The sequence below is a fragment of the Phaseolus vulgaris genome, chromosome 9, assembly GCF_051622355.1.
Source record: "Phaseolus vulgaris cultivar YP4 chromosome 9, ASM5162235v1, whole genome shotgun sequence".
Lineage (NCBI taxonomy): Eukaryota > Viridiplantae > Streptophyta > Magnoliopsida > Fabales > Fabaceae > Phaseolus > Phaseolus vulgaris.
The window spans coordinates 9,512,044-9,584,132 of record NC_143506.1 but is presented as its reverse complement, the minus strand read 5'-3'; the positions used below and the strand labels follow the sequence as shown (position 1 = coordinate 9,584,132).

General features: G+C 33.9%; 4 protein-coding genes and 1 pseudogene across 6 annotated transcripts; 3 read left to right on the top strand and 2 right to left on the bottom strand.

Moving 5' to 3' along the window:
* Positions 1-5,418: 5,418 nt before the first annotated feature.
* On the top strand, positions 5,419-7,631 carry LOC137822775 (uncharacterized; annotated as a pseudogene). The gene is made up of 6 exons (XR_016515262.1): positions 5,419-5,812; positions 5,906-6,172; positions 6,453-6,604; positions 6,833-6,938; positions 7,040-7,162; positions 7,251-7,631. The product of XR_016515262.1 is annotated as an uncharacterized LOC137822775 (transcript).
* Positions 7,632-11,753: 4,122 nt separating this feature from the next.
* On the top strand, positions 11,754-13,822 carry LOC137820326 (RNA-binding (RRM/RBD/RNP motifs) family protein). Its single transcript, XM_068624357.2, has 5 exons — positions 11,754-12,142; positions 12,231-12,329; positions 12,434-12,721; positions 13,171-13,414; positions 13,502-13,822. The coding sequence occupies exons 1-4, from the start codon at positions 11,813-11,815 to the stop codon at positions 13,372-13,374; spliced, it is 921 nt and encodes a 306-aa protein (XP_068480458.2). The 5' UTR covers positions 11,754-11,812; the 3' UTR covers positions 13,375-13,414; positions 13,502-13,822.
* Positions 13,823-23,543: 9,721 nt separating this feature from the next.
* Positions 23,544-24,749, top strand: LOC137821904 (blue copper protein). The gene is made up of 2 exons (XM_068626699.2): positions 23,544-24,143; positions 24,235-24,749. Exons 1-2 carry the CDS (start codon positions 23,978-23,980, stop codon positions 24,621-24,623), a joined length of 555 nt encoding a protein of 184 aa, XP_068482800.1. The 5' UTR covers positions 23,544-23,977; the 3' UTR covers positions 24,624-24,749.
* A 19,135-nt stretch (positions 24,750-43,884) lies between these two features.
* LOC137822661 (uncharacterized) lies at positions 43,885-44,748 on the bottom strand. Its single transcript, XM_068627604.2, has one exon. The coding sequence runs from the start codon at positions 44,685-44,687 to the stop codon at positions 44,061-44,063; it is 627 nt and encodes a 208-aa protein (XP_068483705.1). The 5' UTR covers positions 44,688-44,748; the 3' UTR covers positions 43,885-44,060.
* Positions 44,749-46,094: 1,346 nt separating this feature from the next.
* Positions 46,095-63,112, bottom strand: ISA3 (isoamylase 3). 2 transcript variants are annotated; one of them, XM_068623817.2, is made up of 24 exons: positions 62,624-63,112; positions 62,452-62,518; positions 62,297-62,365; positions 61,513-61,670; positions 60,419-60,512; positions 58,431-58,667; positions 58,083-58,187; positions 57,376-57,480; positions 56,930-57,064; positions 56,696-56,782; positions 56,136-56,187; positions 53,928-53,991; positions 53,396-53,495; positions 52,228-52,328; positions 51,580-51,631; positions 51,396-51,458; positions 49,913-50,002; positions 49,764-49,836; positions 49,542-49,621; positions 49,231-49,335; positions 49,062-49,160; positions 48,872-48,933; positions 48,603-48,711; positions 46,095-46,470 (listed from the first exon to the last, which is right to left on the bottom strand). In XM_068623817.2, exons 1-24 carry the CDS (start codon positions 62,752-62,754, stop codon positions 46,357-46,359), a joined length of 2,352 nt encoding a protein of 783 aa, XP_068479918.2. In that variant the 5' UTR covers positions 62,755-63,112; the 3' UTR covers positions 46,095-46,356. The 2 variants fall into 2 exon arrangements, with proteins under 2 accessions (XP_068479918.2, XP_068479919.2); XM_068623818.2 differs by having other exon boundaries at positions 62,297-62,370; positions 62,624-63,079.
* Between the last annotated feature and the right edge of the window lie 8,977 nt (positions 63,113-72,089).

The following is a 72,089-nucleotide window of genomic DNA, read 5'->3' as shown; positions in this document are numbered from 1 at the left end:
ACGAGTACTCGGTGCACTCGCCTTCCCGCAGTGATGAGAGAAATGACCACAGGGTCGTTGTCGTGTGGGACAACGTCCCGTAGATCAGCTTTCCTGAAGATAATGTCCACTTCAGGGTAATGACTCCCATTCACTGCATCTACCGCCATCACCGATCGAGCGTATCTCCTTCTTTGTGAAGCTGTGCATCCCCCACCAGAGAAGCCTCCCGCGATCGTCTGCACTTCTCCATGCACAGGGACTTCATGCTGCTGTTCTCCAGTCTGGGATCCTGACGCGCGATCACCCTGCGGCTCACGCAGGTAATCTGCTAGAAAACCAGACTTCACCAACTCTGCCAGTTGGTGTCCCAGCGCCAAACAGGAATGAAGTGTATGGCCAAAGGCCTGATGAAACTCACACCATTCATTCTTCTTCCTTCCAAGTACCTTATCTGTCTTCTCTGGTACTCGTAGTCTTGCTGCTACGGCAGGAAGGGCGATGAGATCCGCCAATCCCACCATGAAGTTGTATCTCGGGGGTGCATTATTCTCCCTTGCACGCCCCCTGCTCTGGTCTTTGCCTGGTGCATAGGGACGAGGTTTTTCCCGCACCTTCTTCCCCTCCTTGGCCTCATGCACTCTTGCTTGTTGTGGCTTTCCTTGCCCTCCACGCGGTCTTGGTGGTGCAACACTTCCTCTCTTCTCAGAAACCTCTGTTTCTGCCACTATGTGCGCCACCGCACGTCGTCGGATCTCTGCAAAGGTGCTGGGATGACTCCTGATGAGAGACTCGCTGAAGGGGCCAGGCAGCACTCCCTTCTTGAACGCGTGCACCAGCATATCTTCATCTTTGCTGGGTAATCTAACTACTTGTGCCCCAAAGCGGTTGAGGTAGTCCTTCAGCGACTCCCCCTGGTATTGGCGCACGTCGAACAGATCGTAGGACACCACTGCAGGTGCCTTGTTGACGATGTATTGCTCAGTGAAGAACTTCGAGAACTGGGAGAAAGACGTGATGTGTCCTTCTGGTAGGCTTACGAACCACTCCATGGCGATTCCGCTGAGCGTACTCATAAACATTTTGCAGTAGACAGCGTCTGAACCCCCAGACAACATCATCTGGGTGTGGAACGCCGTCAGATGCGCCTCCGGGTCTTCTACCCCCTTGAACGATGCCTTCACCCCCACCAGGTTGGGAGGCACCATGGTTCCCATGATCTCAGGGGAGAATGGCATGGGGAACACTCTTGGAGGTGAGGGCATCCTTGACACCCTTTCGTCAACCACGTGTTCCCTCTGCGCTTGCAGCGTCCTTCTCAACTCCTCATTGACGCGATTCAGCTCGTCGTTCCTGCTTTGCGACGCAGCTAACTCCGTCTGCATCCTCTCTTGTTCAACCTTTGACGCTGCGGCGTTATCCTGCAGCGTGCGCACCATTTCCAGGACCTGCGCCATTGTCACAGCTCCTTCATCAGCGGATGGCGCAGGTGATGGTTGTCTGTTTCTAGGCATCTTTCTCTATCAATCGAAACTGATAAGACTCTGGTAAATCTTTAAAACTGTAGTATGTATGGGACAACGATTCACTCGAGCGCCACGGTGGGCGCCAAATGATCCTGCCGGCAACTCGAACGTGGAGGAATCGCTTCGTAGCACTCTCCGCCCTGTCAACGCGACTGCGTCTTCTGCAGAATCACCCTCAAAACCTTCTCTTGGTGCTCCAAACGCGGCCTGCAAAACACACAGACGGCGCCTCTAGCGGCCGTTTGCACTCCGACGATCAAGTTAGTCCACAGAACCACCAAAGACTAGAAAACTAGTAGTGTGTGTGTAAAACTCTTGCTCTCTGTTTTTCGTATCTCCCTCACTCTCACCCTGATTCTCTCTTTTATCTCTCCTTCCCTGCTTCTGGGCATAACAAAATTCTGTTATGCTTTTCTGGCATGTGTCAGAACCCTGTTATGCTTTTCAGAGAAAGCGTACCTTCAGAATCAGCAGTGGGGAGCGTGAGAGTCTGTGCATGTCTGCGCGTCTCTGCGCTTGGCTGCGCCTGTCTGTACCTTTAGTGGTACGGAGTGCTCCTTTGTTTGGACCGCACCCCTCTCAGATGATGACACGTGGAGGCCTGCAACTCACATCTAACCACACACGTGTCACTTACTGGAAGGGCCCTAGCGCTTTCTCTTTGTGTGCCTAAGTTACGCCCTTGCGGAGTAACTTAGGATGTTTCTCTTATCTGGGCAGATCGCATACTCTTGGGAGAACGTCGGGTGTGGATGGTCTAGGCACACTCACCAAACGTTGCTCTCTGCGTATACGGCTTACCCTTCACGATGCCATGCACGTAATGGGTTGAGGGAATCACCAACCACTGACTGGTTTACTAGTTCCCTCAGGCCACTCTCGTGCATGATTCCCTGAGGTGTGCTCATGCGAGATCCATGCGTAACGCTCTCGCTGGGAACCTCATTCTCAGTTTAACTGCGTGTAACACGAGACCCCGATGACAATACCCGATGACTGATCAGTGTTTATCTGTTTCTCGCGTTCTGCCTTCAGGCGTTAGTCTGAGAACTGGTCTGTTGGTGGCCACTTGGCTACTGACCACCGATCACCATTCTGGATGATCTGTCCCCCGACCTCTCTGCCGCCTGATCTGTCGGTGGTCACTTGGTTACTGACCACTGATCACCGCTCTTGGCGATCGTCTCCCTGACCTCTCTGCCACCTGGTCCACGTGTCACCCTGCGAGTGGTCCACGTGGTTCTCTGTTGCTGACGTCATCGACTACCGATGACCGATCGGATCAACTGTCCACCCACGTATCCGAGCACCGCGTATGGCACTCTGACGGTGGTAAAAGAAATGTGTATATGTGTGTGTTGTCTCCTTCAGGCAAAAATATTCTCCAGTCACTTGTACGTAACCTTAAAGCACGGGCAAGCAACCAAAGAGTTTCTCCTGAATTTGCCAAAGGTTCCAACCCTTTTTCCGACATTCTCAGCGCTATTTCAACTGTCCCCAGCATTTAAAGCGCCTTAAAGCGCCTTTAATCTCAAACGTAACGCACTCATTAAAGCGCTTAATTACGAAACGTAGCGCATTTAAGACGTTGAAACGCTTGGGAGCCACAATAGTACCTGAATGCTCGAAAGGGAAACTGTATTGAATGTCTTTAATTACCTGGCACCTGACTAGAGGGTGTTTCTATTCCGGTATGGCTGTCGTACACGTGGAGGACCTCACGACGCCATGACCCCATCTGGGGGCGTTTCTGCCCATCTGGGGACGTTTCTACGTGTGGGTCCTCCTGCTTGGGAGTGCTACTGCGCTAGGGGTGGCTTTTTGGGTGCCAACTCATGCCCCCAAGTATCTAGCCACTTACTCTGAGAGCGTATCTGCCTTCCTCTCACACCCTGCACCCGGTTATCCTGGGCGTGACCTTCCTCTTGGGTCGTATCTGTCCCGAAGGCGTCTCTGGGGCGGCAGGGGTACTTCGCGAGTCAGGCTGCCCTTCACTGGTACTATCACTATGGCCTTGAAGCCACCTTTTCCTTCTCTTTATCACTTTCCCGAGACATCGAGACCTGAGGCTTTCCCACGACGTCGCTCCCTCCATGGTCTTTCCTACCCATGGGTATCGGGGAACCACACCGTGATTGCCTTGTTTTTACACTGTTTGATCTGGCGACGCCCTCACCTGGGCGACACCTTCACCTAGGCGACGCCTTCACCTAGGCGACGCCTTGCGTTGACTTTGACTCTTCAGCCGTTGACTTTGACCTTGACTTAGTCAACGCCCCGATACGGGACGGTACATTTCTTATATCCTTAAATCTACACTAATTGATAAAGTGATACAGTTTGTTAACTATATTTTTTTTAACACAATTAACTTTTTTTTACAAATAATTATGGAAATTAAATTCTTATTTATTTAGCATTATATATGTATATATTTGGAAGAAAATTTCAAGTAAGATAAATAAGAAATATACATACATTTTCACGTAGTTTAATAAATAATTTTTTTAATAACAAACAAGGAAAAAATATTTTTTTATTTTTCATTTTTTATATCTTCTTTATTGCATTAATAGTTATAAAAAAAATAATTGTGTTTATCACCATTAAAAATATTGACATACAAACTTTTGTACTTCCACTAATTTATATAAATAAATGATGATTTTGTATAATTAAAATTAATTTCCATTTAATAGGTCAGACTTTACTTTTAAATTGTATAGAATCAATATTAGGCGCTTAAAATCAGTTTAGATAATTTATAGATAAATATTATGTTCATTTATATTTAATTTATTAAAATAAATTTAAATATGATTCGTTAATATATTTACTGAGAGGATATTTTGACTCTATTTAACAAGTTGGTACAAAATTGTTGGTTGGTAGTGTTAAAATTTTACATAAATATATTGAAAATATTTTTTAAATTTTTTATTAAAAAATATTTATAAACTGAATTTTAAAAAATGTCATAAATCAAATATTTTCTTGCGAAATATTCTGCGTATATCTTTCACAATACAGTTTCTCACTTGTCCAGTAAAATTACCAAGTGTAACAAAAATCCATCCAATAATTATCTGTACTCAAATGCACTAGTCTGTTGTTATTTGACATCATGGGGAGAATAATATAATAACAATAATTAACATCCAAAAACATAATATTTTATTAATATATTTTTATTCAAATAAATGTTGTGTAGTGACTTCATGCATTGCATAAACCTATTTTTGCAATGGTTGTAGAATTGATGATAATTAAAGATGAAAATTAAGAAGTGATAATTTATATTTTATTCATATTAAAACTCAATTTATCTTAAATTCCATGGAATGAAACTAATAAATTATAAAACTATATCTAGTAGACAAGCACACACGTGTGATTTTTTCTTTAATGCTATATAGTTAACTATAATAAATAAATAAGATAACTACATAGAACAATACAACATTCTAAATTCATAAGGTGTTGAAAATCTATAAGTGATTGTAGAATTAATTTCTCCAAAGTAATGTAAGCATATAATTACTTATATTAATACTATTTTTTTCACTTCAATTTTTTTCATATAATTACTTATATTAATACTATTTTTTTCACTTCAATTTTTTTCATTAATACTATTTAATGTTTGACATTGAAACTATTTATTTTTTTAATTATATATGGAATATTCCTGCAAATCATAAAAATACGTTATTTTAAAAAATATATTAACAAATCACTTTAGTTGTATACAAAAATGTTTAAAAAAAAGGAATGAATACAAAAAGGAAGTGTGCGTAGGAAAACAGGGGTGCAAATAACCAGAGCAATAAAAAGAATAAAATAATAAGTTGTAGAACATGGACCACCAAAAAAGATGCATAAGGGGAACACAATTCTAACGGCTAGCCCATTCAAATTAAATGGCGGATACACAAAGAATCAATTTTGGTATGATTTTCCAACCAAAATCAGGGTTAAGCTTCACCTTGTCCCTGCTTCACACCATTTACTCATTCACCCTATAAAGGGTAAAGCGTGTTTCTTTTTCTCTAATCTTTTTCAATCCAAACACTGTACTGAATTCTTGCTTTGGTTGGGTTCGATCAATTGCGCCAATGGATCTCCCTCCAGCGGTAGACGATTGCATTAAAGCAACCATCGACGATTCCTTAGGGATTCCCATGCCGCCTCAAACCCTAGAGGCCAAGCTTCGAGCATCTCACGACTCCCAGTGGCGTCTCCGTGAATGTCTACTTTCCCTTCAACTTCAATTGAAGCGCAAAGACCACCTCATCGGCTGCTTCAAGGTTTCGCGGCTTTTCTTGATTTTCTTTTGAATCTTTCCCTTGTCATTTCTTTTGGAAATTTGATGATGGGAGCTCTGGGTTTTTTTGGAACAGTTTGAAGCGAATATGAACGCGCGAGCTCTGAAGAAATTCGTGGAGGAGAATCAGAGACTGGCGGTGGAGTGTGATAAATTGGTAGCTCAACGATGTCGGTTGGAGAATGAGTGCGCCCTGTATGATAAGGACAGGGAAGCTTTAATGGATTTTGGGAATGATGCTGATGAACGGGCACGGGAGGCGCAATCCCAAGTTCTCGATTTGCAACGGGATTTGCTCTTTATGCAGAATGAAGTGAAGAAATATAAGCATCATCATGAATTGGTTTACCATCTTTTTCCCACTCTTTTCTAACAGTCTAACTAATATGCCTTTGCCTAACATAATTTGTGGGTTGTAAATTTGATGTGGAAAATATTGGAATGTTAGTTATGGGGGTTTGAAGGGGTTTTAGTGTAATTGCAAAGGCTTCTTTTTTATTCAGTTTAACGGCTGAGAGAATAAAGAGATTGGGGATTTAATCATGAAATGGTAGGTAGATTTAGTAAGTTTTAGTTCCTGAAGTTTCCAGTGTTGATCCCAGCTATTTGCTTTTTCCATGAAGGTTCACTCTTCTGTGTGTCCGTCTGGGGAAAATAATTTACTTGGTTCTGTTTTGGCATCACTTATTACTAAAGATGATGATTCTACATATGCATTCTTGCAAGCAAACAGTGAGAATGAGTCCTGTAAGCAGTTGCTGAGGGTTTGGAAGGGGTGAGTCTGCAACTGCTCCTCATTCTCTTCTTTTGTTTACTTCATTTTCCTTTTACTCTCCATAGGTACTGTTTTCATTTGGCCAATTTTAACTGTCATATTATTCCCTATACTTAAAAGTAATGTAGTTCGTAAAACCAAAAGTCAATTTCTATTCACATTGCCTTCTTAGTTTTTGTCAATTCATTTTTTCAAGTCTAATTTATTTATTTATTTTGGATTTGGTAGCTTAAGCCCATCTTCTCTGAGTGTTTTGTCACTTGTTGCCAAAGTCAGATCACTTGAGAAGGATAAGGAGCATCTGAGAACTAACCTTGACAAAGCCGAGGAGGAGGTAAATTTGAATTGGTCCCAATTTTTTTGTACCATTTAATTTTGTTTTGGATGATTTGATTTGATTATTGATCAATGTCTAACTTTGAATTATTTGCCTAGGTCAAAGTATTGTTTGATGAAAATAATGTATTGGAAAAAGAGAACAAAAGGTTATTGAGTCTATACAAGGAAGGGAACCATCCTGATTCTGATGGGAAACATACGCACAGTCCATCAGCCAAGGTGAGTTGTTTTTATATTTAAAAGAAAAATCAAGTCCTGAAATACTTCTCTAGGTTGCCTAATAGTTATATTTATTTGGCTTTTACAGTCGAACAAGAGAAAGTGTAATAGCCCAATGAGGAAGTTTGATTTGGACGATCAAGATTTAGCAAGGCAACCTTTGTCTCCCTTACGACAGAACTCCCCAAGACTGTAGGGTGCCTAAGAAAATTAACGTGTGATAGAGTATTAGAGTTTGGTTTGTTCAAGACTGCAGAAACTGTCAAACACTCATCTCTTAAGTTCAATGATGATTTGGATTTGCGTGTTTTGGAATGTTTAATGCACAACGAGTTTAGGTCATGTATAAAGTGACAACATTGTTGCTGATTTAGCAATGGGTTGACTAATCACAGTAGTGGGGGAACAACTCTTATTTTAGTTTACATCTGATTACAATCACCATTAATGGAGGATTGGATAGTGTGCATAGAGATTGTGTTCAAATTTCATTCGCACTGTTATATTGAAAAAAATATTTAGAACATCTGAATTTGAATTGAATGTGTTTTCATTAATATGTTAATAATTGCAAAAATCCAATGAAAGTCCAGTAAAAGTCAATAATTTTCTTTAGATTTTGTTTTTGAGTGCTACAATTTTCTATTTTGTAATTAATTTTATTTATTAATCAAATAGACTAAAAATATGTAAGGTATCTCATATTTTATAATTTGTTTCATTGAATTTTTTATGTTGTTTTTAATTAAAGATTTTTTATGTTGTTTTTAATTAAAGGGCGATCAAGAAAACAGCGGTGTGAAAAATCGGACTTGTTTAAAATTGAATCAAACCATTTTGAGAAGAAAAAGAGTAAATTAAAGATGAAAATATTTGGTTTGAATTTGAAGAATAATAATCCAATATTTTAATTAATTTTGACTAAAACTAATTAAAATCCAGTATTTTAAAGGTTAACTTATAATTGTTTTAATAGAAAATAATGAAACGTGTATTTAAATTAATTGAATTAATTAGGTTACTCAATGACAATTAATTCCATAAAATAAAAAATGTTTTAACATTTTTTTTAGAAAAATGTCAATTGGTACGATTATATTTGATACCGTATTCTTAGCTTAAAATACTAATGTATTTTATTACAAAATCTCGTATAATTTATGCAATTGACAATTTTCAATTTTTTAATTCCCTTGGTAATCAAATAAAAGACATTTATTTTGAATATCATGAAAATTTAATATACGTTTTTTTCTTCTTGCAGTCCCACAAATTTTGTGTGCAAGCCCATAATTTTTAAAACAAATATTTTACTCACATTTAAAATGACTTTTGTATTACCCTTCTCGAGATTTCCAAAACATGTCTTATGGGATTTCCAAAATTTTCAAATAAAATTTATAGTACATAATTTAGAAAATAGAATGTGTGAAATGCATGAAATATATTTCATAACAAGGTTTATAGAACGTATATAATATCTTATGAAATACATTTTTCAAAATGAACATTTTAGAACAAGTTTCGTGGAACACGTAAAATGTGTTCTAGAAAAAACTTTTCAGAACAAGTTTCTTTTCGCAATGTATTCTCTCTTCTTATTCCTTCACAACATTCTTACTCTTCTTCTTCTCAAAAGTTTTACTGTTTTATTTAATTAATACAACATTTTTTATAAAGTTTTTAATTATAACATTTACAATTTATGTAACATATAAAATAAAACCCTACAAATTACAAATTTTTATTTCTACTTGTAAAAATATTCATTTTAAATACATAATTTTTTTTTAATGATAACATTAATAATTTATGTCCAATCTAAAAAAATATTAACTAAACATTATCAAATTTTATTTGAATTCTGTAAAAATATTATTTACAAATAAAAAATTATTTCTTATAAAAAATTTAATTTTTAAATACTAATATCTACAATTATTATTATAAATTCAAATTTCTTCTCTAAACTTTTTCTGCCTTTTTAAATTACTATAATATTTTTTTATAACATTTAATTCTAACACCAATAATTTATGTGAAATAAAATTAAAAAACCCTAAACATTACAAATTTTTTATTCCATTCTGTCAAAATTTTGTTTATAAATACTATTTTTTTTTAAAATACAAATTAAAAAAAATTAAGTCAAAATCATATTTCTACTCTAAACTTTTACTGCTTTTTTTTTTAATTACTACAACATTTTTATAATATTTTTAATTATAACATTAATAAATTATGTTAAATCTAAAAAATGAAAACCCTATAAAAAATCTTTTTTAAATCTTGAATTTCATTCTGTCAAAATTAAATTTTTTAAATCTTTTTTATAAACAATTCATTTTTAAATAAATAATTACTTTCTACATTTATTATTAAAATATCATATTTCTTCTCAAAAGTCTTACTTCTTTTTTAAATTAATACAAAAAAATTTATAAATTTTTTAATTATAACATTAAAAATATTAACAATTTATGTAACATATAAAAAAAACCTACAAATATTCATTTTAAAAAGATAATTTTTTTTTATAAACAATTAAATCTTATAACAAAAATTACTAAAACATTTTTTTTAATGTTTTTAATGATAACATTAATAATTTTTGTCCAATCTAAAAAAATATTAACCATACAGAATACAAATATTCATTTAAAATAAATAAATCTATTCTCTTATAAACAATTAATTGTTAAAAAAAAATTAACTATGTATATTTATTATTAAAAATATAAACAATATTTATCTAAACTTTTTGAGTTTTTTTTAATCACTACAACATTTTTTTATTTGTTTTAATTATAACATTAATAATTTATGTTTAATATAAAAAAAACCTAAACTTTACAAATTTATGTTTTCATTCTGTAAATCATTCATTTCATACAAATAAATATTTTTCTTAAATGTTAAAAAAATAATAACTATCTACAAAAATTAAAAAAATAAATTAAATAAAGGAATTACAAACAACATTAATTTACTAACTGGTTAACATAATTAACTAAACTAAACTCTAAACAAATTATATTACAAAACCATAATCATCCAAACAGAAATAAAAAAAAAAAAGTTAACATAAAAAATTAAAAAACTGAAGAACAGCAGTGAAGAACAACACAATATAAATTGGATGAAGAACACACCACGAGTGCCTGAAAACCACATAAAACAAATTAAGAAACACAGAATTTCACAAAAGTTAGAACATAATCGATTATCCCATCAGTTATATACATAGGATAATCGATTATCCACGTATAATCGATTATGTTAGTAGGCAAAAAACAACCATAATTTTTTGCACCCTTCAAATAATCGATTATGGGTTGAAATTTTTACATATAATCGGTTACTGCCTTTGTTTAATCGATTATCTACACCATAATCGATTATGTGACCAGTGCTAGTTCAGCCATAATCGATTAAGCACCATTTAAAGACATGCTCTCACCTGAGATGAACAACCTATAAGTAACTCAAGCCCCTACCACACACTATGATGGCTTACGAATCTCTCCAACCCCAATACACACTCTAATGGCTTCACTTTCTTTGATTATCTGTGAATGGAGGAACCAACTTCATGCATCGTTTTATATAGCATTTAACCAAGTTCCACACCTACCTCACCCACTGCATTCACTCAGCTTTCACACTTTCACACGGTCAAACGATTCCTGAGCCAAGTCAGAAATCTGATGCTTTCATGTGGCATGCATGCAGGGGACAGTGTTGTCCTGGATTCCAGCACAAAAGCAAGGACAACAACGTAACTTCGTAAGGTTGACGTGGCACTCGCTCTCCTCATCTTAACTTTCTCTTCATCTTCAAGGAGAACCAAAATCCACTCCCCTTTCTCTTTCCTTCCTCCCTCACCCGCAACCATACATGGAAACAAATGGGGTGGTGTTGTGACTTCTGTCGTCGACAACAGTACTACCCCTGAAAGCAAACAAGGCCTTAGTGTTTTAAAGTTAGTAGTGGAGTGAAGTTAGTAATGATGGGGGTGGAGAAATCAAAAGCAATTAACATATGATAAACTGACATGAACCCATGACAAGCCCAGTAGCCCATTATTTCAACGGTTCACCAGGTGAGGCAAGTGCCAGAAACATAACCATGCATTAGATCTTGTTTCAAAATAATCAATAACATTTTCTGCCGTTGCAGTTTAATATATGTCATTAAAATAGTAAAAAAGTTATACAAAAGTAAAAGAAAACATAAAAAAATATTCAAACGCCTGAAGTGTAAAGTACATAAAACTAAAAGAACAGAATTTAGATCTTTTAAATTTTAATTGAGTTTAACTGTTTCGAAAACGGTAAATAAAAAAAATGAACAGAGTGAAGTAATTGAGTTTAAATTTAGATTAATGGCAGGAAAACTTTTTAAAAATGATTAAATTAGTTTAAATAAGTTTGAACTTGTAATATAATGGAACATTTTTATTATTTTAATTTTGTTTTTATTTTCATTGATGCACCCGAAAAATGAGGCAAAAAGAGAAAGAAGGCAAGGATAACGGTGTCGTTTCATAGCGAAGATGGTCTTATCCATTTCCCTGACACTTGCCACAAACCTGTGTGGTGGTGATATTGAAAATGAGGAGAATAGGTTTGTGAATGACATTGTTGAGTAATGGCTCTTCTACGTGTTGTGTGCTTAACTTCTGCAAATCATTTATCCCCTCAAACCTCTTCCCATTCCATCTCTTTCTCTTCCATTTCCCAATCCATCAACTTCCCCAATCACTCTTCCTTTCGCCTTCCACGCTTATCCCTTTCCACAACCAAACAAACCCCAAATTTCACTCTCACATGCGTTTCCACTTCCGAACAACAAGCCCAGCCAGTTACAGAAGAAGAATTTTCTCGCACAAGGTTGCTCGCTCAGAACGTGCCCTGGACGAGCACCCCAGAGGATATTCGTTCTTTGTTTGAAAAACATGGAAAAGTCCTTGACGTGGAGGTTTGCCTTTTTCTTTCCTTCTCTTTTTTACCATTCTGTTTATTTAAGCTTTTTGTTTCCTGAAATTGTGTCCGTTGTCGCGGTTAAGCTTTCTATGTATAAGAAAGACAGAAACCGGGGTTTGGCCTTTGTCGAAATGGGGTCCCCAGAAGAGGCTCTCGAAGCTCTCAATAAACTCGAATCGTATGTAAGGCTTAAACACTCTACACTACTTCTGTTGTTTACACACACATTTTGGTCAGAAGTAATGTTTGATTTTTCTTTTTCTTTCTATGAATGGTGGGTGCTTAGGAGTTTGAGGGTCGTGTAATGAGAGTCAATTATGCTCGCCCGAAAAAGAAGAAAACGCCGCCTCCGGTGAAACCAAGTTCTGGGGTGACCTTTAACTTGTTTGTTGCTAACTTGTCCTATGAAGCCAAGTCCACGGATCTCAAGGAGTTTTTTGATTCCGGAACTGGTAAAGTTGTTAGAGCTGAGGTTGTATTTCATGAAAGTCCTAGAAAGCCGTCAGGTTATGGATTTGTGTCGTTCAAGTCCAAGAAAGAAGCTGAGGCTGCTCTTTCTGAGTTCCAAGGAAAGGTAACTCCGGGTTTCTTATTTGTTTGGATTTGGATTATTGATCATGGGGAATGTCAATCTCACAACTTTTATCAGCAACGTCTTGGACCTTGTTTGTTTACTTTTTTTTCTATAATTTCTTTGTCCCCTAACCTAAGCACATTTGAAAATGTTTGTCTCCCCAGTACATTTTTGTTTTCTCAAAGTTTGTTCCACGAACACTAGAAGAGAACAGGACATGATGACAAAACATCTATTAGTTATTTCTGTTTTTTTTTTTGTAACACTTGATTTGGTAACAGTTTTCAGAACTTAATACATTTTGGACCAGAAATAAATTTTTGACTAGTATGGAATTGTTTTAGAGAACAGTTTTTAAAACATTGAAGTGAGAAGGAATCAAACAAGCTTTTAGTGTTTGGGATACTGTTTTTTATCAGAGTGACACAGGGAAAATTGTTCCTCTACAGGATTTTATGGGAAGGTCAATCAGGGTGGATCGGGGTCGGCGATTTGTTCAAAAACCAGGGGATAGGAATCCAAAGTCTGTAGATACTCCTTCTGAGTTGAGTGTGAATGGGGCAGAAGCTCAACAGCCGGCAGAGGAGACTCCAAACTCTGAAGATACTCCTGAGTTGAGTGTGAATGGAACAGAAGCTGACAAGGCTGATTGATAGCAAATTTTCCCTGATGCATACTAATATTGTTGATGTTGTATGTGCTTGCTTCGTACATTCTGATGTTTGCTCATTCTTCCTGACAATCCAAAGTCTGAGTGGTTTACATTAACCTCTTTTACAGGTTTGAAGCTTTTTAAACCAGAGGCTCGAGATACAAGGAATGAATAGAAGCAAGTGCAATCATTTCTGTGATTCAAGAATGATTAGTTACTGTGAGTGAATGATAACATCTCCATGGAGTCAACAAATCCTTATTGTGTAATTTAACAATTGTTGGCGTGCTACTATATCTTAAGAAAGCAAGAAACATATGTATATTAGTGACGTTGTTTGTATCTTCACTGGTTTGGAGTTGCTTCACAGTGATGTGGATGTTATCCAACGCATTCTTTCTTTATCTTCAATATATTCAATAGCATAAGAATATTGGTTTGAAATTTAACGGAAGGACGCAAAATTAAACCATTCAAACTGGAACTGAAGCTTGACCATGAAATATGTCTGATAGAACAATACTAACCGTTTGTATCAATAACATTTGTGGCGTGTTTTGTGAATTTTTTTAGAGTAGCTCCAAGACAGTTATTTGGTTTTACTTTGATAGTATTGCTACAAGACATAAGACCTGTCTTATAATCCTTGAATGATGCTTGAAGGTTGGCTTGAATCACAGCCCAAAGTCAGATTATTGCTACTGAGTTTTCTATATATGTTATCAAGAAAAGGGGGATTGTTTACAATGCACTTAAATCCCTCTTGTAGTATTTTCTAAATACTGCAATGTCATCAGAAACCATACATGAATCACTTTACGATTTGGGTGGTTTGATTCTGACATGCAGTGATTCAAAATGCCTCCTTAATAATTTTTTACGCTGAATTGCACCTTGAATAATCTGAATTGCTAGAAATACACCTTGAATTGTCCTTGTGGTACTTTGAATTGTTTCAGTATTCGCTGTCATTTTTTGTGTACTTTTTGGGACTCTGCATTGAAATTGTGCTGTCATGCTTTGTTTTTTTTTTAATTATCAGTGCCATGACTTGAATCTTGGTCTTCTTTGAAGTTTATGCTTCACTTTGTAATGTTAGCTATATAGTAAGTTGCTTGGCTTTAAAATGCTAATGTTTGTCTTTAATGTTTCATCTTAAAGATAGATACCGTTCGAAACACAGTTTAGAAAATAAGTCTTCAATTCATGACACGAATCCTGATTTTATAATCATGGTAAGTAGTGACATACGTATTTAGGATTTTACTGGGCTAAATAGCATCATGATATTGCATCTCTTTGAATCTCTAGGAGATATCCTTTACTGATAATTTTATGTAGAGTGAAGTAACTGCATATTTTACATTTCTCATTCGTAGAGTGTTGTGTAAAAAAATTAAAACATAAAATGCTAATATTATACATACATACTTGTATATATATACACAGAGAGGGATGTATGTGTGTTATACATTTGCGCCTTGGTGTTTCATACAGAATAGCACTTATGTCCACATTGGACAATAGTTAACATGAGGCGCTTCCAGCCTGGTCAACGTGGTAGATGCTGTAAGAGACACTTAATTTCCTTCATCACTCAAATCAAATGTAAACGGAACCTTAATTCTTTTGTATCCTTATTTGATACTTTTATGGTCAAGAGGATGTCTCTCAAACAGATCATGTAGTTAAGGTTAGTTAAATTATGAGATGGTCATCGGATCGTATCCTTACAAGCTTCATGAATTGGTTCCAAGGAAATAAAGGGTTCCACCTATAGGAGATACTCCGACGTTCAAGTAAGTAAGAGCATTAAAGATATTGAGTATGTTGATTTTGGCTTAATCCCAAGTCCCACATCGGTGAGTTCATTGTTTGGGAAGGAGGTTTGAGGGTTATAAATTAAACGCTCCTCCTTCACTGCTATATATCCCAATTTGTAATATCTTCTCTCATAATAATAAAAGAGAGTTATTTTTGCTGTGCTTGGAGATTAGGCTAAACAGGCCGAACTCCGTTAACAATTTTCGGGTGTGTTTTTTCCTCTTTATCTCTTTTATTATTCCGCTTTATTTTATTCAATATTATTTGTCGGGTAGCTCTGTTAGGGTTTTGTTTTAGTGGGAAAATTACCCTTTTTTCCAACAAGTGGTATCAAGAGCCGAAGGTTCGCCTTGGGTGAAGAAGAAGCGAAGAATGTATCCAGAGTGTCGGGCTCCTCGTCATCATGGTCGAGGTTCCCGGTGTCCACTTTGAAATTGGCGGTGGAAATATTTGATGGCACTGGACATTTTGGCATGTGGCAAGGAGAGGTCTTGGACTCTCTTTTTCAGCAGGGTCTTGATATTGCTATTGAAGGAGAGAAACCAAAAGAGGTAGAGGAGAAAGACTGGAGTATCATTAACTGGTTAGCATGCGGAACTATTCGATCCTGCCTGTCCAGAGAGCAGAAGTACGCTGTAAAAAATGAGACTTCTGCACACAAACTGTGGAAGGCATTGGAGGACAAGTTTCTGAAGAAGAGTGGTCAGAACAAGCTCCTGATGAAGAAAAGGTTGTTCCGATTTGACTACCAACAAGGTACTACTATGAATGCACACATCACTATGTTTAATCAATTAGTAGCAGACTTGTTGAATTTAGATGTGAAGTTTGAGGATGAGGATTTGGCTTTGATGTTGTTATCATCTCTTCCTGATGAATTTGAACATTTGGAGACTACGCTCCTTCACGGGAAGGAGAATGTGTCGTTAGATGCTGTTTGTTCTGCTTTATATAGTCATGAATTGAGAAAGCAGGATAAGCTGAAAACCAAATCAACGACATAAGAAGAAGCATTGGTGGCAAGAGGTCGTCAACAAAGCCAAACAAAGGAGAGAAGAGGGATGTCTAAGTCTAAAGGTCGAGCCGTTGCCAAAGATGAGTGTGCTTTCTGTCATGAGAAAGGACACTGGAAGAAAGACTGTCCAAAACTGCAGAAGAAAGAGAAGGTTCCGCAAGATGAAAATGTTGCAGAATGCAAAAGTGATGTGGAATCAAATATCTCTTTAATTGTCTCGCTTTCAGCATCATCGTATCCAGATGAGTGGATATTGGATTCAGGTTGTACCTATCATATGTGTCCCATTCGGGAATGGTTCTTTGATTTTCAAGAACTCGATGGCGGGGTTGTTTACATGGGTAATGATAATCCATGTAAGACAGTCGGGATATGTTCAATCAAGCTGCGGAATCATGATGGATCCACCAGAATTTTGCGGGATGTACGGTACGTGCCAAAGTTGAAGAAGAATCTCATCTCATTGGGGGCTTTAGAATCTAAAGGCCTAGTTGTGACGATGCGAGATGGAATTCTTAAAGCAACTTCAGGAGCACTGGTGATGATGAAAGGTGTGAGGAAGAACAATCTATATTACTACCAAGGTAGTACAGTGGTGGGGACAGTAGCGACAACAACTTCTAGCACTAAGAAGGATGCTTAGGCAACGAAGCTGTGGCATATGAGGTTGGGACATGCTGGAGAGAAATCCTTGCAAATTCTTGCCAAGCAGGGACTGTTGAAAGGTACGAAGACTTGCAAACTTGAAGATTTGTGAGCATTGTGTTTTGGGAAAACAACGAAGAGTGAAGTTTGGCACTGCAATTCACAATACCAAGGGTATTTTGGATTATGTGCATTCAGATGTGTGGGGACCTGCCAAGACTCCGTCAATTGGAGGTAGGCATTATTTTGTCACTTTTGTTGATGATTTTTCCAGGAGAGTTTGAGTGTTTACCATGGAGAAGAAAGATGAGGTGCTTGGAATTTTTCTTAAGTGGAAAACTCAAGTTGAAAACCAGACAGGAAGGAAGATCAAGGTTCTCATAACAGACAATGGTGGAGAATACAAGAGTGATCCGTTCCTGAAGGTATGCCAATATTGTGGCATAGTTCGGCACTTCACTGTCAGGAAAACACCACAGCAGAATGGGGTGTCAGAGCGTATGAACAAGACACTTGTAGAGAAAGTTCGTTGTATGCTATCTAATGCTGAGTTAGGCAGAAAGTTTTGGGCTGAGGCTGTGACATACGCTCAACATCTCGTTAATCGTTTGCCATCATCTGCTATAGATGGCAAAACCCCGTTAGAGGTATGGTTTGGAAAACCTGCAACTGATTCTTTGCATGTTTTTGGTTCTATTGCATATTATCATGTGATTGAATCAAAGTTGGATCCACGGGCAAAGAAGACTCTTTTCATGGGCTTTAGTCCTGGAGTGAAGGGATACCGTTTGTGGTGTCTAGAGGCAAAGAAGACGATTATCAGCAGGGATGTTACCTTTGATGAATCTTCCATGTTAAAGAAGGTAAATCCAGAAGGAGCTGATAGTACTCTGCAACAGGTGGAGTGTGTTCGGAAGCAGGTGGAGTTTGAGCAGACAGTGGTGATCCCAACACGAGATACTACAAGTGACTCTCCTATGGCAGAAGAAGAGTCAGATGAGGAAGAGGTTCCTACCCAAGAATCTCAACAACAATCAGCGCCAATTGCAGTTAGAAGACAGAGACGGGATATTCAGAAGCCTGCTCGTTTCATGGATATGGTTGCCTATGCACTTCCAGTTGTTGATGACATTCCATCCACTTACCTAGAAGCCATTCTGAGTTCAGAGAGTGGTAATTGGGCAGGTGCGATGGAAGAGGAGATGCAGTCTTTGAAGAAGAACAAGACGTGGAAGTTGGCACAATTACCAAAAGGTAAGAAGGCAATTGGGTGCAAATGGGTATTTGCAAAGAAAGAAGGATTCCCTAATAAAGAAGATGTTCGCTACAAGGCAAGGTTGGTTGCTAAAGGCTTTGCTCAGAGGGAGGGAATTGATTATAATGAGGTATTTTCTCCAGTTGTTAAACATTCCTCCATTCGAATTTTGTTGGCCTTGGTAGCACAGTTGAATTTGGAGTTTGCTCAACTTGATGTAAAGACCGCGTTCCTACACGGTGATTTGAATGAGAAAATCTATATGACTCAACCAGAAGGATACAAGGTTGATGGTAAAGAAGATTGGGTTTGTAAACTTAGCAAATCGTTGTACGGACTGAAACAATCTCCGAGACAGTGGTACAAACGATTTGATAAGTTCATGAAGGATCAGAAGTACAAGAGAAGCAAATATGATCAATGTGTGTATTTGCGCAGACTTGAAGATGGTTCCTACATTTACTTACTCTTATATGTTGATGATATGCTGATTGCAGCAAAGAGCCAAGTTGAGATTGATAGGATAAAGGCTCAGTTGAGTAAAGAGTTCGAGATGAAGGATTTGGGGGAAGCCAAGAAGATTCTCGGCATGGAGATAAACAGGGACAGGGAGAGGGGAAAACTTTGGTTGTCACAGAAGCAGTATTTGCAGAAGGTACTACAACGTTTTGGTATACACGAAGATACAAAACCTGTGAGTACCCCACTTGCTCCTTATTTGAAATTGAGTAGCCGTTTATCTCCGACGACTGATGAAGAACGAGAATACATGACGAAAGTCCCATATGCAAATGCAGTTGGAAGCTTGATGTATGCAATGGTGTGTACGAGACCAGATATTTCACAGGCTGTGAGTGTTGTTAGCAGGTACATGCATGATCCGGGCAAGGGTCATTGGCAAGCTGTGAGATGGATTCTACGGTACCTCCAAAATACCTTAGATGTTGGATTGACATTTGAGCAAGATGAATCACTTGGTCAATGCATAGTTGGATATTGTGATTCTGATTATGCAGGTGAGTTGGATAAGCGACGGTCTACAACTGGCTATTTGTTCACTTTAGCAAAAGCGCCAGTTAGTTGGAAGTTTACCTTGCAGTCTACGGTGGCTTTGTCTACGACAGAGGCAGAGTATATGGCGATTACAGAGGCTGTGAAGGAAGCAATTTGGCTTCATGGGTTGCTTAAAGACTTGGGAGTTGGTCAAAAACAACTTGAGTTATATTCTGACAGTCAGAGTGCTATTCATTTAGCAAAGAATCAAGTCTTTCATGCACGGACGAAGCACATTGATGTTCGTTATCACTTTGTGCGTGAGATTCTCGAAGAAGAGGAGATTGTTCTCCAAAAGATTCACACTACGGAGAATCCTGCAGATATGCTCGCCAAGGTGGTTACAAGGACCAAGTTTGAACACTGTTTAGACTTGGTTAATATCTTGCACATTTGAAGTTGGCGCCCGGAGGCGCAAATTTGAAGCACTGTAAAGTTTGTTTTTGTTATGTTTTGAGAAGATTTGTTTTAGGTGGGACTTGAAATTAAGCCAAGGTGGAGATTTGTTGATTTTGGCTTAATCCCAAGTCCCACATCGGTGGGTTCATTGTTTGGGAAGGAGGTTTGAGGGTTATAAATTAAACGCTCCTCCTTCACTGTTATATATCCCAATTTGTAATATCTTCTCTCATAATAATAAAAGGGAGTTGTTTTTGTTGTGCTCGGAGATTAGGCTAAACAGGCCAAACTCCGTTAACAATTTTCGGGTGTGTTTTTTCCTCTTTATCTCTTTTATTATTCCGCTTTATTTTATTCAATATTATTTGTCGGGTAGCTCTATTAGGGTTTTGTTTTAGTGGGAAAATTACCCGTTTTTCCCAACAGAGTATAGTGTAAAATATGAGTTGAAATTAGTCTATGTGAGTTGTTGCTGGTTATTGTTTCCCTTGTCTTAGTTCTAGTCGTCTCTTGTTTGTTGTCCTTTATCAGATCATTTTTTCCCCTTATATAGGATAGTGTTCTCGCCCTTGTATTGTTTTGAGTTATATTCTCAAATTAATTTCAATCCCACGTATACCAAAACTAATTTTATTCTTATTTTTTACTACTATTATATTGTTATCCAATTATTATTAAAGCTATTAGATTTAATATTAAAGATTTGTTACAGGAAGGAGTTGAACCAAAATCCACTCAGTACAAGAGCTTGTACTAATTACACCAAAATTAGCCTCATTGGCTTACATCTAAGGCTAGTCTGAGGCTAGGGGGTTGTGAGGTCATGGGTCGGGCCTAATGATAGGGTGAAAGCGAATCTGATGTTGATTTCTGAATTTAATGGTTATGAACTTATTAGCCTCATTGGATTACGCCTGAGGGTAGGAGATTGTGAGGTTATGGACCGAGCCCGATCATGTGGTGAAATGGTTTTAGTGTCAATCTCTGGAGTTAATGAAAAAGATCCCATTTATTGGATTGGGAGGACGTTAATTATGGAGCATGTGTTGAGTCCACTTAAACTCCGAGATGGTCATCAGATTGTATCCTTACAAGCTTCATGAATTGGTTCCAAGGGAATGAGGGGTCTCCACTTGCAAAAGATATTCCGACGCTCAAGTTAGTAAGAGAATAAAATATAGTGAATATAGTGTAAAATATGAGTTAGAATTACTTCCTGTGAGTTGTTGTTCCTCTTATCTCAATTATAGTCGTCTCTTGTTTGTTGTCCTTTATCAAGTCATCTTCTTTTTCTTATATAGGGTAGTGCTCTCCCTCCTTCTCTTTGTATCCGGTCTTGTTTTGAGCTATATTTCCAAAGTAATTACAATATCGCATATACAACTAATCTCCATAATTAACATCATTCCTTTTCTATCTAATTAAGTTCTTATTTTAATAATCTTTTCTTCATAAATAATTGATTTAGTTTAAGATCGAAGTGAGATGGATGAAAATTCGATGATCATCCCTTAAGACAATATGACGAGAGGCCGAGAATTTGTATTATGTCAACATATCTCGGTTTGAAGATCCTAAGATGTCGTATAGTACAGGGACATAATTACGTTTCATTTTTCTTTTAAATCTAGCCTAGCTTGGTTACCATCAATACTATAATCTTCCTAGCAAGTGATATCTTTACCAGTTGCATGGTCAAATCCATTGTGAATATTTTATAAGAAAACACTTCAACATCTCAAATCACTGAACTAAATTCTAGAATTCAAAATACATTACATTTTCAATTGTAAAATTTGAAATATATTATAATATAATCGGTAAAATTTAAAATATATTATATTACGAAATATATAATTTCAAATATAAATCAAAGTTTGTATTCCGAATTATAAAATCTATAATATAAATTTATATTTTAAATTATATAATTTAAAAAAATTGTACTTCAAAATTCTAGAAAAATCTGAATCTAAGATATAAATATTTTAGTCAGAATACAAAAAAATTACTCGATAATTTTAATATTTTAAAAATATTGGGGTCTCGGAATAAACTAGAAAAATAAGAATTTCGCCCTAACCCGTAGAACCTTTGCACCTTTATTCTACGTAATGGCGTCGTCACCAAGAGGTCAGGTAAGGACCACCCTAACAAAGGACCCCATACGACCAGGCTTCAGACTTGCTTTTAGATTTAAAAACTAATAAGTGATAATAATTTTCAATAATTACAAAAAAAAACCCTAACAATGATGTAGTAATTTGAAGATTAAATTAAGCTGTTATGATGATTCCAGAAACTAATTTAACGTGCTATAAACTTTATTCAGTCATAGTGTTTGGTAAGCTGTTGGGATCAAGATTTCACATCTCACATTCTTTCCCAAACCCCACCAACAAATTCTTCTTTCCGTTGCCACCTTCACCCTATCTTTTAAATTTCATGTACGGTTACGTGCTAAGAAAGAAACCATCTTATATATCTTAGAATGTTTTCAAATATGCTACTATGGGACACAATCTAACTATTCCTTCTATGACTTCTTCATCAAAACTAAGGTAAATGATATGCATGATTCTGGCTTCTTCGTTTATTTCCTTTAATTTTTTCTCCAAGTTCCTTGCATCAACATACTTCTAAGTTTAATGTAGAAGAAAAGTGGGATGTCCAACTATCATGACTCAAAAATAAAATAATTTTTAAAAACAAAAGTATTGAGACATATAATTTCATTATTGCTATGTTCGTTTTTAGGTGGAGAATGATGAAGAAAATTAAAGTGCAGGAAAAGTTGGAAAAACGAAAAAATAGATGTATGAAAACATGAAAAACGAGTCAGTTTTTTCCTTTGAAACTTTATCTTCCTTTGTGAAGAGATTTGCAGGGAAAGTTGGATTTATATTAATTTTGTTTTAAAAAATTAATAAACTACATACTGATTATATATATATATGTAAATTATATTTTAATATATATATTACATTTATAATTTTTATATTAATTATTAAAATTAATTTATATATTATAATAAAATAAATAATAAATAAAAGATTAATTTTAATTATTAATACGTATTTCTTTTAATTTATTTTAATTCTAATATATATTTCTAAATTCTTTTATATTAAATTCTTTTATAATTTCTTAAAAATTTATTATTTATCAAATTTGTAAACTTATATTTTATACATTTAAAAATATTTCACAATATCACATCAATTACAAACTTCAATAAACTTTTCTGTAAATTTACTCTAATATACTCCAATCCAAACAACTTCACTTTCCTCTCAAATCATTTCAAATTCACTCCTCAAATCCCCTCCTCAAATCCCCTCCCCAATCCAAACACACTCTATAACTATAGAATATAAAAGTTGTCCAACCATTTCAATTTCAATGTAGAGATACCATTTTGAAGTTTTGTTTCTTAAATACTGTTCATTTATAATTTTTAAAAATCTGTTCATTTTAATAAATTAAAAAAAGTTAACCAATTTAGTGAAAAAGCGTTTGGTTTTCTTTAATTTTGTAAGAATTTAGATTTGAAACACGTCATCCTATTATTAATTATACTTAAATCCCGTGAAAAGTCTAAGCTTTACACTCTTGTCTAATAACATGTATTGTCTCCATTCCTTTCCTTTAAGAGTGGCTATAAGGAGCAACGCAATGATATCTTCCATACAAATGTTGATGTGTAAGACTTTATAATTATTAATGGTCCTTTTTAGCATGCCAATGTATCATTATTATTACGTGTTGGCAATTTATTGACTCATGGCATGGCTAAAAGTTTCACAGATTAAAAAAATAATTTATCAAATAAAGATTAGTTAAGACCTAATAATTTATTAACATAAAGCGTTAGTAGTTCCGTGTTGTGTAGGTTCTAAGCAAGTATTCGTTTTCTGCAATTATGCAGAGTAGTAAGGAACCTCATCAGATATATTGACAGGAGTTCCTTCAAAGCACAAACACGTAACTTCCCAACCGTGTTGGTCGGAACATGTTGCTACAAAATTGGAACTAGAAATTTCCTTAAAAAAACAGATAACAGTTTAAGAGAGTTTAAAACTGGGGAAGCAAAGGAGATACATAGATGCATGCTTTTTCTTTTTTCTTCATCACAACCGATCCTACTAAAGGTTTAGTCAAAGGGCATTATGATTGCAGCATAATAATTCCACTCAACAACTATTTGGTATCTCATAATAATGAGAGTTGGAAAGAACCCATAACACCATCTTTTGTGGCTGTTAGGTATGAAGTGCAACTAAAGTCATTTCCTCATGCAGAATCTGACAGCTGGCCCTAACTCTAACAACTCCCATCACCTTCCCTCAACAATATAAACCAAACCCATTTTCCAATTGCATCTTCAGAGCCTCCCCATTGTCTCACCAAATCATGGCATCCTCCACTGCTCTGGTTTTGGGCTCACTCATAGCAGTCACCATGGTCCTTCCAACCCTGGCAACCCTCCACACCGTGGGAGATTCTTCAGGTTGGGCAATTGGTGCTGATTATAGTTCATGGACTAGTGGCAAGACCTTCGCAGTGGGTGATACTCTCGGTAAGAACTAGCAAACAATTCACTTTTTGTTACTTAATTATATATAAAAAAAACAATATTTAACTTGATGTGAGATTCATTTGTGTGACAGTGTTCAACTATGGAGCTGGGCACACAGTGGATGAAGTTAAAGAGAGTGACTACAAATCATGCACAGCAGGGAATTCAATTAGTTCAGACAGTAGTGGTGCAAGCACAATTGCCCTCAAGACTGCAGGCACTCATTACTTCATATGCTCTGTTCCTGGACATTGTTCTGGTGGCATGAAACTTGCCGTCACTGTCAAAGCAGGAAAAGACACTACTCCTTCAACTGGGACGGCTTCACCTTCCGATGGCACAGCCACCACAGCCACACCAACAAGCACCACCACAACCACTGCTGCTAAATCAAACTCGGCTTCAACAAGTAGTGTGTCATCAATTGTTGCCATGTTGATTGTTTCATGGATCTCTTTCTGTGTCTTGCGCCTGGTGTAAGAAATTTGGTCGCTGAGCCAGGACAGAGGCAGTGCTTTCAGCGTTTCTTCCATCTTATTTTATTACTATAATTATTGTCACTCTGTTTTCTGGTTTTACTTATTCAGATTTATCTCTGAGCACTAATTCAGGTCTTTTGTAGTGTTAGTTATCTAGGAAATTTCCCATGTTGGTTTTTCATTATTATTTTTGTTATTTATTATAGGGTACTGTTTCAGTAGGATGTTTTATATATGCTGCTTTTTTAATGCATATGGGTGAAGAGAAACATCTCTTATTTTAAAAACAGAGTAAATCATCTCCCTAATTGATTCGATTAAAGATAAAAGAAAATATATTTAGGACTAGATTAGGAAAGAATGTGTCAACTTTGAAAGAGTTGTTTAAAAAAAAACGAATTTAAAATTGAAAGTAATATTCAACGAAAAAGTAAAATAGATTAAATTATTTTATTATTATGAGTTATAACTGAAACAAATTTTTGTAGTTTAAAAAAAATATACAGTTTTTACTTAGCTCTTTGAGATTCAACTGAAAATTCAAAATAGGGCGTTACTAATTATAAAAGTTATGTTAAAAACTTTTGAACTATAGAGAATTATTTAAAAATTGTTTCAATATAGAGCAAATTTAACCACAAAAACACTTAAAGTTGGAATTAAAAAAAATGTGATGTACTCCAAATTCCCACAAATTTTGATTAGCTACAGAAAGTTGGAATGGCCCAACTAAGGCAAACACTTTTCTTCACTTCAATGATTATTTATTTTTGAACTTCCTTCAACAATTATAGCTTAAGGCTTAGATAAGGTAAAATCTAAAATAAACTAAAGATGAACTTAATGGAACAAATGGATCATGATAAATTTTGCTTCATATCAATTTTCTTCACCTCAAATTTAGAATGTATTTAATAGAACAAAGTTTTAAAATATATGTTAAGGCAAAGATTGAACGTCTCAAGTTTTAATTAGTGTTTCAAAACGGTTAAAGTATAAAATATTATCATAGTTTGTTTGTAATATCACAATACTATAAAATAATATATAATGTAAGATGCAAATGTTTTGTTTGATAAATAATATAATAAAGTCTGATAAGGTGTATAAAAAAAATGGATGAAACGCGTACCAAACATAAGATGATACATATAAATTAAGCAAATCTCGTACCTAATTAGTCTTATTAATAGATTATTGGACTATAATAATAAATAAATCCATAGTTTTAATTAATATTCTTATAATTGGGTTTATTTGGGCCTTAACTATTATTATTGTTAATTTTGTGTTTTTAGAGTAAATTATCCGTAGGAAACATCTACCTTTGTGAATGGGCCAAATATGCAAAAGTCCAAATTGCTTCTTGAACCAAAACATGAAACAAATTCTGAGGAGAAGAAAGAGAAAATAAAATCTACAATATCTCAGAAACAGAATTGGAAGCAAATCTTCTGCAAAATACAAGAATTCTAGAAAGATAGAAACTTGGAAACGGTTAACAAAATATAAACTACAATATTCTCTCAAGATCCTTGGAGCAGAAAAGCCTATAAAAGGACACAAGCAACAAGGAGAAAGAGAGAGCTTCATAGGGTTTTCTTAGTTTATTTTCTTCTTAGTAATTCTTTTGTTTTGCCTCCGCATGGAAGGCTAAACCTTTTTGGTTGATTCCTTTGTAATTCCCCATTGAGTTATGAGGTTTTGTTCAATAAAAGTTTCGATTTTTAATTCTCTATAACAGTTGTTTTAATAGTCTAATCTCCTGGAAAACTGGTTGTTGTGAGAGGTTGTACTTGAACGCATGATTGAGAGTCTTCCTTATCTTAAACTTTGGTTTCTTAGTTAGTTCGCATTGTTCTAATTAATTTCTTGGGCGCATGATTCAAGAGAGAGGAGGTAAGCATTCCCATGAAGTATACGCATGGAACAAAGTGGGTATGGATTAAACCAGTAGATGCATGCTTTACTGGTGAGTTTCAGTTGAATCAGATCGGCGCATGTTCAATCTGGTTTAGCTCTGTTGGAGGATTGAGAAAAGATTAATCTTTAGAGAACCTGTGAAGAATTCAATGGTGGAAGAACTTGGGATCAACCGCTTTTTATTTGCTATTTTAATCTCTTTTATATTTTTTTGCACAACTATCTCAAACCCCCTTTTTATCTTTATTGTTATTGCTAACTTTTATTGTTATTGCTAACTTTTATTGTTTGCAGATAAATTCTAAACCCTGATTAACTGAATCACTATTGGATTCGTTGGGAGACGACTTGGGGACATTTGTCCACAATTATACTATCATCTCTCTAGTGTTAGACAATTCTACGCTAGAATCATATTAATTTGACAGCAAAACGACAGCTATCACGTACCAAACATAAGATGATACACATAAATTAAGCAAATCTCGTACCTAAAATAAATATTTATGTGCTTACTCTATGTTTGTAGAGAATTTTTCTCCGTCAAAGAGATTCATTCAAAATCATATATGAAAGATCTCTCGATACGTGAGTTAAAATTGTTTCCTTTATCAACTTCTTGACACACAGAGATTTTTAACTCTTACCCAACTATTGCCCTACATGAAATGCATGCCAATCATGAATTTATGCAAAATGTTATACTATCTAGGAAAATAAACGTTGTCAGTTGTCAATGATGTTGTGAAGAGAAAGGAATAAAGATCGATATTGTGTTATATGTAACAATCATGTTAAAGATCACCAAACACATAAAGAACATGCATAGAAGCTAAAAATGTTTAACAATTATAAGTGATTGTATGACGATTACCTTCTTCAAGAGTTTATAAAAAGGATTTCATCTAGAGATTGTACTATACCAAAATGTTGACAAGATGATAAAGCATACCTCATAGCTTCATAGAATAGAAGTTTCATCAAGCTTCATTAAACTACTAGAATTTGGATAAACTTTATGAAAAATACTTAGAGTGTTTATCCCACTACCTAGAAGGCTGAATCCAACCATTGTATACGTCGAAAAACACTACCCTTCCTAAAGAACAAGATTATCTAAACTATGAGAGAAAGTCTAAACATTGTATTCGTCGACAGACACAATTCTCCATGGTCATCAGACCTAATGATCAATAGATAATTGAATTAACAAACCTTCAGTTCTTAGTCAGGAGTGGTTGTTTGGCAAACAATACTCGGGTTCAATCAGAAATAATTTTAGTATAGAATATTCCTTGACGAGGTCAGTTAGGAGTGCTTGTAATATGAAAGAATACCCGGTTAGCCACAAGTGGTTAGGTGTAAATAATACTCAAGGTTTGTTGGGAGTGTCTTGAGTAAAAAATGCTCGGTGTCGGTCAGAAGTGACTTGAGGAAAGAATACTCAAGGGGTTAGTCAAGAATGACTATGAGCCCAAAGAATACCCAGTTAAGTCAGGAGTGACTTGTATCAAGAATACTCAAGGAGTTAGCCAAGAGTGGGCTCAAAGAATACTCACCAGGAGTGACTTGTTTCAAGAATACTCAATGAGTTAGCCAAAAGTGGTCATGAGTCTAAAGAATACTCGATGGGTAGTTCACATCATTAGTTTACGTAGTTAAACTTGACTAGTTAGTCAAGAATTTGATGTATTATGTTAGATGAACCAATATAAATTATTGTGTGTATTGTTTTCTCTCTTCCTTACCTTCTTTATATTGCATAATGTAATTATTTTGTACTAGCCTAAGAAGGAAACCTAATATGTGAATGCATGATAAAAGTGTTTTTACGAAAGTGTTTTTCAAAATCGATTATTTATCTTCTATATATTTGGTAGGTCAAATGTTAAAACTATGATCCAATAACTTGTTAAAATAAATATGAATAAATGTTATTCAAGTGATTCAGTTGAGTTGCAAATATGCATATGACACGACCACCTGAACCGTAAGAAATAAGGATAATACAATTAGTTAAATGTGTGTGTCTGGTCATATTCATTATAAAATCTCATCAAGAGGATCATCTTATGATTTATCAGATGAAACTTGCTTGAGAAGCATTTGTTAAAAGACATTTTTTTTAAGTTTTCATTTCTTTAATGAATCATCCTAGGTCAAACCAACATTTGGAGTATCCTATTAGACACAAAAATTATAGTCTAACTTTCTATTAAAATATGAGAAAATAACATAAATAAATATTTTACTTAACCGATTTATCTTATACCAGTGGTGCATGAAGCCTAAGAATGCTTGAAATCCATAAGAAAGAAAACATAAGGTTGGGAAGGAGATGAACTAAGTACATTCTCTAACAGGTTTGCTAGTAAGCTACATAGGGAAGAAAGCCATATTTCATCTCATATTGGAGGCCTAGGTTATGATAATAATATCAAGATAGGTTTTTTCACCAACTATTGAATGTTTCTGTCTGGGTTGGTGCATATGTTTGTTTCGTATAGTGGGTTTAGTGATACTAACATTACATCCATGTCAATATGGAGTCTTGTTGTCTTATGCAGGGCTTAAGAAGGCTTAGGGAAAAGCTGATATCTATGGTGAATAAAGACATTTTAACATGTTATGGAGTGCTCTTTCTTGTATTCTCGTAATTCTTTGTTATACCTTGTGTGTTATTGAGTAGATTAAATACGGGTATCTAATTTTGAGACATATTGACAGGAATTTTGTATATTCTATGTAACGTGTGAGAGGTTTGTGGTTGACAAAGATTATTCATGGCATTAAATTGTTGGAAAGTGCCTTTCTTTACATTTTGATGAAAGCTTTTGGGTCTAATTATTTTACACATCAAGTCCTCGTCTTACTCCATTAATCAAGCAACTTTCACAAAAAATATTTAAAATTTATTAAAATCACAATTCAACCACAATTTAGTGTGATTTTATTTATTTATTTTTACAATATAAAATATCTATTTTATTTTTATAAATTAAATTTGACTTAACCATCATGTTAATGGTAAGATAACTATCACATTAATAAAAACTTTTTCCTTTTAACTATCTTTTTGTTATGTATAAATCCTTACTATTTTACCTTTTAAATAACTATTATTTCAAATTCAATTAGTTACCCAATAATAAAAAAAAATCACCTATTTAATAAAATAACTACTTAGAATAAAATTATAAAAATTATTTATTTTTTATGAAATGCAATAATATTTTTTAATTTAATAATTATTATAATAATATTTTTATTATCATAAAAAATGGACACATTTATAAATAGGTATGTTTCCACTAGTTATTAATAAAAAAATGTAAAATTTGAAAAGTTATAACGCTTTTATTTTATCGATTTTTTTTTCAAAATTTATGTTTTCTTTTATCATAAGATATCCCAACAATATTTTTATTGTATTATATTTAAGAAAACCCCTTTCATTATATTTTGATTATTTCTTTCTTTATGAGATTGGTCAAAATCTTTATGCACTTAAAATGGAGAAAAAGAAGAGATGTCGGGGAAAATCATTCTTCTTTTAGAAAGTGTTCTAGCTAGGCAAAAAGGAGACCTAAATTCAGAACATTCAAGATGATTACAAAAACCTGTCTTTCTCTTGGAGTCTCCCCTCCCTATATGGAGTCGAGCATAACCCCATTTTCCACCATTCTGATTCTCCCTTAATTGAACCATTAATGTTGATTGACCAAGATCCATTTTTCTTCAGCGTCGGTTTTCCTAATTTGCACTACATGGCTCGGTCCTCTAGGTTACTTGACCAACATCGGCCAAGGCCCACAACCTTACATAAAGTCTTAAATGTTGTATACCATTTCGTAGTTACACTAATTTCAACCATCAATGTTGTATTATACTGTTGTTCTTCCTTTTCAAATTATCTATCATTTTGAAATATTGATTTCAACTTTTACTTTAAAAAAATCAAGAAAATTTGTTTTTTTAATACCTCGTTTTTAAGTATTTTACTTAAAATAATAATTAATTTACAATTACACGATTTACATTCTCTAATGTGTTAGTTGTTGGTACAAAATAATGCGAGGTAATTTATATTTAGTATTGTTGCTACTTCTGAACTTTAAGCCCATCACCATCTGTATGAATTTTAAGTCCAATTTGGTCTTTCTTCATGTTCACTGTGTAGGAACTAATTGAAGGAAATAAAAGAAGACAAAAGATTGTAGCAACTGATTGAACGTAATTGCACAAAATTGCAAAATTGATCTTATTCATTTTGATTCACTCAATCATATATAAACTAGGAATACTAACATGCCTGTAAATTGACCATTAATGCAATATAACGGTAAAATAGTTTAAGGGTAATAAAATCTGAATTAATAATAATAAAATTTGAATTAATAACCAACATCCTCCCTTAATTCTGATTTGGAACAATCTTCACAGTTTGAGTCATGATATTGTTTTTCTCAATCGCCATCAATTCTTCATTCATAGCCTTTTGCCATTTGGGGTGTTGAATGGCATCGACAAGTCTCATAGGTTCTGATTCTGCAAGAAAAGCAAAGTGAACCAAATCTCCATTGTCATCAACTTCATCATCAAGATTTACTTCGCAATCTTGAAGATGTATAGGTTGTCGCTGTTGCCTTCTTGGTCGCTCCATCATAGTTGCAATTGGAGTTGCAACTTCAGGTTGAATTACAACTTCAGGTTGAACTGCAGGTGCTTCAATAGTGACTCTATCTTCCACATCATCGTTCAAAACATAAATATATCATTTTTTCGAATCTATTTCAGCTGCTGCATTCCATTGCCATTCCTCATCTTCGGCAAATGTAACATCACGACTAACAATCACCTTCTTTGTCATTGGATTGTACAGTTTGTATCCCCCATGCTTATATCCAATGAAAATGGTCTTCACTGCCTTATCATCCAACTTCGATCTTGCTGCCTTGGGGACATGAACATAAGTAATTGACCCAAATACCTTCAAGTGTTGCACATTGGGTTTGAATCCACTCCATGCCTCAATCGGAGTTGTGTTAGGAACACTCCGAGTGGGTGATCTGTTTATCAAATATACCGCACATGTTATGGCCTCAGCCCAAAAATAATTTGGCATACCTTTCGCTTTAAGCATGCTCCTCACCATGTCCATGATTGTTCTATTCTTTCTCTCAGCAACTCCGTTGTGTTGAGGTGTGTAGGGGCAAGTTATGTTATGTTGCAACCCAAATTCTTCACAGTGCCTCTTGAATTCATTAGACTTGTATTCACCTCCTCCATCACTACGCACCATCTTTGAAAAATCATCAATAAAGGTTAAAAAATACTTATTACCTCCAACTGATGATATGTTCATCGGGCCACAAACATCTGTGTGAACAAGCTCCAAAGGAAATTTTGCATGCCAAGGCTCCTTAACAAATGGTGTCCTGTTATTCTTTCCAAAAATGCAAGCCTCACACAATTGATCAGGGTGATGAATATGGGGTAAACCATTCACTAAATTTCTTTTGGAAAGATTTTCCAAACTCTGAAAATTTAAGTGCCCAAAGCGTAAATGCCATAACCACGATTCATTATTCACTATTGCACTCAAGCACTTGAAATCACCCATTTGAATATCTACTGGAAACATGCGGTTTTTTGATAAAAAGGTTTTAAGAATCAAATTACCTTTTTTTTTTTTATCAAAAATTGATAATTTATTTTCAACTATGTGCATCTCATAAACCTTCTCAGCCAGTTGTCCCATACTCAACAAATTACTTTTCATATCAGGTACATAGAAAACATCATAGATGTACCTGTGATCACCATTCTTCAATGTTATAAGAATTCGCCCTTTTCCAGTCACCGGAACGAACCTGCCATCACCAAATTTCACTTTTGTGCGAAATGAGTCATCCAAATCTGCAAACAACTCCTTCTGACCACACATATGATTTGTGCAACTTGTATCCAAATACCAAGTCTGATTGTTTCGGGTTTCATTTGATGTGGCTGTCATTAGTACTGTATGATCCTCTTCATCTTGTACGTGATTAGTGTCTTCTTGAGCACAATTGGCAACATGATTATCACCTTTTGATCTGCACTCATTTGCATAATGGTCACGTTTATGGCAATTATAACACTCAACATTTGATTTATTATAAATGCCTCCTCGTCCTCCACGACCACGTTCCCCGTGCTAAGTGCCTCCATGATTCTGGCCACCACGACCTTTGCTGAAATAGCTACCATGTTTATGATAGGAGCTACCAATTGAGGCTTGTGCTTGTAAAGCCTGTTCAATTGGTTTTTCAATCTTATTGTCATTCATCCGTTGCTCATGCACTCGTAGAGAACCAGACAATAACCTTACTGTCATTTTTGAAATGTCATTGGCCTCTTCAATTGTGGCAACAACATGTTCAAATCTGGGAGTTAAAGACCTCAAAATCTTTTCCACCTTTGCCTGCTCCGAATGTGTTTCACCATTGGTCTTCATATGATTTGTCAAGGCAATAACTTTATTTATATAGACATCAATAGTCTCTGTGGTTTCCATCTGCAGCAGTTCATATTGGCATCTTAGGGTTTGAAGACGCACCCTCTTGATCTTATCATCACCTTTATAATTGGTTGACAAAATTGTCCAAGCCTCACTAACAGTTGTTGCTCCTTCTATTTGCTCAAACGTCTCGTCATTCTTCTGGTCACGATGCCCTACTCGTTGCGCCTCAGTTGCATTAGCAGCTAATGCAGACACTCCACTTTCAACGACATCCCATAACTCATGATAATCAAACAAAACTCTCATTTGCACACACCACCGATTGTAATTTTTTCCATCAAGGATAGAGACTGATAATTGGGTAGAGTTCATGATAACAGACTAACTTTTCATACCAATTGTAGGAAAGGAAATAAGAGAAGACAAAAGATTGTAACAACTGATTGAACGTAATTGCACAAAATTGCAAAACTGATCTTATTCATGTTGATTCACTCAATCATATATAAACTAGGAATACTAACATGCCTGTAAATTGACCATTAATGCAATATAACAGTAAAATAGTTTAAGGATAATAAAATCTGAATTAATAATAATAAAATCTGAATTAATAACCAACACACTGTAGCATTCCCACCACTAAACAACACACTTAAGGTAAGCTTATATAAACTCCATAATTATTATTAGAAAAATCAATTATGTATACATACATACATATATTATTATATACTTTTTCTTCTCTAAACTCCAGGAAAAAAATAACGATAAGTTTTGAAGTACAGTTAAATCTTAAAGAAAAATAAAAGCAAAAGATAAGAAAATTCCTTATGGATGTCTTATCCTTATTTAGTTTAGATGTGATACTTAATAAGTAAAAGATTGTGTTCATTACCGACAATTTTTTTATTTAAAATATGATGACTATTCTTTAGGTTAAACTTAGTTCCAGACAAAACTTAATTAAAAATTTAGGAGAAATAAAAACTTGAAATAATTTTTTAGGAGTGGAAATTTTGAAATATAATTTTAGAAAGTCAATATATATTAAAAAAATAGAGAGAATTTTTTTTGAGAAAGGCATAACCCTTTGATCCTTAAAAAATATCCACCTACGCTATTAGATACATTGCGAATAAATTTAAACAAATTTTTGGAATTTGTACAAATTTCACTGAGAGTGTTTCTCAAAATAAAATAAGGAAAAAGAGCTGGCAACTTCACAAGAATGAATTTCATCTGTAATTAAATTGTATAAAAAAGTTGAAATAGATAGCACTCTAAAGAAGAAGGTATCCTTCGATCATATATGATCTTCTCCTTTTCTTTCTTTCTTTCTCTGGTTTTTATTTTGTACATATTATTGTTTTATGTAATAACTCGTTTTTTTCTGTAAGTATCATAATGATAGATTAACATCTTAATGACATCCACACCCACTTAAATCAAATATATTATTAACTTATTTTAAAGTTTTTATATTAATTTTTATTAAAAAATATTATATTTTATTATTAAAAGAGACTGTAAAGTCGAACAAAAAATACTAGTATCAAATAAAGTTTTTTTTATCACATTTTTAAAATACACACATATGTATAAAACCAGATGTATAACCGGTTTTAAAAATAAATAAAAATTTATTTTATTTTGCAACTTTCACACCACCCAAAAACAAACCATCTGAAACGCTTCAATTAAAAACAAAAACGAAAAAGAAGAAGAACCCTCCCACTAAACGAACCACAATTTATAAAATAATTAATTAGCATTTATAAGACAGTTATTATTCTGAAAAGCTAAATTGAAGAAAGTAGAAGAAAATAGGAGGACAGCCAATTTCCAAGGGGGGTAAATCCATTATTAAAGGGAAGAAAAGATGGATAAATTGATGAGTAAGAGATATAAAAAAGCATGAAAAATTGATAATAAATAATATATGATGGTAGTATTAGTTTTAGAGTAAAGGAACCCTAATGAAGATCTCCCAAAACTCATTATCAACATCACGTTCCCCACTAATCACAATCAGAATAATAAAAACAAATGTCGGTGTCTTTCTAACTTCAACCCAACACAACCTCGTACCCAAATACTACTAATAACAACGGTAAAAGTAAACCCTAACCAACCATACACAACTACCGGATCTACATCATCAACCCGGCCACGGCGGCGAATAAGACGACGAAGACAGGTCCGGCGGTGGAGACTCTGCGGTGGGGGGCGAGGCTGCTGGGAGCGAGAGCGGAGGGGCCGTCGGCGGGTCCATCGCTGACTGAGGCGGGACTGGAGGCTGAATCGGAGGCGTCGGGAGAGGGGGGAGAGTCGGTGGGAGATTCGGAGCTGGTGGGGGAGGAAGAAGAGGGAGTGGAGGACGAGGGAGAAGAGGCTGGAGATTTGGAGGAAGTGGGTGAGGTGGCGGGAGAGGCTTTGGTGGCGGTGGGAGGAGATGCCTTGGAGGGCGTTGGAGAAGAGGCGTTGGAGGTCGTTGGGGCAGAGGCGGTTGGAGAAGAGGCGTTGGAGGCGGTGGGAGCAGAGGCGTTGGTGGAGGTGGGAGCAGAGGCGTTGGTGGCGGTGGGAGGAGAAGCGTTGGCGGGTGCAGAGGCGTTGGTAGCGGCGGGTGGAGAGGCATTGGGAGCTGAGGCTTTGGGAGTGGCGGCGGGGGCGGAACCGGATGGAGCTTGAGCGAGAGCGGAGGTAAGTAGTAAGGCGAAGAGGAAGAGGAAGGTTGTTTTTGCCATGGTTAGTGGTTTGATGGAAAAGAAAGAAAAGAAGATTAAGAATGCATGCATATTAGGAAAACCCAAGGGTGTGGTGTTTATATATGTTTGTTGGTAATGAATTTGTGTTTATTTGAGGTGAGGAGAGGAGAGCTTTTCGTTTCTTTTCTCCATAGGTCCTGCAGAGTCAACCGCGCTAAACCAACCATTCTTATTACATCTTTTCATCAACCTTTTTATACATTTCACGCTCCAATCTCACAATATTCTTACTACCACCACCTACATCAATCATTTTTCTCTTTCATTCACATCAAAAATAACTCCTAGATTCTAGCCTCTTTATAAATTTCACAAAACTTTATATTACTTTTCCTCCAACGATATTAAGCAAGTATCGTTTTTTTTGCATACACCAAATAATTTATCTATGTTTCTAAATAACACATTAACTACCTCAGCTTTGAGTATTAAACAATGATGATTAAGACTTAATGCCTTTTAAACTATCTATGTCATCATTACATGAGAAAGGAGTATTGAAACCTAGTAGAATATCTATGTCATCATTGATTAAGAAAGTATTAAAACTTAAATATGATTTTTCTTATTCACTTCATCATGTAATTGTTAATCATAGCTGCTAATACAACCCAACCTTGAAAGTATGAAATATCATTCAAATTCTCCATATAAAAGTTTTCGTAATAGGCATAAAAAAAAACAGTTTGTTTGAAGCAATATTAGTTATCATATCATATTGTTTTTTGTTCCCGAATCATGGTAGAGATAGTTGTTTTGCCAACAAAATCTTATCATAATTCAACTCAGAAAAAAAAAATCAATCTCCTCCTCAACAATCAAAGTAAAATCTAGTAAAAGTATTGTGGGGAAACAAAAACTTCTATTATTACTTTGAAATAATATCTTATTATATTAACTAAACAAAAAAGTTGTTTTTGATTTCCTGTTAGCATTAAGTCTTCCACTGTAGCAATAACTTTTTTCATCTCGGTTCTTTTGGTTTTTATGGCAGTTTAATATAGATCCAAACAACATAAAATATGTGAAATTTTTTTATGTCTATTAAAAAAACTTAATATAGCTATAGATAGTATAAAAAATCTAAAATTTTTAGATAATTTAAAAAATTCACATAATAATAAGTCAAAACTTTTTTTAAAGATTACACGTCAATTAAAAAATAAAAAACATTTTAAAATAAAAACATTTTAGAATATATAAAGTAAATGTAAAATTCACTTTATTAACTAATTTTATAAAGTTGAATTAGAACAAAATCAATTTTTTAATTATTTTTTATTTTTGTTTATTCTAACCCTCATAAAATAATATAAACATGAAAAAATACTTTATAAAACTACATTTTATATTGGTTATATCACTTATTAACATATAATTGATTGTAACCACAATCAATATAAAAAGTTATATTTAAAAAATATATTTTGTAGACTTTGTTCATTTTCCACTTTGCGGTTAGGTCAAAAATCTTGTATATAGTGGTATACAATTCCTAAAGAGACTTACTATGCAAAACATTAAAATATGTATTATACACCAGTGTAAAATAGGAAAAAAAAAGCTATTTATTTAGTGCGGTTTGGCGCTCAAACGCATTCGTAAAAGAACCGGTGACATTTTTGAAATTATGTTGATTTACAAATGCGGCTATCAAGGAAAACCACATTTGTAAATGTTTTTTTACCCTAACATTTGAAACATGTCACAGTTTACACACTTTCTTTCTCTTCACCGCCTTTCCTTTTCACTGTTGCTGTTCCGTTCCAGGTCGTGTTTGCACTGTTCTGCTACGTTCCCTCTGTTCTTCTCATCTTCATTCACATTTGGTAAGTTCTTCGACCTCGTTTTGTGCTGCACCGAATGTATTAATTTTTTTCGTTTTTCTTCGCTTTGGTTTCTTACATAGTACTGTTACATTGACTTCGTGTGGGTTCTTGTTGGTTTTTTCTCTCCTTCGTAGCTTCATTGAGCGCCACCGCTTCTGCCGCCGCCACCGCTTCCGCTCCTTCTTTACTCTTCACCAACGAAGGCTTTCCACACAAGGTTGGTGGTTTTTTAATTTTTTTTTGATTTTTTTTAATGTTATGAATTTGTTTTTTTTAATTTATATTATTCAGTATTTATTATAATTTGCACTTCTGTTATATGTTATGTTAGTTGTTAGTTTTGAATAGAATTATCGTTGTTGTATTGAGTCCGAGGGTGTTCAACCCTCGGCAATAATACGTGCTGGTATTGAGTTCGGGGTGTTCGACCCTCGGCAAAAATGTTAGATAGAACCCTGATTCTGAATGACTATTGCAGAATATAATGGATCGAAATTGGATAAATTTTGTTAGTATAAGTGATGAGTACGAAAGAGGAGTAGAAGAATTTATACAATTTGCACAACATAACGCAATTAATAGTGGTCATGATGGAGCAAAGATCAGGTGTCCGTGCGTTAACTGTTTGAATGGAAGGATATTGGATATTAATTTAATGAGGGAGCACCTGTTATGTGATGGGTTTCTTTGATCGTATACAACTTGGACATGGCATGGTGAATTATTAAATTTACCACGTGCTTCCGTAACTGAAGAATATGTGGGGTCCACCATGGATGAAGCAATACACGATGATGTAGAAGATGATCGATTGGAGGACATGATTTGTGATGCAGGAGCTGAGTCTTTTGCAAAAGTGCATGGATATGGAAGTATGTCAAGCGATGCAGAGACTCTATTGTATCCTGGATCAACTAACTTCACACGGTTGTCGGCGGTGTTAAGATTGATGAATTTGAAGGCAATAAATGGATGGACCGATAAAAGCTTCACAGAATTGCTTCAGTTGTTGAAGGATATGCTTCCAGAGGGAAATACTCTACCTAATTGTAATTATGAGGCCAAAAAGATTCTTTGTCCAATGGGTATGGAGTATAAAAAGATACATGCATGTCCTAATGATTGTATATTATACCGCAAAGAATTTGAATTCAGACATTCGTTGCCTGGCCTAGAGACCTCATTCGATTTATGCCCGAACCTCATGTAATAATTTCATTTCATTATATTATTTTTTATTTATATTTATATATTACATATAATTTAATACAAATGTTCTTTATCTTGTAGAAACCTTTTCGGCCACCAAGTCCGGAGAAGAAGCGTGAGGTTCCAATTGACAATCCTATAGCTTCATTAGGTCTCATTGCTAGTCAGATTGGTAATGAACCTTTTCCAGTTCTGTGGGATGATACATTTTTTCAAATAAACACTGAACTGTCACTGATGATGTACAACACAGATTTATTAGAATTTATATCTGGGAATCAGAAGCTCAATATAACTATAATTCAATTTTTTATGATGTAAATATCTTTACCTATTATTCAATTTACTTTATGTTAAATTATTATTGATTATGCTTTAACTAAAAACTTGTAGGTTTTTGCATAGAGTCTATATCACTGAGGGGAAGGAAAATATGTATGGATTCTTAGATCCTGCATATACTAATCCCGTTGGACCAAGGTCATCTGAGACTCAAGCATACATCACTAACACCCTAGAAAAAGAGGGAAAACAAATTTATTTATGCCCTTATATTAATGAGTAAGTTTAATTATATGTCATCAATTATTACTATTTCATGTTTTAAATATTTACTAACTCTTTTCATGGATGATATAAGCATCATTGGCAGTTACTTGTCTTATCAATGGTTGATAAGACTGTTGTGTGGTTCTGTTCCCTACACAAGAAGATTTCCACAAAATTTAAGGATATCATTGATACGTAAGTACATTATAAACTTAACTTTGTATATGTTACTAATTAACCATCTACTAACGAGGTTTTTTGTATTAACCAGTTCATGGCATGAATATAACATCCTAAAAGGTTGATCCAGTTCAAATAATTTGAACTACATAAGAATAAATGTTTGTAATTTTTTTTCTTTCTCTATTATCATTGTTTATCAATATACTAACATATTACTTTTTATTGAATTATAGTGTAATAAGCAACCAGAAAGTTATGAGTGTGGTTATTACATTATGCAATGGATGATTACCATTATAAGATTAGGTGTTAAAACTGGTTGGAAAGAGGTAATAACATGATATGTTAAATCATTTTTATAATTCTTGAACATATATATATCTAAAAATTAATTTATGTCAACTATATTTTGCAATGCAATTATTCACGGATGAAACACCAATGAATTCGGAAGGCATTTCATATGTCAGAGATTCTTGATCCACATATTTCATAAATTTTAATAACTCTAGCATAGTTAATCAATAGTGTAGCTTTTATTATGTAATTTGATTACTTGTAAATGTACATTTTGATTCTCTCAATTTATCTCTATATTTCTGTATTTGTCTGGCTGGGTTTGATCATTATGCAGGTTAATTTATATGGTTTAGGGACAATACAAATTGCACTTTAAAAAAAAAAAATTATTTACAAATGCGGTTATTTACCAAACCCGCATTTATAAATCAAAAAACAAGATTTACAAATGCGACTTTGGTAAAAGCCGCATGCCGCATTCGTAAATGTGATTTACGAATGCGGCTATTACCAGAGCCGCATTCGTAAATCTTAAACCCCTAAAACCCTCAGCTCATTCAGAAGAATATACAAATGCGGCTATTTGAAATAACCGCATTCGTAAATCGCATTTACAAATGCGACTCTATAGTCGCATTTGTATCTTTCTGATTTACGAATGCGTGCTGATCAAATGCGGCTCTATAACCGCATTGGTAAATGTAAAATAGCCGCATTTGATTAACATTTATGTGCTAGTATATAATATGTATCAAAACCTACAAGCTATTATAAATATTTAAAAAACTATAAAAACGTATAAATTATTTTATTTACAACATGTTGAACTATAATATGCCTTTTTAATTAAGAGAATATAAAAAAATATTTTTGTATTCAAATGTCCGATTGAATGATGATAAATTTCTAAAAAATATATAGAAAAAATCTTCTAACACTAGAATAAAAATATTAAATATAAATTAATTTAAAAACAACAAATAATTAATCTTTTATATTAACTAAATTAAATATAATTTTATAAATTAAAAAAATATTAATATCTAAAGTAATTTTATTATTAATAAAAAATTATAAAATAATTTCTAAATTGATATCTAACTATCAAAATTTTAATTATTAATGTTAGATATCAATTTAAAAACTACTTTATAAATTTTTATTAATAATAAAAGTGATTTTAAATATTAATATTTTTTAATTTACAAAATATCATATAACTTAATTAATATAATGATTAATTATTTTTATTTCTAAATTAGTTAAAATTTAATAATTTTTTTTATAATAATTACATTAAACATCAACGAAAATAAATTTTGAGATTTAATTTGTATACTAAAAAAGCAATAGTACATGTATTTCACCAGTGAAATTTTCACTAGGATTTCCTCTGGTTAATATATATCTCCACTATCAAAATCCAATGAACTGTTGCACTATGTTCTTTTTTTTAATTAAAGACTTATGTTTACTGAACAAAATATGCTCATTTAATCTTTTGCTTACATTGTTATCCAATCACAAGTCATAATATATCACCAACCCCAATTATCCATGTTAACTGTTTCACTATTCCAGTAAGAGTAACACTCAAAGTCAATGACTTGTTAGAGCAACATGTCAACCATGTTAGTGCAATCTTAGGTCTAGTTTGTATTGAGCCGAAGAAAAGCGAAGAAAAATAAAATTCTACTGTTTACATAGAAAACACACTAATCGAAACAATAAAATATAATAGAATGCAGAAATCGAAAAATTTTAGGGGTTCTAAACTTTTTTTTGCATTGTTGCGAACAAAGTTGGTTGTAATAGGTATATATTTATTTAATTAATTAATTTTAATTTACTTTTTTATCCTTTTCATTTTAAATTCAAATTTTTATTTAAAGTATAATTACAATTTAAATATAAAAATATAATTAAAATTATAAAAAATAATTATAATAAAATAAAATAATTAATGATATTATATATATAATAAATTATAAATATAAATAATAATAATAAATGTATTTTTTAATAATAAAGAAATAAATTTATATAATAATTATTAATTAAAAAAGTAAAGATAAAAATAATAATATTATTTAATATAAAAATAAGTTATTATCAAATATTTATAATTATAAATAATTAAGTAAATTTTAATTAAAAATAATTATAATTTATAAATAAATAAATAAAATTATTTTTTTAACAATTTGTAAATATAAGAAAATTTGTAAATTTACATTTTTATCAATTAAAAAAAATACAACTTCAATCACATTCATCATATCACTCACAAACTTTCATAAACTTTCCCTACACTTTCCACTCTATTTACCTTAATCTAAACATCCAAACTTTCTTTACATTTCTCTTCAAATCATCTCAAATCCACTCCCTCATTTTCACTCTTTAATCCAAACAAAGCATTAATGTGGAGCATGGTGAGACCATCACAAACGATAACATGGAGCATTGTATGACTATTATTATTGTCTCAGAGATAAGTTGTTCTCAGTATATTTTTATTTATAAAATAAAAGTTTTTATCTTAGCATTACTATGTAACTTAAGATCTCAGCTAGGCTGATACCTCAAGTAACAATAATAATTTGTCATCACATGAAAAAAGTATTATTAAAAAAAAATACAAAAATACGGGAGAACTAGACCAAAATTCATATATTAACAAAAACGATACATAGATAGACTATACTTATTCATAAAGAATTCTAAGAACAAACAAGATGAAAACCTATTATACCAATCAAAAGATTCTCTATAAATAAATATTAAATTAACCAACTTATCAGCATATGTATTTCCTTCACGAAAAATATGACTAACCATAAACCTAATTTTTCCACAGTAATTAAGATAAGTATTCCATCGATTACGAAACATCCAAGAAACATTTATCTTAACAGTAAACGCTGCACAAACCAAAACAGAATCACATTCCAGCGAGACATTAGTAGGCCCATCTTTTCATTGTGGAGGATATATTAGTAGGCCCGCCCATTGTGGAGGATATATTTTCTCTGCTCAGTGGTTGCAATTTTCCTCTTTTTTTGTCTGATAAAAATTACCTTTATATTAAAAAGTTGTCAATATATGAAACTTGTTTTATTGTGGTGGATCTTGAACTATTAATGATTGTGATGAAATGCTAATTGATATTACTTCATGCTGTTGGTCACACTTCCTGCTCAATTTTCATTTCTTTAAATCAGAATTACCTTAATGTAATACATCAAACTGATTCATGGTAGAACAGTTTATGAAAAAGTTTGGTTACATATGCTTATATTATATGGTTAGATATTGAAGTTCTCTGGCATAAACAAATGTTCATCAACTACCACAAATTCAACATCAGGAAGTTATTTTTTTAAAGACAACCACTGTTCTTCTCCGGAGTTTTGCCTGGGGCTCAACTTCACAAATTATTTCTTTATTTAGTATCTTTTTTTTTTCACTCTTTTCAATCTTTTTTTTATCTCGGCAAGAGCAAGAGTAAGGGTGGGGAGAAGTTATCTTCTTTATTATCTCTATTATTTTTCCATTCACCTTAAATCAAACAACTCAGAATTTACCTTGTTTTTTTCCTTTCTTTCTCTCAAACAGAGTTTTATCAGAACTATTTTCAAATAAGCTACTCAAATAGCAGGTTCTTCAAAGCAATGGCTCTGTATGGAGCATCGATTTGACAGCATCTTTGTGCTACTTGATCCAAACAAATTCAATGATATCTTTATCAATCAGCTAGCACTGAAAGAAAAAAATAACAGCCTAGGCTAAATACTTGAGGTTACGCTAACCTAAATCTTTCCAAATCCATTTCTAAATCGAAACACACACATATCTGTAACAGTAATAGCACATTCTGCAGCTTGCGATGATTGGCTAACATAAAAATCTCAAATTCATTTGTATAATTTGCTGTGAATCAAAAACAGCATTTGCATCACATTTCACCTTCCATCCCTAGCAATCATGCTCAAATTGAAAGTAAACTATAACTTTATTCCACAAGTTGAATATGGTATTCCCAAATTACACAATTAAAAGCAGAACAGTACATTCTGCACCTGCCCCCTTGCAATAATGGTAATGATAATTGACACACACCAAAAATCTTAACCAAGACCAAAACCATAAATGTGTACTAGTCCCAATTCCTAACCGCACAAAATGACCCTTGTGAGAGCAAGAGAGAAGCAAGCCATGGAGAAAAAGAAAAAGGAAACAATGTCCCTTGATGACCATTTCCTAACATCTTTGGTCTCCACCCTCAAACTCTTGGCTCTCCTCAAAGCATCCACCTCCTTCAACAAATCAAACTCCAACCCTTTCTTCTTCAACTCCTCCACGCACTTCCCCAGCAACCCTTTGTCCTCTTTCTCCCGCAGCAGCATCTTCTCCATGTGAGCCTCCACATCGCTCTTGTACCGGAAGGCCCATATGATGCCAAGCGAAAATAGCAGAGAGCAGAGTGAAGGGACCCATGATCTGCTACAGGAAGGAGATGGTGATGATTGTGAAGAGTTGAAGAGGAGCATGAGGGTAGTGGAGTGGAAGAGGAAGAAGAAGATGTAGAGTGTGGTGATCTCTTTGCGCGTCGAATCTATTTGAGTCTCCTTCAGGGCTATGCGGGTATTGATGAGTTCCTCTTCTTTCAGCCACTGCTTCAGGAGGAGCTTGTGGGTGGGTGTTTCGGCGATTTGCTGAAGTGGGTGCATGTGCTTCCACTCCATGATCGATGATCTCGTTGTGCTCTGTTGTTGTTCTTCGTTGTCGTTGGCCATTGGAGCGTTGCAGAGAGAGAGAGAGTGAGAGAGAAAGTTTGGATTCAGATTCTGAAACGAATAGTTGTATATAAAAAGGGTGTCTTGATGAGGTTTTTTGAATTTTTCCAACGGTCGAATTTCTGTGAATTTCCAGAATACTCCTCACTACGGTTTTGTAAATCTACGTTTCCATTTTTTTTTTCTAACGCTAAAACGGGACAAGTGACTTCGAAGTTGGGTTGCCGAATCTTTTTCTCATATTATATTTATTTTATTGTAAAATAAAGTTTTATCTTTAATTAAATTAATTGCTGTTTTTCTGTAATAAATCTATTACTACTGTTATTGTTATTTGCTACTTTCACTAACTAACTCCATTACTTAAAATAAAGAGAGAGAGAGAGGGAGAGGATTTAAAGAAAAAATATTAGTAATACAACAATACAATATTTATAAGAAACTAATTTTTTATATTAACATTTTAATTGATTTGCTTCCCAACTTCTAGTCCGATACTAACAACGTAACGCACACTCATTTTATATTATTATAATTATAAAAAAAGTTATAGAATTAAACTTTGGAAAAAAAAATTTATTGAGTACGGCAAGACAACTAATGAAAATAAAATATAGTTAATTATAAATTACAATACCCAACTTTTAAACTTTTACTCTTTAAAGAAAATGTTACCATTATTTTCCAAGATTATTTTTACCCATCTAAACTTTAATAATCAATTGAATACATAAAGACAACCAAAGAGAAAAAAATATAATTATATTATCAATTAGAACACCCCACTTTTAAAATGTTAAGATCAATTTTTAAGAAGAAAATTTATCCATCTAACGTTAATAAACTTTTAGAGAAAAGAAGCATTAAATTTATATTTTTAATGTAATAAATGCCTATTTTTTAGAAAATGATAAGTTTTAGACTATTAAAATCTACTGACCAATATTTAGCAAAACTAATTTTCATGTACAACTATTATTTACTATTTAACAGATAATATGATTCCCAAAATTTCAGGCTCATTTTTATTAATATAAAAAACTAATATAATAATATGATTGGCAAAATTCATTTTTCTCATATTCTTGAAGGGCTAATTCTGTAATCCATCATACCTATAATTGATAAAATCAAAAGAATATAATAGTATTCCTTCTATCCTTCTTAAAAAATAGATTAACTAATTTATAGGATTAAGAAGATTGAATAATTCAGTTAGTAATATCAAATTTATCCTAAATTATATACATTTTTTTAAAATATTCTTATTAGTTTTATTTCTTTAATTTCTTGATAAGATTTTTCTTTTTCATAAATATAATTTAACGATGAAAAGAGTTATTAAGTTAGACGATTGTCATTGATTCCAACTCTAAAAAAAAGGACATTTATTTTATTCAAACGAAATTTACAACAAAAACAATATAGACGATGACATTATTACGTTGAAATCAAATTTAAAGTATAAGTGTCACATAAAAGCAGTGATGATTATCCAAATTCGTAAGACCGAGCTCATGTAACTCGTAACCTAACTCCATGCCTTTCTCCATTCTGGAAATGATAAGATTTAAAATGTTACCATTATGCCTACACGTCTTTTAGTGCTGAAAAAAAAAAAGCAATCATTACTTCTAGTGCTTTTCCCCTATTCCTTTTAATGCATACGTCAATACTTCGCCTCAAGAAGAATGGAGGAGTATGGAGCTATATTATACGTGTTTCCTATGCTATGAACACCATCTAGAACAAAGTCCTCCGGTGATTTGAGATTAGTGTCCCCCTGCACATGCGTCCATAATTCAAATTAAATACAAAAAATTATAAGGAACATTTCATATCGAATAACATTTAAAAGTGGACCGATGCAACAAATAAACTTATTGCTCTTCAGAAGAAATACAAAATAGCAACCATAGAATCCAATCACACCATGCTGTGAGAGAGAAAAAAAAACCATTTGACAGATGTATTCTTTCGATCAAGTCAAAACCATAGACGGAGTGGGTGTGTTTTTTTGGGGGAGGGTGATGCTTGCCTTTTTAGAATAATTAATCTTGTAATTTGTTTCTTTCTTTGTTTGATATCCAAGGTATACCTTTGGAGTTTGGATGTGACGCTACTCTTTGGCTAGGCTAGACCCTTACTCACAAATGGTGCCCACACCTTTGTCTTCTTCCCTGGGAGCCAAGGTTGCTCCTCAACTATTAATGGGTATAATCTTGTTGAATTCTTATTGATCATATCCAGAAGTGACTAAGCGTCACAGATTTTCGGCACTTGCCATTCTGATTTCTTATAAATGGATATTAAATCAAAACCTATAAAATTACACTTCAAATCGGCAATAATGAGAAACCACAATTTCATTAAATACCATGAAGCTAAAGCCTCTTCCAAAGCTGACGCATTCAAAATTTTGAACATTCTAAAAGTACGATAGGATTTTCTTATACTCTTACTTTGGATAAATATTTTCCTGAAGAAATCCTTAGGTTTGGACTTTTGTTTGGTTGTCTTGGTCCAGGGTCTATTCCTCTGTTGTTAAGACTTCAGTATAAAAGAAGAGTTCAATCCAAAATATTAGTTTAGGTGGAAAAACCTCTAGATCTAACTTCAACATCTCTTCCATGATGTGAGACTCCTAACATTTTCATCCCTTTAAAAATTGTTTAAGACAACTTTCTCTTTATCGACACTGACAAGGTAATAACTCTTTCTTCTTTGATGACTTCACTTACCTATCAATATTTAGTCTATACCTTAATAAGCCTATAAGTAACTCTTCTCAACAAAAGCACCCTCATCAAGCAAATAGGGAGAAAATGAGGACTGTCGTGTGATTTGTTTTCTTACCTTGCCAAGTGCGGACATCATTTTAACCCATTCTAAGATTTTAACTGCCCTACAAAATTACATTCCCCAACAGAATTATTTCCATCCTTTGACAAATGTTCATCACGAAATTATCTAATCATGAATATACCAAACCCAATCCTTGGGTATGTTCCTGTCCCTTTTTAGCCTAGACCTTGGACCCTCATGTTCTGCATCCAGTATTTGATTGGGCATGTTTTCGTCACAATACAACTTCTAACATTTGTCCACCCAACCCAAAATTGAACAGCTGTCTCTAATACCATAGATCTGAGAAATGATGTTTTGACAATTCCTTTCCATATACATCTAATTGATAACTCTTATATTAATATAATAATAGTAACATCTTAGTCAATTAATGATGTTTTCACACATACTTAAGTAACTGGTCGTCAACTAGTTGTATAACTACTATTGGTTGTCAACTAGTTCAAAATTATGCTGCAGGTTGGTGCGTAGCTTGGTGTGAAGGAGAAGTCTTTTGTGGGTATGGACATGACATCATGTGGTGGTGACTTAGTCTTTGAGTTAATGTATTTTGAATCTTAAAATTGTTCTCCAACAATGTCCATGTTCTACTTGTTGGAACATTGTTCTCTTCTCTTTTCATTTTAAGAATCTTAGTTTTTCTAAATTATAAAAATTCATAGTTCACAATTTTGAGAATCTTTTGTGAGTTTTTTATTACTAAAAATTGAATAATCACAATTTTGAGAATAGAGGATAAAAAGTCAACCTCTTTAAAATGAAGGACTAAAATCGGACTATTCCATCTTTATTGGGATAAAAAATATGTTTAACCCATTTGTAACTTTTAATAATAAAAAAGTCATCATGCTAGCAATCAGTAAGCCGTCATTATAGTCTCTGCACATTCTGATGGGGGAAGGGTAATTTACTTCTTTCTCTAGTAAAAGGTACCGACAATTTGGGCAAGAGATAAGCTTGCTATAAATATTCCTCTACGCATTGTAATTATGTAAGCAGGCGAAAATAATGTATTTTCGGATATGCCCCAAGAATGGAAAATCTTACCACACGGAACCACTTCCTCATTTCTGGAGGTGTGGGCAGCAGAACTTTGACAAAGTATTCGTGAGCATTAAATGCCAAATAGATATCTGCCCCACTCCTGTCATGAAGCCTGCATGCACATGCACAAACAAAAGGGAAAGCACGCGCTGTTAAGTCAGTCTCAGTTAACTCTGATAGCGAACAATGGACTTTCACTGATTAAAATGTTACAAAGAAGCACTAGGACTTTTCTATCTCATTTCCAAATTGAAGAATGTATATATTCTTACGTGAATGCAAGAAATTTGCTGTCATGGTTATCCCAATTGTCTTCATGCCATGTTATGTCATTCTGCAAAAATAGTTGTTGCATCAGCATAATGAAAGTGCATGTCTTTTTAATAGAACTGCCTGCATCAATGTTTACTGTATTAAAAATAAAGCATGTGCAGCAGCATAATGAAGCAAAAGATATTTTACCTTGCCGAGAAAACTTTCATGACTGAATACTTCATGTGCATGCCTGTACTTTATCACCTTCGAGAAAAACCTGAAGTGATCACTCTTCTGGGCATCCAACTATTGAGCAGAAAGATATTGCGTTAAGAAACAGTTTCTTAATTGGTCTAGAGAGATGTTATAAACTTGCCTGATCCCACAAAAAATTATTTATGGTGGTATCATGTCCATAACTATTGTTATTTCCATTGCGAGTATGACCATATTCATCTCCCATTAGCATCATTGGTGTACCCTGGCCGTTCATTACAAAATTTTAAATCATCATTCTCGTTCAGTGATAACATAATGCAAAATAAATGAAAATCATATATTTGTGTCTTCAAGTTTTCTTTAAAAAAAAGGAAAATTATTCAAGAAGACATACGTAACTATCTAAACTGCATGTATATATATAAAAAAAATAGGTTAAAATGCAAAATTTGCCCTTCAAATATGTACCTGAGATATCATTAGTGCCAAGTGAAAGTTTTTCATTTGCCTTGATCGCAAAGCTCTTATACTAGCATCATCAGTTTCCCCTGTCAAACAAATACAATTAACTAAAAGTTCAGCAAAAGGAAAATATTACAATCTCGGCCCAACAAAGAAACATTTGTACCAACATTTCCAACTAAAATATTATAGTTTTTAGTAGACAAGGAAGTGCAATTTGAAAACTACCTTCAAAACCACAATTCCAACTAAAATTATCATTGGTACCATCATTTCCACCTTCCCCATTCGCTTCATTGTGCTACAAAACCAAGAATCAGGGAATATACAAGGTTTTGATGAATCATGACAAATTGAAGAAAAGAATAAAGAGGTACCTTCAAATTGTATGAAACAAGATCACGCAAGGTGAATCCATCATGTGCAATAACGAAGTTAATACTATGATATGGCCTTCGCTTGTTCATCTGTAAGAAAAACAAACGAAGGAAGGAAGCTTGTCATAGAATTATTTATAGCAGAGTATAGCACATTTCATGAAATTAAGGTAAAAATCAGCTACAACATATCTTAGACCATTGTTTCAATACACTAACTGAGTAGGACAGATATAGAAAAAAAAAAGGCATGCATACGCATTTTGGTCAATTCATATTTTTCATTGATGATTGATAAGAGGAATATACTTATATAACCTAAGCGAAACTAGCAACTAATAGTGTGTTTGGAAGATGAATTTTTAGAGGCTAATTAATTTTTATGGAAAATTTGAAATATTTTATAACAAAATATGTTATTTGAATAAAGAATTATTAAAGAAATTGAAATTCTGAAGATTTATTAGAGTATTTTGATTACTTAAAATAATGAAATTTCAAATTCCACCTAAAAAGTAAGAATTTGAAATTCCTTATAAACTCTTATTTCTCACATTTATTTCTCTTCCCCTCATTTTTTCATTAGCTTGACCTCGGCCAGGATGTCATTGGTTTGACCTTCACCAAGATGTTGTCGGCTGCTAGCAACAAGATTGCTTTTTCAGCCGATGTAACTTGTAGCTTTTCTTATCTTCGAGACTATGTTAAATAAGAGTTTTTTCATCAACATTGACATGAGTTTTTCTTTTTACATTGTTGGGATTATTTTTCTGCTGATTTTGACCAAACTTATTTCTCGATCAATGTTAATAAGAATTTTCTTAGTCAAAATCGACCAATGTCATCTAGGTGTTTTTCACTTTATGTCTATCATCAAAGTTATTTTTTGGTCGATATTTTCAGAATTTTTTTTTTAGTTGACACAACCAATGTTATATTTTCTCCAAACATAGCTTCGACCAACATTGGTTGAAAAATATCACCAAGTGATATTTTTGAATTGTTAGATAATGTTTATATAAAAATAAATTTTTGTATTTGGTGGTAATTAGAATACTATATCCAATCAAGTAGAATTCAATAGATTTGAATTGAGGCAATTCAAATTCAATGTAGTTTAATTTGTTTGAAGTTGAGAATTCCCTTTCTAGACAGATGATAAATGATGACCCTACAAGTCTCATCATCTAACTTTAGGGAATTAAAATATATACCAAATATTATAAAATACTATTCTAACAATTCTAACTATATCCTATAAAAAAAATTACCGATAATCTTCTTTATTTTGGGTCTTTGGCCCATCCCATAGAATAATTTATGGTAATTTAACCTAAGATTCTACCCCGAGAAAGTTAAATTTCATGGTTGTTAGAGCTTAAAGCCATTCCTAGGTTTCTCTACTTAACAACTTAAGGAGTTGGTCTTTCACATGATACAAACCCACAAAGTTGACAAACATAAATATCTATAAGTAGCTTACTTTGTAAAGATCAGAAGACCCAGAAACACGAGTAGCAAAGCTCCCCTTCACACCATAATCACCCTAGGACATGTTTTTTTTAAGGAAACAACAAAGAAGGAACAGATCAAATAAGCCATAAATGAAGATAAGTCAGACAATCTGGATCTATTTAAATTAAGTATCTTCTTACTATTAGCATTACCTTAATAAATTTCCGTACATCATCACGATATTTCCCATTCCATTCAGCCCACCTGCATCAAACATAAACTATAATGAAGGGAACATGTTTTCTTTTTTAACAATAGATTAAATTATCCACAAAAGAAATAATTTACAGTACTTATGCAGAGATAATGTCCTGGAAATAATCTTATCGGCACCAAAATTAATATATTGATGCAACTCGGATGTATAATATTGGCACAAACATATAGATCACGTGAAGATAGAGTGACCATTTCATGCTAATAAGCTACAAACAATATCATGTTCAACTACCTCAAGGAATTCAATGGCAGAATTAGAATCACCAAAGTAACTTTAGTGATGATTTTATGTTATACAACTTGTGGTGCACTCTCATACATGATCACTGCCAAAGTTGCCGATGATGAAGGTTGCAAGCAGAAAAAACAAATGAATGACTCATGATAGCAAAACACTGAAATCAAGAATTAAACTTTTTTTTTTTTATCAGCAATATAAATCAAGAATTAAACTAGTAACCTATACACTGTCAAAATCTCTACGATCCTCAACTTTCAGGAAGTATAGGACTATAGCAAAGACTATTCATAAAACAATAATATTTACTTACAATTGGATGATTTAATTACAAAAAAATTACCGATCCCAATTTGGAAAACTCCCAACAAGATAAAGACCTCCACAATCCCAAGGCTCTGCAATAATTTTACATCTTGATAAGACTGCATCTTTAGCAATTGCCTGTAAAAGTAAACAAAAATTAGTTGACCATTAAAATTTATAAATTCTCAATTTTCTTGTTGAGGAACAAAACTACTACTCAATTATAGTCTTCAAATCTATAAATTGTACGTATGGTTAAAACTAATAAAGTTAGGCAAAATCAACCAAAACTAATCAAAAACCAAATGAAGTCCAATTCAAGCTTTCATTGGCTCTAAATTTTTTATTGAGTTTGTCAGTTCTATTTCGCTTGTAATATCTAATTAGCTTAGCCTTAAATTTCATGGATTTGTGCTCTTTTAGCCAATTTATTTTCCCTTTATTCAGCAAAAAGCCACAATTGTATTCTTTTTAAATCATTTTATTGATTTCAGGCTTTCAGCTCATGTGTTTTTCAAATCAATTCCTTTCTCTGTTCTGAAATAGGGACAAATTTGCCCTTCTGTGTGCCAATTTGGCCAAACAATTCATTTCACAACTTTATATAGTTTTACTTAATACTCCTCTTGAGTCTACCTTAACCCCTTTGTCTATCTTTATGTCACCACTACTTATCAATCTATATGACTAATGGTATGCAAGCCTCCAGCCAATCCCAGGACAAGATAGTGAATAGGTAAAGCAAATTTTCATATATTACATTAAGTTGCTCACACATCCCCATAATGAGTTAATTGGAATGTTATTAACATCCTGTGATAAAATTTGGACACTCATTTATTTATTTAGACGACTGAAAGTTGTATGAACTCTGTATGTCAAAAACAAGCTGATTGTTTTTAGTTTGGATGCGTTATTTTGACACAATATATATAGGTCTGGTTCTATTGGCCCCAAAAGCATGGCCTAATTCCCTCAGTCCAGACTACCAGCTAAAAGTCATGGACACTAATAGAAACAGTGCAACAAAAATCTAAATGGTCTAGAATTTTTGAAGTGTTGTTATGTATGACATGAATGTCCAACTCATGTCTGGCAAAATTTTCAGATAATTTGTGATCCCAAATGGCTAAACTAACTGATAAGCACCATACCAAATGACAGCTGAATTCATTAAATATATCTTATGCATATTAATAATTTACCCTAATAATTGGGGGGGCATTAAGGGGGGAGCCATCAATTCCACGACACAGGACACTTGCAAGATCAAATCGAAATCCATCCACGTGATATTCAGTGACCCTACAATAAAGTAAATTATTATTAAAAAACACAACAGTGCTTATTAGAAACTAAAAAGAAAATTATGACTTAAGTTAGTTTGGAAATGTTTTGCAATGCTAAAAGATGATTCCTTTCATTTATAAAATAATAATAACAATGGTCATGCATTACCAGACCCTCATGCAAACAAGCCAGTTTTATTGATGGCCAAGTAAGAAAGAATCACCAGAAGGGGGAGAACGGATACAGAAAACTTGACAATATGAAGAAGCTTCATGAACATCAGTTTAAGAAACCAAAAAGCTAAAATTCTGATGTATTAACTCAATGTGATACAAATAAACATGGAGAAGCTGGAATTCAACAAATTCCAATTTTCATGAAAGAAATCAAGTCATCAAGACATACAATTCAGAATTAAAAATATAACACTGTATAAGGTGTCCATACCAGTGTCTTAGGCTGTCAAGAATTAGCTCCGTAACCACAGCATGGTTACAGTTTAATGTATTTCCTGAGGATAAACATTCAATTGAAGTGAGAAGACTTTAATATTGACATCAATATACTAAAATTATGTTAGTGATAATAGAAATAAAAAAAAAGATTATTCAATTTTCAAAGTAGTCACAGAAAGTAAGTATTGCATATTAAATGTCCTCAGATAAAAAGGTACAGCTCCACATAATATATCTGTTACTGAATGATGTGAAAAATAAGAAATAGTTTGGAAGTTTTCATAAAATTTAAGAGTACCCTGGTGTTGCACAATTAAGGTTCCACTGAAAGTTAATAAAGGAATAATACTACATAGCTTCAGGTATCTTGATTTTCAAAAAGGTCATGTGTAGGTAAAAGTGAAGGTACGTCCCTCACACTGCGCATTAACAAAAGTAGTCCAATTTGGTTAAAATTGTGGTTCCTTTCCAGTAGATTTCTTGTCATGATAACTGTGGATTCTGGAGTTCGACAACCTGCATGCTTAGTGGCCTTAGCCCAACATGCCTAGCTTTGAAATTAACAGACTCCAGTCCCAGCCCAAACATTGGGCCTAGACCACTTTACAGATAAGCCTAGGCTTAACCCGAAGGCACAATCTATCACTATTACATATCTACACAACTTTGTAAGAGTATTTATGATCTGTCCTCTTCATTTTATTTTTCTTAGCATTTGTTCCTCAGGTTAGTTTGCTCTCAAAATATATTATTTTTGTAAGATTAAGTGCTGAAGATTTCAAATCAACTAGAAATTTAGTCAAATTAAAGTACAAATTTATCCTAGGGAGGTTTGTTGGGCTTATCATACTGTCTACTTTCAGACTACCTATAAATATCTAGTCACTTGACATGTCCAATAATCAGCATGAGGGCATGAATTTAAGATCCTACATCAACTAAAAATATGACCAAATTATAGTATATAAATAGGTACAAACCTCTTAAAAATCAATTTTGTAGGATTATGCTAAGCCTAAATCCACTTTCTAAAGTAAGCATAATAAAAATGTGAGTATTAGGATTAGCAAAGAAAATACTCTTGTTTTAAAAAAATATTTACTTTGAAATGCATTAGTTCTTTTGCCTTTCTTTTTTTTTCCCCCTTTGAGAAGTCTTCAACGGCAATTTGCACCAAATTGCTTCAAATTTTCCCTGGTATAAAATGTGCAATTTGTATGGTTTTATGCCTGAATTATTCAAAGCCATGGGTCCAAACCTGAACCTTAGCAAGTGGCCATAGGAAATTTGGGGACAGCTTGACAGTCCATGGATAGCATTCATTGCATGCTATCTATTACAGCCATTTGTCTATAATGTGGTATTTTTTGTTTCCTGCTTGTCTATGTTATACTACCGTATCAATGGCCATTGTACTTTTTTGTTACACCATATCATATGAATGTAGCCCATTCTGTTCACAAAAACAGTTCTTCAAACTCATTGTTGGCTGATTTTCTACCCATTAAGGGAGAGCAAGTGCCAACACATGCATATACAATATCAAATTTAGACATGTCAATTGAGTCCAGTCAACCGGGGTTGGCCCTAATCCATGTGGATCAGGGCCAAAACAGCCCATAGGATCAAAATGGCCACAAGCCCTTTGGGCAAGAGCCAACCCGTGGTGGACCACTAAATAATATTCTTTAAAAATAAGAGTTCCAAAAAATATTTACTTAAAAATTGAGAAATCCAAATGAAAATCACTACTCATGCTCCAAGCATAAGTAGTGGCTCTCCCAAATTTTGACTGGATTTTGTCCAATTTCCAGTGTACATTCAAAGTTGAAATGTCTCAAAGACACAGTTAGAGTCAACAATTGAAAATTAATATTATGTTGTCTACTATTTCCCTTGTTGTAACCTCTCTAGTGGACTAAACCCACTTTAACCCTGAACCTAACACTTTATATGAAGGTTGGGGCTTTTTTCCACTCACTTATTGGGTGGGTCAGTAAAAAGGAGGTTATTTTAAGAGTGGGTTGGAGTTGATTGGAGGGTCATGAGTCAAATTGACAAGTCTGATCAAATTAAAATAGAAAAAATAACAAAATATATTCAATAGTATAACTTAAAAATAGGCGTATGCGGTTGTCAATTTGTATGAATAAAGCTAAAAGGATAGAATCTTAATGGTTAGAACAAAATATAAAATTACCACAGCCAGAGAAGTTCAGCAATTGCCCATTATTGTCCAGCATGTAATAAACCTGTAGAAATGAAGAAAGTTTTCATAAAGAAAAAGCAAATCATTTTTTAACATTCTATAACTAACATCACAGAACAATTTTGTTGGTGAATAGATGACCTCAAAGCTAAAAAAGTACTTGAGAGAGAAAGTACTTGAGAGAGAAACTCCCCAGGAATAGAATTATATAATGAGAGAAAATTGGCATTATACCTGAAAATTTTCTTAGGAAACTGAATAATCTATCTCCTTTTAAATTACTTCTTTTCTTCTTTTTTTGCTGATTAAAAACAAAACTTCTTGTCTTTTTATACCTCTTTTTATGTTTAACCTATATACATAACTTATGTTATTGTGGATTATTACCAATTATTGTTAACTTAAAAATAATATCTTTGAAGTAGACTGTGTATAGGACTAACTAATGCATAAGATAGTTAAAATCGGACTGTAAGAGTTAATTTTACTTCAAGTATTCCAACATGCAAGTAACGCAATCTGTCAAAACAATACTTGCAAATTGAAATTACCTTATTATCTATGCCACGAAACGAGGTAGTGTAAGGATTGGCATCATCAGCCTCATTAGTATGATTATAGACCACATCCAAAATAACCTGTGTATGGATAATATTTAGTGAGTGAAAGAGTCAAGAGGTATATATAAGACTTGAGATAATATAAAATAAGACAAAACCAGGAAATAAAAATATCAAGCAGAGTTCTACTCGAAAGTTGTGATAGTGTAATATTAACATTACTACCTCTATACCAGAAGAATGTAAGGCTTTAACCATTTCTTTGAACTCTCGAGAAGCATTAACTGATCCTCCACCAGCACTAGCATAGCGACTCATAGGAGAAAAGAAATTTATTGTAGAATAACCCCATGTATTAATCTTGGAAAGCAAAAATACAACCATTAGAGTCATATATGATATAATAACAGCCACTTAGTAAAGAAATATACATATCCCAAACATAGTTGGTCTTTAAAGATTTGCACATTAACTCTGAATATCAAAATAAATTTGTGCTTCCAATATGTATCAGTTATCATGCACTGAGTTTCTTCAGAGATCATGTATAAAAACAGAAGAACAGAAGTCCCTTACTTTATTTATTTATTGGGAATACACTGTACATAAGGAAGAGCTTCAAATATTAACATTGATACAAAAAAACTAAACAAAATACTTTTATCGATTACCATGTGATCTCTGGGATTTGGACGCCTCTGGAATTCCAACTCATCAAACTCGAAGACAGGCAGCAATTCTACTGCATTGATACCAAGCTCTAGAAGGTGTGGAATCTACTAGACAAGCAATAAAATAAGTTTAAATAAAGAAAAAGAATAAATTTACTGTGAATAAAGAGTTGTTGTGCCATGTATTCTTATGACATATCAAAGAAATATTCGATAAGCCCAATATAGTTTAGCCCTCCTTGGAAAGTCTATCCTATCCTTTGGATTTGAGTTGAGTTATATATCCCTGACAAAGTAAGATTAAAAGGATTGGAACTTTCCTACATCAATCTAGAGATGGGAGAAGGAGATACCTTTTATTACCTTTAGCAAAAAGTTAATGCTATTTCATCAAGGGTTTAAAAGTACTACAGAACTTCAACATTACATTACGAAAGTAACATAATCCCAATATTCAAATCCCCGCTTTAGTCAGTAAAACATTTTTTTCTCAGTTGTTTATACTTAACGCTGAATTTCTGTTGGAGGCAAAGGAAAACTTGCTTGCTCCAATTCATGACACAAGGATTTCATTAGGTTCAAAACCTGCTACTCTTTGATACATTTCGGACAAACACTTCACAAGGAAATACAACTTTAAAAAATTTATATTCATGCATAAAAGTGATGCTTCTTCATATTATTCTTAATTATAACACAAATATTACCTTTTCAATCACACCGAGATAGCTCCCACGAATGTTGCTATCCAAACCACTAGATTCATCAAACGTAAATGCACGGACATTCATCTCATATATAACAAGATCTTTCTGCATTAGCAGCAACAAAAATAATGAAAATGGAAGTAAACATTAGACTTCATTCAACCAGAAATATATTCTCACTCAAATGAAGAGTTGTACATCAGGTCTAATAGCACGCAAAGCAGAGGTAGAATGCGAGCTGTAGGCATAGTTATGCATAAATCAGCTTGTACAAAGCCTTGATCTAGCAAAAATTTTGTAATAAATATCACTTACAAACAATGACAGGCATTTGTGCAGGGAAAATACCTCAGAAATATTTGGAAGCTTGTAATTTTCTCCCCAATCGAAAGGCAAGCTGTCAAAATCATATGTGCCAAGAAACCTAGACAACTTTGTGCTAATATCCCCAAAATATCTTCGACCTTCAACTAGTTTTGCATAAGGATCAACAAGCACAATGCTGTTGTCAAATCGATGCCCCTTGCCCCAGTCTTGAGGTCCATCTATGCGATATCCGTATAGAACATTGCTTCGAGGAAGATCCTGCCATTAAAAGTTGAAAATATACTTGAATGCTTATTTTAGTCAACTTTTGATTGAACTAGGTCACATCAGAAGAAAATATAGAAACTAGATGGAGTTATAGAAAAGTTTATTATTCTCCAGTACAAGTGTGCAACTCTTATGTAATATAGCTAGATACATCTGTATTATTCTCATACAGTAGTACTCAGGGCTAACCTCTCCCAACTCTTTTAAGAGTCCAATCCTTTCCAAATGACAAGACAAATCTCTCTCAACTTCTCTGATTATTTAAAGGCAACATGTCTTATATCTTCTAATATCTTATAGCCCAACCAAATCTCTCATTAGCAATTAATAGCAAATATCTAACACTAATAGACCTAATAATTTATGGGAGTTTCTGGGAAAAAAATTATTTACCACCTAGAAACATTTATTATTCTCCAGTACAAGTGTGCAACTCTTATGTAATATAGCTAGATACAACTGTATTATTCTCTTACAGTAGTACTCAGGAGGGCTAACCTCTCCCAATTCTTTTAAGACTCCAATCCTTTCCAAATGACAAGATAAATATCTCTAAACTTCTCTGATATTTAAAAGTAATATGTATCTTATAGCCCAACCAAATCTCTCATTAACAATTAATAGCAAATATCTAACACTAACAGACCTAATAATGTCTGAGAGTTTCTGGGAACAAAATTATGTGCCACCTACCAACTCTGCAATTGGAGCAATTGAACTTAGACAATTCAAGAAATAAAAATTTAAAGCCAATGGGTTTGTATCTCAGTTGGTTCTTAGCTTTGGAAAAGATGATGCCATTATCTAAAATTTGTACTAGGTTAAATAAGAAAAGTTTGATGTAGATTTATTTATTTATGCCAGAGAACTACATTATTTAAACCCTTCTGAGTACATGAAACCATGAAAAAAATTCAAAAACTGATCTACCATGAATCAGTTTGATGTTATTATAGCAAGGTTAATTTACAATAAAAAATCAAAAACTCAATAATCACCACACAAGCTCAAGATCAACCAAGTTAAGTGACACAAAAAAAAAATCAATAAATCAAGTTTCCTATGAGTGTGTTGACATGTCTTTTAATAGGAACAGAATCTTTATTAGACATGACAGTGGAAAATTATAACAAGGTGGCAGTGAAGAGATCCTTAACGAAAGACATTGCTGACAGATGTTTTCCTCTTTCAACAGGTTATTTCCTCCTTAAACAAATTTATTCTACATATACATATTTCAATATAAAAACTACGAGGGAGTAAGTAAAAAGCTTATAAGAATTTTTGAATAGATGTTTTCATCCATACAGTCATCATGGTATAACAGCCACGAATTTAATACATACAGTCCAATTACATTTAAAACTTCAAACAATCTACATAACCACTTGACACTAAAGTAAATCATGTGGGAATCTGAGGTGATTATCTAAACAAACATGCGCCATACAATTCCCACCTCACTGACAATATATTTTAGAAAAAGGCAGGTAGAAACAATAAAGTTGATTTTTTTTTCTGCTAACCGCAACATTTCTGACAAAAATTAACAATGTAAGGTATTGCATAGAAATATACTAATTTTATGATCAAATATGCAGCAGTATTATTTATTTAAACAATTTGGAAAGGTACTCAGTAATTGTGCAGGAGTTGTATTTTTGAAGTTGTTAGAATCTATAACAACAATTTCAACAGAAGACCAAGGCAAGGCAAAAGTCCAGGTAGTCTATAGAATATACCTCAATACATATGTGCCAAATGTCCCCAGTTTTGTTCAAATCAGGATCCAAAACCATTTCTATCATGTCACCATTCATGGTGTCTATACTTCCCCTACAACAAAATAAGTGTACAAAACAAAAGGAAGCCAATAAATTTTGTGGCTATATTAACCTTTTTATTTAAATTGGTCAAAGCATAAAGTTCAATGGCTGGATAATTCAAGCAATATTGCAGTCAAGAAAATATATCTTACCAATACAAAGAACATTTATGTTGCAATTACTTTGCACCTCATCCAATCCCCACCCCAAAAAAAAACATATAATCATGCCCAGAAGAGAAATTCAAATAATGGAAGCGATATTGCATGCTAGAGATATGTTGGTCTTCAAAATTGATCAAAAGGTATGAAGTATGAACTACAAAGTATGAAAAAAATATTAGAAAGATTTAGCAGTCTGCATCCTCTTCCAAATTTTATCAGGTCAGGACCTTAATGAAAAAGAAAATCCTCAAAAATTGGACTTATACAAGATGGAGCTAAATCCTTAATTGACCGAGAGCAAGAAAGCTTTAACTGTAGACCATTTTGTCAATAAAGACTACCTAAAAGACTAAGTTAATAAATTAGGGTCAATGAATGGTTATTGTAGATATACAACCTTAACACCCATAAACCAAAGCTATACAATAAAAACACTGATAGCATGTAGTATGAACAATATACAAAGTTTTAGTATTTATTTAAGTTGCTTCAGTGTTATGAGGCCCTGACAAAAGAAACCCAATCAATATAACCATGTGAAACTGTTTGTGACACACATCAAAATCTTGAGCCTAAATGCTTTAAGCTTTCAAAATTGATCTCAAAATGAATGAGAAATTGAATCTTTATTGATAAAGCTCTAGCTCCATGTATTACAAATTTGAGGAAGTATACAAAAACATGAAAAATAGTCAATGCTAGAAACTAAATAATCATGACAAGAATGTCTGCACGTAGCTAAAATCAAATTAAACAAAAATACATCTTTCAAATATATACTCAAGTCTATCAAATATTTTAAAGTTTGTAACAATTTCATCTTACATAAAGAATATCTAAATTTACCTCTCAGGAAGGACTAAACAAAGTGTGACAGCAGTTGCATGTTGTGAAAATATAGAAAAATTGATGCCACTGTCAACTTCTGATACACCCAATGGAAATGCCTGGCCTGGGAAAATTTTCCCTGATGGTCTGCTCTCCATCACTTTGGAGGATTCTTCCTGTAATTGATACATATATTGGTGCCCTTCAAAAGTAGATATGCAAGGTGGCACTTATCATAGTTGAAGTGCTCTATTTGATACTCAGGAAAAACTTTTTGGTATGAGGTATATAATCTTTCAAGTTGTGCTATTTAGACAGGCTACTAAACCTATGAAAATACAATATTGCTTTAATTACATCAATTTCATCCCCACCTTAATTGCTTCTACAATTAAAATTTGAACTTTCAATGTCAACCAAATTTAAAAAGACTTCCTATCTCTTTTATATCACATGGACAGACTGTATACATAAATTTTGTTTGGGTAAACTTTTTCATAGTCATTATTCATTGGAGAAAAAAATAATAAGGAAACATAAAATAGCTTACGTATAATTTTAAAATCAACTTTTAGAGAAGCTAATATAACAGAACTTCTATAAATTATGTATCAGATCCAATTTTAGCTTTGGGAGAAAATCTTTTTATTTATCCCTAGAAAGCTTACAAAGAAATCTATCTAAACAAACCCATACATTAAATACCAAATTGCATTACCAATTCCAGTTGTGCTACAATCACGCTCTCTGACATTTATTGTACGAAATAAAAGTTTTCATCGCATATTAATGACATAAATACCTGAAGAACCCCTTCTTGAGCACGACGGCCATAAGCATCGGGTGTCTTAAGCTTGTGACGATCCATTATCTAACCTATGCCAAAATTTTCAATCAAAATCTACAATAACTATGAGAAACCAGTCCAAGAAACTTCAAGAATGCATTATAACGTACCTCACTAAAAACTCCACGTTCATTGTTCGTTATGCTTCCCGATGCTTGCTTCATAAGCCTCACCGGCCTAACAATAAAACCAAATGACAATTCTCGAAAACACTTGCGCTTAGTAATAACCTAACATTCTTGCTAGTTACAACCAGTGGATGCAAAATTGAAAGCGGAGTACCTCACGTCACGGACGGACGAATTTCCGGTAAACGAACAGCGGCCGGCGTTGTTTTCGGCTGAAAACACCGAAGCGAAAAGTGTGGATTGAGATGCGACTTTTGAACCGCAAAGTAATGGCTGGAGGAGCATTGTGAGAACTGAGATTGTGCTATTATGATGACGATGAAAATTGAGAAGTTGAAAGTGGAGTGTTGCGGTTGCGGTGGCGGTGAATGAGATTGAGTGGTGGTGTTCTTGCTATATGCGGAGAGGCATGGAAGCAAGCAATGCGAATTTCACGCCTGACACGTGAACGGTAGTTCGGGAATAGAGACGAGAACGTGACGGTGGAGTTCTGTCCGGTGTTGTATTATTGGGACCTGCGTCTTTTTCCCGTGTGAAATATCTCACTCATCACCCCTCTCACTGCTAAATGCAGATCATCTACGTTTTGAGTATGAACCGCCCAAAATGCAGTCGTATCCAATGGCTCATAAGCTTTAAATTCGCGTTTACAAAACGATCTGAACATTTTAGCGGTGAGATTAGGAACTGCTCACGTGGCAGTCCTAAAATGAATTGCAGGCGATCTGGTTCCGCCGAATACATACAATTTTCGTTGATGTAAGAGAATTCATAATTTTTAAACCATTTTTTTAGCATTTTTTGCTTTATATATTTTCTCCATCGTCAATTTTAATAGTTTCTCTTATTAACTACTAACTAAAAAACAATAGTTAGGTTGACAAATTAGCTATCACATGTTAAAGAATATGATAGAGCAGTCACATGCATTTTTAATTTCTCATTAGTTCATCCGATAAATTGTAATCAGTATAAACCTAATCGAGAGTTTAAAAAAAATAAGGATCAATCAAATGTTAAACCCTACTATAAAACCTCAATTTTTATAGGGAGTTGAAGTTGATAAAAGTATACACTGTTATAAATTATAGATATTAAATAATCATTTTGTGCTAATTAATATCTGAAATAATTTGTAATTTTTTAAGTGAATATTTTTTTATTTTACATTTAATTATATTTTACAATCATAACAATTAGATACCCAATTTTTAATTATATATTTCATCATCTCAATTATTCATACAAATCACTACAACTGTATATGTGATAACTAACCTTAATATTCCACTAAAACACAAAATTTAGGGGTAATCATAAATATAAAAAATTAAATAAATCAAAATAAAAAAGTTGTACCAAGTAAATTAAAATCAAACAATTATATGTCCTTTCATTAAAAAAAATATAAATATAATATAAATAATAAAAAAATTAAATATATATATATATATATTAAACATATTTTTTAATGATTGAATTGATTATACAAGTCACTTTCTTTAACTCGTATTTTTCTTATAAACAATTTACCGGCTAATTTTGTAACATTATTAATAAGAACTGTATTAAAAAAATATGTGTTTTTCATCAATTATATTTGAATTTTATTTCAAATATAAGTTTGACTTTTATGTATTACTAATATAAAAAACTTTACACTATAGAATTTATTATTCATATAACTTTTAAATTGGTCATGGTATAAAATTCAATAATTTTTTATACATAAAATATTTACTCTAAAAGAAATTAAAAGATTAAAACTAATAATCAAAGATCAAATATAAATGTTCATGCTCCAAATGCAAATATAAATGTTTATGCTAAATCATACATGAAGAAAAATAGTGTTTTGTATTTTGAAAGTAAAAGAAAACCTTAAGTGGCAAAGGAATTGGATTCTGTATCCATCAGAAACAGAGTTAGTGTATTTTGCTTCATATAACTGTAAAACAGAGGAAGACCCTTTTTAAAAGGGAAATAAACGGATGTGATAGTTTTTGGTAACCGACTACCGCTAAGGGAATAAAAGCAATTAAATAATAATTACAATACCCTCCCCTCAAGTTGGATAATGAATACTCATTATTCCAAGCTTGGAAATGATGTTTTGAAAATTAGAACGATTCAACGATTTGGTGAAGATATCAGCTGATTGATCACAAGATTGAATGGGAAGAAGATGAAAAAGGCCAGCATTTAACTTCTCTCGGACAACGTGGCAGTCGATGTCAATATGCTTGGTTCTTTCATGAAAAGTTGGATTCAAAGCTATGTGACGCGCAGCTTGATTGTCACAGTATAAAACTGTAGTAGCATGAGGCTTGATATTAAAATCATTAAGAAGATGAGTGAGCCACTGAACCTCACAAGTAGTAGTGGCAAGGGCACGGTATTCAGCTTCAGAGGAAGAGCGAGATACGGTGGTCTGCTTTTTGGACTTCCAAGAAATAAGAGAAGTGCCAAGAAAAATACAAAGTCCAGTCGTCGATCGCCTTGTATTTGGACATGCAGCCCAATCAGAATCACTAAAGGCCTTCAATTGGATGTTATTGTCAGCAGCAAAAAAAATGCCTTGTGCAGGATTGGCCTTTATGTATCGGAGAATATGTTGAGCAGCTTGATGATGATGAATGGTTGGTTGTTGAACAAACTGACTAAGAAGATGTACAGCAAAGGTGATGTCAGGACGTGTGTTGGTTAAGTAGAGAAGTCGCCCAATTAATCTGCGGTAGGAATTGGCATTATGAAGAAGAGGCTTGTCTTCAAAAAGAACTTTGGTATCATGAATCAAAGGAGTAGAGGCTGGCTTGCTGGCAAGCATTCCGCATTCGTGGAGAATGTCAAGGGCATACTTGCGTTGACATATATGTATGCCTTTTTTTGTTCTAGCTATTTCCAATCCAAGAAAATACTTTAGGTGACCCAGATCTTTGATTCTGAAACTGGAATGCAAGGAGTTCTTTATACTGTTGATCTCATCAATGGAATTTCCAGCAAGGATGATGTCATCTACATAAAAAAGTAAAGCAGTGAAAGTGCATGCAGTCTTTTTAATGAATAAAGTATAATCTGAACTAGATTGTATAAACCCAGCAGAGATAAGAAATGAAGATAATTTGGCAAACCATTGTCTACTTGCCTGTTTCAGCCCATACAAAGATTTGGTTAATCTGCAAACTTGGTTAGGTTTAGATGTGATAAGTCCTGGAGGAGGAGTCATATAGACTTCTTCATCAAGATCTCCATGAAGGAAGGCATTGTCCACATCCAATTGATGTAGGTGCCAGTTATGTGCAGATGCAAGAGCAAGCAATAAACGGATAGTGGTCAGCTTAGCAACTGGAGAAAAAGTATCTAAAAAATCTATACCTTCTAATTGATTATACCCTTTAGCTACTAAACGTGCTTTATACCTCTCTATGGAACCATCTGATTTGTACTTTATCTTGTAAATCCATCTGCACCCGATAGAAGTCTTGTTAGGAGGTAATTCAGTGATATACCATGTCTTATTAGCTTGAAGAGCACGGACTTCTCTGTTCATAGCTTCCACCCAATTAGAGTTTCTTATGGCTTCCTCATAAGTGTGGGGTTCAACATGTGAAGAAATAGCCAAAGTAAAATTCAAATGCTTGTCAGATAGGAATTCATATGTCAAAACAGAAGATATAGGATATTTGATTTTGAAATTAGAATTAGAACCTTTGTGCAGATTTGCAATTTGATGCTGATAATCCGCAAGATAGGGAGGAATTTTCTTTATTCTTCTAGATCGTCTCAGATCACTACCAAGGTCGTCTTGAATAACAGTGTCAGGATCTATATTATTGATGCTGTTACTTTCTGTCAAATTGTCAATACAGTTTGGAATCTCCAAAACAGAATCAGCATTGTGAGCAATTTCTGGTGTGTTATAAGAATTTTGAATATGAACAATATTACCTGAATCAGCCATGGCACTTTCAGCACAACTATTAAGATCAAGCAAGAGATTAACATCATCATGAATCAAGCTATCACTATTTTTACCGTGGTTATTGGTTAGATTGTAAGGAAAAATGTTTTCGTAAAAGATAACATTCCTACTGATAAAAATTTCTCTACTCTTAACATCAAGAAGTACATACCCTTTAATTCCAGTTTTATATCCAATGAAAACACTTTTTCTAGATCTTGGTTCAAGCTTACTGCGATTGTTTTCCAAAGTGGAGGCAAAACATAAGCAACCAAAGGTTTTAAGATTTAAATATGTAGGGGGTTGGCAGTATAACATCTCATAAGGAGACTTACCTTTCAAAAATTTTGAAGGAAGTCTATTTATTAAATGAAGAGCATGACTAGCAGCATAAGACCAGTAGATTTTAGACAAACCTGATTGAAAAAGAAGGCTACGTGTGACATTCATGATATGCTGGTGTTTTCTTTCGGCGACAGCATTTTGTTGGGGAGTTTCAACACAAGTTCTTTGATGCAGAATGCCATATTTATCATACAATTCATTACAATCAAATTCTTTTCCATTATCAGTTCTAATATTTTTGATGTTTCGATTAAACTGGTTTTTAACAAGAATGATAAAATTGTGTAACAAGTTTCTAATTTCTCCTTTATTTTTCATAAGAAAAATCCAAGAGTGCCTGGAACAATCATCAACAACAGTAAGAAAGTATTTATGACCGTGAATAGAGCTAACAGCAATAGGTCCCCATATATCTATATGTATGAGATCAAAAATGTTTAAAGAAACAGTATTACTTATTTGAAAAGGAAGTTTATGTTGTTTAGCAAGGTGACATATATCACACAACTTATCAGAACTAGAATTAACATAAGGAAACGTTTTGCAAACTTGTTCAACAACATGTTTGGAAGGATGGCCTAATCTATAATGCCATAGGTCTATATCATTCTCTTTAGAATTAAGGACATTACAATTCATCAAATATTTTTCTTCGTGTATGTTAACAGGATCATGAAGACAATATAAACCTCCATGTAAATCAGCTTGACCAATCATCTTGAATGTAGTATTGTCCTGTATCTGACAGCTCTTATGAGAAAATATTAGTTTACAATTAGAATCATCAATCAACTTAGGCACAGAAATCAATTTGAACACAAAATTTGGTATGTACAGAACATTATAAATGGTAAGATTATTATCAAATTGTATTGTTCCAGCATATTCAGCAGTGACAGTTGAATTATCAGGTAGTTTTATGAAAACAGGTTTAATTCTAAAAAAAATTTTAAACTGGTTTTTATCGTAAGTAACATGATCTGTAGCACCTGTATCGAGAATCCAATGAAAGTTTGATTTACCTGGTTTGGTATGATGTGTGGCCGAGACATCTTTGTTGACACTATGTATTTGGTTTACACTGTGGTTTGGTGATTCTTGCAGTAACTTCAAAAGTTGTTGAACTTGTTCAGCAGTGAAAGGAGGATTATTCTGTCTTATGTCTTGATCACTATTGTTCCTATGAATTTGACTATCATCACTTCTTTGAGCAATATTGCAAGATTGGTCATTGCCTTTCTCCCTTTCAGAGTTCTCATTTCTTTGCTTGTACCATGGAGGATACCCGTGCTTGGCATAGCATTCATCAACTGTGTGATTCAGTCTGTGACAATATGAGCATTGCTTCCCTTGAGTATAGCTTCTACCTCTACCTCTTCCTCCTTTCCAGTTGTTATTTCTCCCTTGCGGTTTCCAATTTTCTTGATCTTGCAATTTCCAGTTATTCTGTTTGTTAGTGCCATTCCAATTTTGTTGTTTCTCAGCCAGATTAATCATAGCTCTATTATCCAAATTTCCATTTCCATTAAGCTGACGTTCCTGCTGAATCAACAAGGCAAACACACGACTAATGTTGGGAAGGGGTTCCATCATCAAGACTTGGGTTTTCACAGTACTGTAAACCTCATTAAGCCCTTTCAGAAAACATATAACGTACTCTAAGTCTCTGTAATTGTGAGAGATTCTTGACAGGTCACATTTACAGGTGCCACCACATGTGCATCTTGGTATAGGTCTCAAATATTCTAATTCTTCCCAAAGAATTTTCAGATCAGTATAAAATTGGGTAACATTTCTCTCACCTTGTTTGATGGAGTGAATCTCTTGGAGTAAATCGGAGATCCGAAAATGGTTGCCCCTTGAAAAACGTTCCTTCAAATCATCCCAGAGATTCTTTGCAACGTCGATGTAGACCACGCTTTCGGAAATTTGTGTAGACAGGGTGCGATTGATCCAAGACAAGACCATCACATTACACCTCTCCCAAGCTTCAAACAGAGGATCATGGTGTTCTGGCATGTCAATACTGCCATCGACAAATTTCAATTTGTTCTTCGACAAAAGTGCTCTTTTCATATTTCTACTCCAAGAATGGTAATTTTGCTCACTGAGTTGAGGATGAACAAGAACAGCTCCAGGGTTCTCACCAGGATGAAGGTAATAAGCACTAGAAGGATCTCCAGAGGGATCCTTGAAAACCTTAACTTCAGAAATCTTGGGCTCGGGATCATCCTTTGTGACAGGCGAGGAAGCCATGGAAAAGCAAGAACGAACCAAGACACACAAAGAAGAAATAGATGGATTGACGGTGACGAACGCAACGGAATCATAACAGGGTTCTGCAACCCGCTCTGATACCATGAAGAAAAATAGTGTTTTGTATTTTGAAAGTAAAAGAAAACCTTAAGTGGCAAAGGAATTGGATTATGTATCCATCAGAAACAGAGTTAGTGTATTTTGCTTCATATAACTGTAAAACAGAGGAAGACCCTTTTTAAAAGGGAAATAAACGGATGTGATAGTTTTTGGTAACCGACTACCGCTAAGGGAATAAAAGCAATTAAATAATAATTACAATAATACAAACTCAAAAATAGCATATCAAAATAAAAAACTAAATATACTCATTAATTACGGCTGACCTGGATGTTAAGACTCTGCTTGGAGAAAAATACTGGGATCTGTTCGTGGAGCTTAGTCTGCTATAGACGGTTGATGGGAGGGTTGGAGCTGTTATGGAGAGGCTTGCTGGCCAGTTTTCTCTGTGATAGGTTTTGGTGTTGCTATGTTACACACCCCTACAGATTGTGAATGAGGTGTCTGCGGGGCTGGTGTCCATCAAGCATTCAGTTGTTTGGTGCTTCTAAAGTGGTGGTTTGAGTCGCTAAGGGGAGCAAAGAGGACATGCTTTGCTTAATCTAGTTCTATAGTAAAACTAGAACCCCCTAGGTGCATCCAGTAGGAGTAGCCGGTAGGTTTATAGGTGGAACTCTACCAGGCTTAATGCATTCTCAAGGCAGCTAGCGTTAAGCTTTGGTTGGTAGTTGTTGGTTTTGTGTTAGTGGTTTGGGTGGTTGTTGGGTTATACACATTCAGTTATACGTGCTGTTACAACTTTGTTTTTTGGTTGCATTCCTGTTAGGAAAGGTTGAACCAGCATATTGTAAGTTGAATGCTCTAATGAGCTAGGTTGGTTTAGTCTTTACTGCTAGGAATGTAGGAACGATCTGTAAGCATTTACCTACTGAAGATCTTGGATTTGTATACAGGTTGGGACACCCCTAAAGTGGCCCCTTTCAATTTAATTAATTCTTTGCTGATAAAAAAAAATACTCATTAATTACAGAGTTTACGTTTAATTCATTATTACAAAAATGATTTTTAGGTGAAGATTTCACTTATATATTGTAAGATTGGTCTAATTAATGTGAACTCTAATATACACCACTCGCGTGGAGGCATGGACATCTCACTTATGATACTTGTAGGGTGATGGGCCTGAACTCGATCATATAATAAGTGGATCATTATCTGATCTTTAATATCATAAGATGTTACTTGGCGTACGTTAACAATCCCGTATTAACTAGTCTTAATCAGTCTTAATGGCTCAATGAAGGCAGAATCAGAAAGGATATGTCGGAGTTTACCAATATATACTAAGAGGAGCACCAACAAGAAGATCATCTAATACATACTGGTAAAGGGTACACTTATCATTGACCACTTTGAATGTTCTAGGTCAAATGTCGTTTATACTCTTTTCTGGAACATTTTAACGCCCACCATGGGGTAGGTAAATTCACTTTGCACCACAATATCAGGACATAGATCGAAATGAAAGGGACAAGGCGAGCAACAGCGGAAGATGAAGCAAATGGGGCCCCAAATGGAGGATCCCCACGGGATACAACGCGTATGTTAATGGAGATGATGAAGGCAATGAGGAGACAGAATGATGAACGTGCTGAGGAGTTTAGAAGAGCACACGAGGAAATGAGGCTAAGGATGGAGGAAACGTTAAGAGGATAGGAGCAACTCCAAAGGCGAAATGAGGAGCTTCAGAGGCAGGTGGATGGTCGGGTTTTAGGAAGCGGAGTAGGTGGAACCCGATTTCCAACCATTCTCAGAATAAATTTTGAATGAACCAATTCCAACGAACTATGTGTTTCCTAAAATTGGTTCATTCACAGGGAAACAAGACCTGAATGCCCACATAAAAACATTTAGGACACAAATAGCATATTTGTTCAAGGTGAAGCAATCTAAAGGGCAACTGGTGAAGCAAACTTGCATCATTTTAATGAGGTAGTGGTGTAGATTCCTCAGCCTAATGAGGGGATGTGTGTGGAAGCCTTTATTAGAGGGTTAAGGTTCAGGGCCTTTGGAGAGTCATTAATGAAAAGGAGGTCAGAGGATATGACGGCTATTAACCTTAAAGCCACGTCATATATTAAAGTAGAGGAGTTTAGTAGGAATAGGAAAAAGGAAGAAAGAAGGGGAGAGGAAGGAACACGGTCAAGGGGAGAAAAGGTGGTAATCGATTTACGGTCGATTAATAATAGAGGAGGATGACCTATAAGATTGAGAAGGGAGGATCAATTGAGAGGAGGTCCATAAGAGGGAGGAAAATTTTTTGGTGAAAGGAGGGAAGAAAGATCTTATTAGTTCCCACCAAAGTTGGTGGTATCTCAGAAAGATATTGTTAAGGATGTTAACACAACACGACTCTTACGCTTTCCTGAGAAAACCACTAAAGACATGGGAAGAAACACGAAGCCTTGGTGTTGTTTCCATAAAACATATGGTCATGACACAAAAGAATGTTACACTTTGGCAAGATAGATAGCATACTTGGTAAAAAGAGGCCTTATATAAATTTTCAAAGGGAGAAAGGAGGAATAGAGTAAGGCATGATCAGAGGATATAAAGAAGAACTCATACAGAGGAGAAAGAGACAGCCAAGAGGGGAAAGGTCACGAAAGATCTGTGATGGGAGACTTAAATACGATTGCGGGTGGATTTTTGGGAGGAAGAGTTTCCAGTGCAGTTCGAAAACGTTATGTTGGATCGGTAATGCATTTGGCAACATAAGTAGCCTCTACACCGACTATAAGCTTTACAAAAGAAAATTTGGGAGATGTTTTTCCCTATGACAATGATCCTGTCGTCATATCAATTGTCATGAAGAGTCGGCGTATTCACAGGGTGTTGGTTGATCAAGGTTCCTCAGCAAATGTGCTTTTTTGGGATGCTTTTGTGGCCATGGGAGGATCGATAGAGGAGCTTGAGTCGCATGAAGGGGTATTAGTTG

What these genes read in the sequence shown, in the direction of transcription:
- ISA3 (XM_068623817.2), bottom strand. Translation starts at nt 62,754, where the DNA reads ATGCTCCTCCAGCCATTACTTTGCGGTTCAAAAGTCGCATCTCAATCC. An exon ending in CAAATCCCAGAGATCACATG is followed by an intron (nt 57,065 to 57,375) that starts GTAATCGATAAA and finishes TTGCTTTCCAAG; the next exon opens with ATTAATACATGGGGTTATTC. An exon ending in TACATTCTTCTGGTATAGAG is followed by an intron (nt 56,783 to 56,929) that starts GTAGTAATGTTA and finishes ATCCATACACAG; the next exon opens with GTTATTTTGGATGTGGTCTA.
- LOC137822661 (XM_068627604.2), bottom strand. Translation starts at nt 44,687, where the DNA reads ATGGCCAACGACAACGAAGAACAACAACAGAGCACAACGAGATCATCG.
- LOC137820326 (XM_068624357.2), top strand. Translation starts at nt 11,813, where the DNA reads ATGGCTCTTCTACGTGTTGTGTGCTTAACTTCTGCAAATCATTTATCC. An exon ending in GAAAAGTCCTTGACGTGGAG is followed by an intron (nt 12,143 to 12,230) that starts GTTTGCCTTTTT and finishes GTCGCGGTTAAG; the next exon opens with CTTTCTATGTATAAGAAAGA. An exon ending in TCAATAAACTCGAATCGTAT is followed by an intron (nt 12,330 to 12,433) that starts GTAAGGCTTAAA and finishes GTGGGTGCTTAG; the next exon opens with GAGTTTGAGGGTCGTGTAAT.
- LOC137821904 (XM_068626699.2), top strand. Translation starts at nt 23,978, where the DNA reads ATGGCATCCTCCACTGCTCTGGTTTTGGGCTCACTCATAGCAGTCACC. An exon ending in CGCAGTGGGTGATACTCTCG is followed by an intron (nt 24,144 to 24,234) that starts GTAAGAACTAGC and finishes TTTGTGTGACAG; the next exon opens with TGTTCAACTATGGAGCTGGG.